This window comes from Chenopodium quinoa, unplaced genomic scaffold (assembly GCF_001683475.1).
Source record: "Chenopodium quinoa cultivar QQ74 unplaced genomic scaffold, ASM168347v1, whole genome shotgun sequence".
Taxonomy (NCBI): Eukaryota; Viridiplantae; Streptophyta; class Magnoliopsida; order Caryophyllales; family Amaranthaceae; genus Chenopodium; species Chenopodium quinoa.
Genome location: NW_018742861.1, coordinates 1,488,148 through 1,559,106, shown reverse-complemented (window position 1 = coordinate 1,559,106; position 70,959 = coordinate 1,488,148). Strand labels below are relative to the sequence as shown.

The 70,959-nt window shown below is 38.7% G+C and overlaps 5 protein-coding genes, 1 long non-coding RNA gene and 1 pseudogene across 10 annotated transcripts; 5 read left to right on the top strand and 2 right to left on the bottom strand.

Moving 5' to 3' along the window:
• LOC110726125 overlaps nt 1-475 on the top strand; it is a 2,018-nt pseudogene extending 1,543 nt beyond the window's left edge.
• Nucleotides 476-8,427: 7,952 nt separating this feature from the next.
• Nucleotides 8,428-10,161, bottom strand: LOC110726124. 2 transcript variants are annotated; one of them, XR_002512323.1, is made up of 3 exons: nt 10,083-10,161; nt 8,562-8,668; nt 8,428-8,490 (listed from the first exon to the last, which is right to left on the bottom strand). It is a non-coding gene; the product is annotated as an uncharacterized LOC110726124 (long non-coding RNA). The 2 variants fall into 2 exon arrangements; XR_002512322.1 differs by lacking the exon at nt 10,083-10,161 and adding an exon at nt 8,761-8,842.
• Nucleotides 10,162-12,991: 2,830 nt separating this feature from the next.
• LOC110726073 lies at nt 12,992-16,310 on the top strand. The gene is made up of 3 exons (XM_021905528.1): nt 12,992-13,152; nt 15,004-15,407; nt 16,022-16,310. Exons 1-3 carry the CDS (start codon nt 13,126-13,128, stop codon nt 16,089-16,091), a joined length of 501 nt encoding a protein of 166 aa, XP_021761220.1. The 5' UTR covers nt 12,992-13,125; the 3' UTR covers nt 16,092-16,310.
• Nucleotides 16,311-40,107: 23,797 nt separating this feature from the next.
• LOC110726123 lies at nt 40,108-41,776 on the top strand. The gene is made up of 4 exons (XM_021905591.1): nt 40,108-40,150; nt 40,272-40,352; nt 40,822-41,246; nt 41,472-41,776. Exons 2-4 carry the CDS (start codon nt 40,332-40,334, stop codon nt 41,518-41,520), a joined length of 495 nt encoding a protein of 164 aa, XP_021761283.1. The 5' UTR covers nt 40,108-40,150; nt 40,272-40,331; the 3' UTR covers nt 41,521-41,776.
• Nucleotides 41,777-43,215: 1,439 nt separating this feature from the next.
• On the top strand, nt 43,216-47,143 carry LOC110726122 (calnexin homolog). Of its 2 annotated transcripts, none has more exons than XM_021905589.1 (7): nt 43,216-43,366; nt 43,454-43,573; nt 43,665-43,734; nt 45,159-46,285; nt 46,370-46,441; nt 46,547-46,660; nt 46,750-47,143. In XM_021905589.1, the coding sequence occupies exons 2-7, from the start codon at nt 43,487-43,489 to the stop codon at nt 46,882-46,884; spliced, it is 1,605 nt and encodes a 534-aa protein (XP_021761281.1). In that variant the 5' UTR covers nt 43,216-43,366; nt 43,454-43,486; the 3' UTR covers nt 46,885-47,143. The 2 variants fall into 2 exon arrangements, with proteins under 2 accessions (XP_021761281.1, XP_021761282.1); XM_021905590.1 differs by having other exon boundaries at nt 43,338-43,366; nt 43,473-43,573.
• A 289-nt stretch (nt 47,144-47,432) lies between these two features.
• On the bottom strand, nt 47,433-55,079 carry LOC110726121 (glutamyl-tRNA(Gln) amidotransferase subunit A-like). Of its 3 annotated transcripts, none has more exons than XM_021905585.1 (12): nt 54,666-55,079; nt 52,706-52,817; nt 52,387-52,611; nt 52,158-52,240; nt 51,728-51,828; nt 50,911-51,034; nt 50,630-50,784; nt 50,086-50,222; nt 49,615-49,785; nt 49,254-49,478; nt 48,158-48,391; nt 47,433-47,870 (listed from the first exon to the last, which is right to left on the bottom strand). In XM_021905585.1, the coding sequence occupies exons 1-12, from the start codon at nt 54,977-54,979 to the stop codon at nt 47,733-47,735; spliced, it is 2,019 nt and encodes a 672-aa protein (XP_021761277.1). In that variant the 5' UTR covers nt 54,980-55,079; the 3' UTR covers nt 47,433-47,732. The 3 variants fall into 3 exon arrangements, with proteins under 3 accessions (XP_021761277.1, XP_021761278.1, XP_021761279.1); XM_021905586.1 differs by having other exon boundaries at nt 47,733-47,870; nt 52,706-52,822; nt 54,755-55,077; XM_021905587.1 differs by having other exon boundaries at nt 47,733-47,870; nt 54,755-54,841.
• A 9,612-nt stretch (nt 55,080-64,691) lies between these two features.
• On the top strand, nt 64,692-70,287 carry LOC110726120. Its single transcript, XM_021905584.1, has 2 exons — nt 64,692-65,393; nt 69,705-70,287. The coding sequence occupies exon 2, from the start codon at nt 69,718-69,720 to the stop codon at nt 70,180-70,182; it is 465 nt and encodes a 154-aa protein (XP_021761276.1). The 5' UTR covers nt 64,692-65,393; nt 69,705-69,717; the 3' UTR covers nt 70,183-70,287.
• Nucleotides 70,288-70,959: the final 672 nt, after the last annotated feature.

Genomic DNA, 70,959 nt, shown 5'->3' with positions numbered 1-70,959 from the left:
TGTAGTTATTTCATTTACTTATCACTAAAGCTTTACATATAAAATTTCTGATTTATTTATATATTTGATATCAGGATGGGCAGGCTATCTGTTCCTCGATTCCAACCTATGGACAGGGAAATGAAGTAGGAAATGAGTCTGGATATATCGTTGGAATGTCCACCTGTTACCCCGACCCTGGCTCAATCAAGATTAATGATGGAGAGACCCTGGTTCTGGAATCCAATTATAGCAGTTCTCAGAAACACACTGGAGTTATGGGCCTTTTCTACATTTTGGTTTCTGAACAATTACCAAGGCAGAAGGAAATTTCAACCTTCTAATCTCGGTAAGATTTCTCTGCTCCTAAATTAGCTCTCTGTGTATGAACATTAAGCTAGCATAAACGCTAGAGGGATAAGAAATGAACCTTACTCAGGCATCATGCCATTGATTGATGCCTATCCCCAAGTCCTGTTTTTATTGCAGGACGTTGACTGATCAATTCTATTTGACAGAGACATATTCTCAGTCTTATTATAATATTGAATCTGTATGGCACAAGCTCAGCTGGTGTTAAATTGAAGGCTGAAAACTGGAAGGCTGATTGCTGTCAAGCTAGCATGTTGTGTTTGAAAGTGTGTGACGCCACATCTTGAAGAAATACCTCCACGAGTTGATTTATATAGTGAATTGAAATCATGAACTAGAATATAATAGCATGCCCCAACCCATGAGAAATTTTTTAGGAAGCTTGATTAAACCATACTTTTTTTTTTTATTGGTAAAGACATTATTGAGTTAAAAGCTGAGTTACTGAGCTTAAAGCCTTAAATCGTATGCACCATATGATAGTGTTAGTACGGATGTCAAATTAGACTAGCTACTGTGATAATGTTGAAGAACGGTATGTGTTTGGGGTAAAAATACCCTAAACACGTGGCCCAATGGCCTAGTGACACGTGGCACCCAGCCGTTGGTCAGCAGGGCTCCAATCCTCTGCTGACACGTGTCCTCTAAACCCTAAAAGGGGAACCATCCCTTCCCCACTATAAATAGTGGAAGGACCCTCATTAATGGGGGAGAGCTGAAACATTCATTATTCACATCGAATACTCCTCAAAAAGAAAAACACTTACCCCGAGCAATATTAATTGCAGAATTCTCCCATTACGCGAGAAGTAACTTCTACATTACGTGCACCCTACCTCCCGTATCTTTACTAACTTGATCGTTGGAGGCGGAGCTCCTACCCCCAGGAGTCTTCGTGATTTTGTAGGCACAGGCGTCGAAGGGCATTCTTAGAATTGTAACTCTCCCGCAGGACACATCAAAAAACCCCGAAACATTTGGCGCCGTCTGTGGGGAGAGTACTTCTAAGATGACTTCTGATACTGTGTCACCGAATCAGGGCAAACGGCCTGTGGTCGAGCCTGAGGTCCAGACGGACCATGAAAGTGGAGACGAGGTTGAAACATATGTGGCCCCGGATGGGTCCTTCAGAACGAAGCACACTCGTGCTAAAGATAGAAGAGAACGGGAAATCAGCCAAGCTGCTCCCAGCAACCCAGCCGGGCAACCGGCTGGAATTGCCCAGACGGTGGAGGGCTCAGCTCCCGTTACAAGAAACGAACTCATGTCATTCATGAATAGTTTCCAAGGGTGAGATCAAGAGCCTCATCCGGTCAGCTACTCCAAAGAAGGGTCAGCCGGCCAAGAAGCCTTCTGGAAAGAAGGCGGTCAAAGAACGAGTTCCTACCCCTCACCCAAAGCCAAAGGAGGGGGAGGGCCTAAGGTTTGACCCGAGCAGACTCCGTTTTCCTCAAGGGGAGCTGCGAAAGGCCATCCGGCACGTCCAGCCGGATGGCTCCAAGAAAACATTCTCAGATGCCCGCACATTTCTCCAAGAGAAGCGAGGTCAGGCGTCTGCGTCGGCCTCAACGTCGACCTTCCCGGACAGTTTCCCTGACGTCTCACAAAGGCGTACGGGAACGAACCCTGGGAGCCAGACGGGCGAAGTTTCTACCCGGTCTGGACCCAAAGTGATCCAGCCTGGCCTATTCGGCACACCGAATGGGTTGGGTGGATCCCCTTTTATGTCACCGGGTCTTTTCGGTGGGCAAGCGCAGCAGCCGTACCAACCCACGGACTGGCAGCTGCGCCTGCTAAATTTGGGGGAACAGCCAACGGCGTTCTCACCTGAGATAACCCAGGCGGCACAGCCGCCTAAGATCAAAAATGTTTTGGTGGGGGCCTATGACGGTACCACCAATCCAGAGGACCATCTAATGGCCTACTCTAACCTCATGTACCTTCAGGGGTTAGATGATGCCGTCTGGTGTCGATGCTTCCCGGCTACCCTCAAGGGCATAGCCCAGCGGTGGTTTGGTAACCTACCAGCCGGTTGCATCAACAGCTTTCGAACTTTGGCGTACTTGTTTACGTCAAATTTCTCAATGAATATTCCTGCCAAAAAGACTAGCCTCGACCTAGGGGCAATACAGCAGGGCGACCGGGAGGGCCTCCGGTCATACGTCAGACGGTTCAATCTGATGAAAATTCAGATTCCAGGACTATCAGACGAAGTGGCCTATACAGACTTCTTTCGAGGTCTGAAGGATGGGTCGACCTTTAAGTTTGACCTCGTCCGGAAGAGGGTTGCTACCCTCCAAGAGGCGTTAATTGAAGCTGAAGCCTATATACAGGCGACGGAGCTTTGTGCTGTCAAGCAAACCGTCAGATTCTAAAAAGTCTGACAAAAAAGAGAGCCGGCAACAGCATCAGCCGGCAAGAAAGGAAGAAAAGAGAAAAGGGGTCTGGGCAGCTGACCGATCAGGGCAGCCGGCCCAGAAGATCAGGCGGAAGTCAGAACCGTATGTCCCCAAATACGAGTTCACAAAAGATTGCTCCACCATCCTCCTGGAAATCAAAGACTGGATGTCTCTCGACAAACCGGCTGAAATGAAAAGCCCCGTGAATAAACGGGACAAGAGCAAGTATTGCCAATACCACGAGGATGTTGGCCACGACACCAATGGCTGCTATAGCCTCAGGCGGCTATTGGACCGTCTGGCAGATGAGGAGGCCCTAAAATCCTACCTACCCAAGGCTAAGGGTAATACCCAGGCCAAGAAAGGGCAGGCGGTAAAAACCGGCCCAGTAAACTCCGAGACTGATGAAGAGACCATCTTCACCATAGCAGGCGGTTTTGCCGGAGGGGGTCCCTCCATCCGGGGCACCAAAGACAACATCAGGAAGCTGGTCAACTCAGTGGATGAGGGACAGGCGTCGAAAGACATCTTCCCTGAGGTCCTTATTTCTGAAAAGGACCGGGGCAAGGTCAGGCGGCCTCATGATGACCCCATCGTCATCGAATGCAAGGTTGCCAACCAGAAGGTTGGCCGGATCCTAATAGACACCGGGAGCTCGTCTGACCTAATCAGTTATCAGTGCTTGACCAAGCTCAAGTACACATCCGGTAACATGCACCAGGCTCCTCACCCACTAGTCGGTTTTGGGGGTGGAGTAGTGCATCCGGTCGGAAGCATAGATCTTCCGATCCGGCTGGGTGAAAAGGGGCAAGGACGCCACATGATAGTCAAGTTTTTAGTTGTGGAGGAGCTGTCCGCCTACAACATGATATTTGGCCGTCCTACCCTCAACGCATCTAAGGCTGTCATCATCCCGTCCCTCATGTTGGTCAAGTTTCAGAAGGATGATGGTACAGTCGGTGCCCTAAGCGGGGACCAGAAGACGGCAAGAGAGTGCTATCTCTCTGATATTGATAACTGCGACCCCGCAGTCCCGGCTCCAAGGGCAGCCGGTAAGAAAAGAAAGGCGGACCAACTGGCACCCGTCAAAAAGGAGAAATAGCAATCACTAGCCGGGGAAAGGTCAGATGACCAACGACCTCAGCCGGCTGGTGACTGCCTTGATGTCATCCTAGATGACAGCCGTCCCGAAAGAACAGTCAAGGTTGGGACGGTAGCCTTCGAACGGTTGGGAGAAGGCTTGCTCCAGCTGCTGCTGAAGGAATTCAAAGACATCTTTGCCTTTGAAGTGGAAGAGATGCCAGGCGTCAGCCCGGATCTTGCTGTCCACAAGCTAGCCGTAGATCCCAAAAAGCAGCCGGTTAGGCAGAAAAAGAGGGATCATGGTGGAGAAAGATCTCAAGCGGCAGCGGCTGAGGTCAAAAGGTTGTTGGATGCTGGGTTCATTAGGCAATGCTACTACCCGGATTGGGTGGCAAATGTCGTTCTAGTAAAGAAGCCGAACGGTACTTGGCGGATGTGTGTGGATTACACAGATCTGAACAAAGCATGCCCAAAAGATAGCTACCCGCTTCCAAAGATTGACAGCCTAGTCGACTCAACAGCCGGCCATGCGCTAATGAGCTTTATGGATGCCTATTCCGGCTTCCATCAAATACCCCTCTGGAAGAAAGATCAGGAGAAGACGGCTTTCGTCACTGATCAGGGGTTATTCTGCTATACGGTGATGCCGTTTGGGTTGAAGAATGCACCGGCTACATTCCAGCGCATGATAAACACTGTTTTCGTCAACCAGATTGGCAGGAATGTAGAGGCGTATATCGATGACATGATAGTCAAATCCAAGCTACAGACGGATCACCTAGCAGACCTGCGAGAAACTTTCACCACACTCAGGCGGCACTGGGTCATGCTTAACCCAAAGAAATGCGTATTTGGTGTTGAGTCTGGGAAGTTTCTCGGGTTTTTAATTGACCAAAGAGGCATTGAAGCTAATCCGGAAAAAATACAGGCGGTAATTGACATGCAGTCTCCCCGCACTGTAAAAGAGGTCCAGAAGTTGACCGGTTGCCTGGCGGCATTGGGGAGGTTCCTCCGGTCAGGTGACAAGTGCCTCTATTTCTTCCAGGCAATCAGGAAGAGGTCAAGGTTTGAATGGGGTGAAGAAGCAGAGGCGGCATTCCAAAGGCTTAAGCAGCACTTGCATTCTTTGCCAAGGCTAGTGAGCCCCCTACCCCGGGAGGTTCTGTACATGTACCTAGCCGTCTCTGATCACGCCCTTAGTGCCGTTCTCCTCGCTGAGAGAGACGGTATTCAGCTGCCGGTGTATTTCATCAGCCATGTCCTTAAAAATGCTGAGCTCCGGTACCCCATGATCGAAAAATTTGGGTTGGCCTTATTCGTAGCAGTCAAGCGGTTGAAGCCTTATTTTTTGGCACATCCGGTTGTGGTATACACAGATCAGCCGCTAAAGCGCACGATGACTGCTATAGAGTCATCCGGTAGAATGATCAAGTGGGCTGTTGAAATACAAAGCCTTGAGATAACTTTTGAACCCAGGCGGGCAGTGAAAGGTCAGGCGTTTGCCGACTTCATTGTCGAGATGACTAGGCCGGTGCAACCGGAAAATCTTGATCAGGTCTGGAAGCTATTTGTAGACGGCAGCTCTACGGTGAACGGCTGTGGTGCAGGTGTTATCTGTCATTCCCCGGAAGGGGATAAGTTTGAATATGCACTACGGTTTAAGTTCCAAGCCTCCAACAATGAGGCAGAGTATGAAGCTCTACTAGCCGGATTGCGCATGTGTAAGGCAGCCGGTGCAAGAAAGGTTGACGCCTGCTCAGATTCACAGCTGATCGTTAGCCAATACCTTGGTGACTACGAAGCCACCCATCCGGCTATGATCAAATATTTGCAGGCGGTTAAGGAAGAGGCTGGGTCCTTCGATGAATTTCATCTGCGACAGGTGCCCCGGTCTGAAAACAATCAGGCGGATGCCCTCTCAAAGTTGGCATCATCAGCCTCCTGTGATGCTCCTAGGACGGTCTTTTGGGAAGTCATTGAAAAACGAAGTATTCAGAATGATCCCATTGGAGTCCTGGACAGAAGTGCTACTTGGATGGATCCCATCCGGTCTTTCTTGACGGATGGTTCTTTACCGGATGATCCTTCAGAAGCATCAGCGCTCAAGAAGCGTGCTTCAAGTTTTGTTATGCATCAAGGGGAACTCCTCCGGAAGGGTTACCTGCAGCCGTTTTTTGAAATGTGTAACCCCGGCTAGGGGGAGAGAAGTTTTGGAGGACCTGCATGCGGGGTTTTGTGCTTCGCATATTGGCGGCAGGTCCCTTGCCAGAAGAACCAGGCGGCAAGGGTACTTCTGGCCCACTCTTGAAGCGGATGCCATGGATCTAGTAAAGAGATGCGACAAGTGCCAAAAATTCGCTAAGTTGATACATCAACCGGCAACAGATCTCACGGCAATCCATAGTCCGGTTCCGTTTGCTAAATGGGGCATGGACATTTTGGGACCTTATACGCCTGCGACAGGCGGCCGCCGCTACATTCTTGTAGCAGTAGACTACTTCACCAAATGGGTTGAGGCAGAGGCGGTAAAAGGGATTAAAACGAAAGACGTGATTTCTTTCATCTGGAGAAACGTCATCACCCGGTTCGGGGTTCCAATGTCCATGGTTTTTGACAACGGACCGCAGTTCGAAACGCCTGTTCTCAGGACCTGGTTGGGAGACCAAGGAATTTCCCATTGTTTTGCATCCGTTGGCCGTCCTCAGGCAAACGGTCAAGTTGAGGCTTTTAACAAGTTGATCTCAGACGGGATAAAGAAGAAAGTAGAAAGAGCCGGTGGACTATGGGCAGAGGAATTACCTCATGTCCTTTGGGCTATCCGGACAACCAAAAAGGGGGCAACCGGTGAGACCCCATTTCTCATGACATACGGCACTGAAGCAGTTCTTCCCATTGAACATTATGAGCCTACTCTACGCATTATGTTATATGATGAGGAGGCTAACTGGGAAGCCATGCGGTTGGCATTAGATGCTCTCCCAGAGCGAAGGGGGAATGCTGCCCTGCGTCATGAGATCTACCGTCTGCGTATGACTAGAGCCTACAAAAAGCGGGTTCGTAAAAGACCTTTGAAAGAAGGAGATTTTGTGCTTCGCAAAATGGAGGCAACCGGTAGGGCCAATGAACAAGGCAAATTAATCCCGAATTGAGAGGGACCCTACCGGATCTTTGAAGAAGTACGAGACGGCACTTACCGCCTGGAAACTCCAGACGGAAGAAAGCTGCCTAGAACTTGGAATGTAGATAACCTCAAAAAATACTACTTCTAAGTATTGTACATCTTTTGTAAATTTTCAAATGATTGAGAATTACATTCAATTTTGTATACAGTCGCCATGTCTTGTGCCTACCACAAGCGGCACCAGTAACTAATTTTTTCATCCGCTGACACCCATACGGGTGAATTCATCGAAGAGAACATCTCCCATTTGGGTGGTAAATTGTTCTAAGCGATCACACAGGCGGACAAACCCGCCTGACGATCCCTCGCACCAAAAAAGGGCAGGCTAGCAACCCCAAACTTGCAGCCGGCTCACTTTTTGGAAGTACCACTAAAGGCTGATTCCAAAATTCAGCCGGTACTCAATACCGCCGCCTGACTCTCTAAGAGCAGGCCTAAAAACATTTGGTCTAGGCCATAATTCATTCAGGGGTATGCTTGCAAAAGCCCAACCGGTGAATGGACATCCTAATCTGGCGTGATTCTTTTGCGAAGTCCCGACCGGTAAATCAGTATAAACCGACTGGCTCCCGAATCTAATGTTGGCACTTAGTGTATATATTCGTGCTATATCATATGGATAGCCGCCTGGCTTGCAAAGACCCAGACCGCTATCCAGGGGCAATTACCCAGACGCCATCCGGTTTGGTTTTGGGTCGAAATTTCTTCGCCTAGTTTGCGAAGACCCAGACGGCAGTGTTACCGGTGGGGTCTTCTGGGCAACCCTAGCAAATTTCTTCGCCTAGTTTGTGAAGACCCAGACGGCAGTGTTACCGGTGGGGTCCTCTTGGCAACCCTTGCAAATTTCTTCGCCTAGTTTGCGAAGACCCAGACGGCAGTGTTACCGGTGGGGTCTTCTGGGCAACCCTTGCAAATTTCTTCGCCTAGTTTGCGAAGACCCAGACGGCAGTGTTACCGGTGGGGTCTTCTGGGCAACCCTAGCAAATTTCTTCGCCTAGTTTGCGAAGACCCAGACGGCAGTGTTACCGGTGGGGTCTTCTGGGCAACCCTAGCAAATTTCTTTGCTGTTTGAGAAGACCCAAGCGGCAGTATTACCGGCGGGGTTCTTTTGGTTATCCTCGCAGAAATATGTATAAAAAAATAACAAGAATTCTAGTATTGAAGTGCAGAAACATAAAAAGCATTCAAAAGCCAAGTGTGAAAAACAGAGTGCATTCAAAAAGCCGGCTCAGCCGGTGAAAATGTTAATATTCAAAATGAAAATGTTGGGTCCGAACGGCCTTCATAGGGACCGGTTGCGGTCCTCAATGGGATGGCAGAAAGCACATCCGCAGATCCAGGCCCGCCTAGGACCTTTATTGATTTGCCGCCGGTAGTTTGCCGGTCGGCTGTCTTCCGCACCTTGGATGCAAACTCTTGTTGGGTCGGCGGAGGCCTGACCTGTTTTTGAAGGGACCGGGGCATCTGCTTCCCGTCCTGTAAACGAGAAAAATATAAGTTATGGGATAAAAGGATTGAAGTCAACGAGAAGGATCAGACGGATATACCTTCCTCGCCGCCTGGGCAGCAAGTTTTTTCTCGAGATTGGCTTTCCGGATGTCGGCAGCCGACCTAGCCGGTGTCTTCTCGGTGGGCAGCATTTTCTTGGCTTCTTCTGCAAAGGCAGGCACACGGTTAGAATAATAAACAAGCAAGGAAATAAAAGCATCCGGTTCGAAAGAAACCGGTTGAGTTTCGAATACATACGTTTTTTAAACATGCTGCTTAGACCACAAGCGGACAAGAAGCATTCGTCCCTAAAAAATTCATGTTTGGGCACCCAGTTTCTAGGTACCCTTATTATCTCTCCGGATGAGAGGGTGTCAGGAACTAACTCAAAAAACCCGGAGTCAAGGATGGTCTCTCTATCATCCTCCGGGACAGGGGGCAGGCAGCACTTGGTTCCCAAGAGTTCTGGTTTCCGGTTGTAGATCCGGAATTCTCTGTTCTCTGCCGTAGTTGGGGCCTTAACCAAGTAGAACCGGTGCTTCCAGTCCGACCATTTGGATGACTTGTCCAAGGTCATAAGGTATTTGGGCTGGGTGGTCAAGGTATACCAGGCTCTCCATCCGCCTGGGCTCCTACTCAAGTAATGCATGTGGGCAAACGCCTCCCAGCCGGGGTTGAGGCCCTGCATCTCGCAGGCGGCGATATACCCTAAAATATTTACCCATGAGTTGGGGGTTAATTGCCAGAGACCTAGGCCATACCCCCTAAGTATGGCTTTTATTGTGTCGTGGAGAGGGAAGCGGACTCCGGCCAAGAAGGCCGCCTCGTAGCACCCGAACCAAGCGTTCGCGTTCGGTTGTCCATCCTCCCACCATATTGTTCCCAGAGCAGCCGGGATTTTTATTGTATAGTCACCCCCCAGCGGCCGCCGTTTGGTAAAATCTGGCAGCGCAGCCCGCATGAGCTCGCGGTCCTTAGAGGAGACGGCGATCATGAGAGGATCGTTCCTATTATCCCAAGAAGGCCTCTCCGCCTCCTCGCTATCCTCAGATTCGGTTAAGTAGCTACTACTACTACTTTGAACGCGACCGGCATCAGAGCCGGCTGGGGAGTTGGAGACCTCCTTCTCAGAGCCTGCCTGCTCTCTGGTCTCCTGGAGGGGAGCAGTCTCCTCATTTAAAATGCTATCACCCGGGGTGCTAGGAGCGCCCCCGGGTGAGCCTCTCTGCTCTACCTCTCCTTGCTCTACTTCACCGCCTGAAGCCGGGACCTCAGGCGGCTGCTCATCTGAGCTCCCACTTCTGTAGTTGGGATCTTTGGTAGTAGACCGGATTCTGGCCATTGTGTCCTGCACAGACACAGAGTCGGTCGGTATGGGTGTTGAAAAAGGGTTGTCCCAAAGAACAGAGGCGGCAGACCCAGTTCTAGACTCAGCCGTACTAATAAACCGGCTGAGTTCACAGCTAGGTTCCGGGTATGGGTATAAGGGGTCCATCTACTCATGGGACCAATGAACAAAAATGCGAGTAAAAGACTCAAACGGAAATACATGAAAAAGCTAGAAAGAATAGAGACGGTACCTAGAAGAAAATCTGGAAATTCTTTGGGATGCTTGCGAAGACGCAGGCGGTTCAAAATCCGGCTGGGTTTCTCTGATTACCCTCTATATTGTGGAAATACAGAAATCAAAAATATAAATAATTATGCTATCTGTAAATGTTTCGCTGCATCCTAAAGGCATTGTAAAAAACATAGACCAGAGAGTGATCAATTACAATGATATCGAATCAGAATTGCAATTTTTACACAGAGCAGAAACTTGCTATATTTGCATACAATATTACTTAAGAAGGAACTAAGGAAGAACACACAACTTTTAGATCACATACATATCCGAAGAAGACGAGGAGGAGAATCATACAGCATACAGATACATAGGGAGCTAGAGAATCATACAGCATGCAGATAAATAGGGAGCAAGCTCCAACTACAAAGAAGCGAAAACAGAAACAGTTAGAAAAAAAACTGGAAGAAAGGCGTTGCCTTCCCTTTGCCTAGTTGACTTGCCTTATAACCTTGACGGTTTTGGTCAAGTTTACATCAACTTGTTTGTATCAATCCCATCTTCAAAATCATGAAACTTTTCCGTCTTCTTCGTCTTCCCCTCCTTCCGTCGACATGATCAAGCTATTCAAACTCCGAAGGACCTAAATGGCGAAAATTATGGACATAGTTGAGAGATCAATACTAGTATTTTTCTTCATTACTTAAGGTGATACTAAATATTTATAGAATGAACTAGTTTTACTACTAATGGAATTTAAGAGGTATAAGGGAATGGAAAAATGGTCCCTAGTTAGACTTTATTCCACTAATTTTCTCATAATAAATTTTTATTGGATTTAATTTAGTTAAAAATTCATTCTAATTCATTCCACTAAAAATTGATTAATATTAACTTAATTAGCTTACAAGAATAGCATGTGGGATCCAACTTAGCACAATTAAAAGTGTGTTAATTATACCCAAAGTGTTAAAAGAGAATTTTAGCTATTGGATCCACGTGTTAAGACAACAAATCATCTAAGTTGGGAGGAATATAATTGTGAATTAAATAGACATTTTATGCCATTCTTTTGTTTTTTATTTAATTATTTCTATACTAAAAATTTTCAGTGGTTTTGGACCGTCCAACACATCTCCTTGCTCCCCGCTAAAGTTGGGGAGAATCCATGCTTTAAGAGACTCATCTTTGTTAGTGCAGAATAATGAGGAAATTAGATGTGGAAAGATGGATCATTAAGCTCATCACCAATGCTTGTAGTATATGAAAGGCAAATTATTATATGCATGCTTGCTATGCATGAACTCCAATGCTAATAATTGAGAGCTTTGAGGGATTGCCTTGGAGGGTTAGACTTATTAAATTTGATCCAATCGGAATCATATTCAATAATTGATTTGAATAATCTAGTTGGTTTAAATTTATACATACTCGAAAGTATATGACTTAATATGATATAAATTGAAATATGCGTGACTAAAGACATCTAACTCGAAAATGATCAAATTTTGATTGATTTATCATATCCATTAAACCAATGGGCAATGAACTCAACCCAAAACTAGAACACAAATTCTTATATGTGGCTAGCCACATGGTGTGACCACTTCAAATAATCACATAAAAGTATTTAATTAAGTAATAGGGGGTTACGGTGATGAGCAAATGGGGTTACCTTAATGCGTATGTAGGTTAATTAAATGAGAAATAAGAGCTACTCTCTTATATAAGTGGATTTTTTAAAACAAAGGAATAGGGGTTACTCGAATGAGCAAATGGAGTTACTTATTTCTAAATTACTTGAATTCACTCATACAATAAATTTGGGTTACTTTTATGGACAACATGAGGAGACTCTTATGAAAAGTTAAGGTTACTTATACATATAAATGAATATTACTCTTATAAACTAATGTAGCCAGGCTACCCACATACAAGACTTACCCAAACTAGAATGATTGAATTGTTATAAATTTAATGGAATCAGGACTCAAGAGGGAAGTTCTATCTATCCATTTGATTTGAGCTCTCCGTCGCTTTAACTACCAACTTATCAAATTGAACTAATTAATATCTTATTTAATCAATTTCTTTGCTTAGGATTACTAAAAGCGTAAAAACTGAAAAGTACAGTATTAATTTATTGTGAACCACTAATAGTAAAGATACTATGATCGTTTTTTTAATTAAAAAAGGGTCACTATGTAAAAAAAAAAAAGTTATTTTATTAAAATAAAAGTAATAGTGTTTTTATAAAGGTCATAAAAAATTAATTTTTTTTAATGATAATTTTAAAATGCTGGCCAATATAAATAATAAGGTCATTATGTTTAACATAAGGTTATATTTCAAATTTGCAATAATATTAAAAATTACACAAATTTTAATAAATGTTACTGTGTTATAATTAAAGTTATTTTTTTAAAGTGTTTTTTTTAACTATTTTGAGTGAATGATACCTAAATTTAAAATTATTTATAAATAATTCAAAATTTAATATATATATATATATATATATATATATATATATATATATATATATATATATATATATAAATAAAGTAGACATTTTTCGAGAGCACATGACGCGCCACATAAGAAAAGGTATTATTTTGTCTAATGAAAAATTAGATTAATAATTTATTTTAGAATTAAAAAATTTGCTCGCCACCTAAGCAAAACTAATGAATAAGATTTAAAAATTTTGACACATAGATAAAAACAACCGATTATTATCTTCTTTAAAAAAAAAAATAATAATAAAAATAATCCTCGCATAACATTGGAAAATGTCACGAGTCACGACTTCACTAGCACTTGTCAATTTAATGAAGAAAGGTGTGCAACCTAAATCCAAACCACGTGTCCTTGTAATTGCCTCGTGGATGTCATTCATAAGCTTTCTTAATTTCTTTATCAAAATTCGTGCAACAATTTTTAAAAACATGGATAATGACCTTAACTTATACTTCTACTAGATGTGCTAAATTAGGCAGAAGTAGAACAAACCAATATATTTCACACTCATTGTCTAATCCAAATACACAAGCATTTTAACTATGGCGGGTTTAATCAAAGAGGCAGTGGTAAGTTCTTCTATTAATTACTCTATCTTTGATTTTGATTTTCGTTTTGGAAAATTTGCAAATTGCAGCCATTTAAAATTCGTATTTTACAAATTGCAGCCATTTAAAAAAAATTGCAAATTGCAGCCTAAAAGTTCATATAAATTGTAAATTGCAGCCCGATTGAACTTTTTCATCGATTTACAAGTTGAAAAATCTTCGATTAAGGTTTTAGGGACCGTTTTAGTTCTTCGGGGTCCGAATTGAGCTCGGAATTAGCAAAAAAATAACGCAAGTATCTCGTTTTGCGTAACAAAAGTGTATTGATTTGTAGGAAACTGTAAATATGAGACACTTACGTTACTTTTTTCTAATTCCGAGATCAATTCGGGCCCCTAAGGACTAAAATGACCCCTAAAACCTTAACCGAAGATTTTTTAACATGTAAACCGATGAAAAAATTAAATCGGGCTGCAATTTACAATTTATACGAACTTTTGGACTGTAATTTGCAAAAAAAATAAAAATTTAAATGACCGTAATTTGCAAAATACGAACTTTAAAGGGCTGTAATTTACAAATTTTCCTTTCGTTTTTAATAACGTTGTAGTTATGTTTAAAGGGCTATATAAGCTATTATTGTATGAAAAGTATGCATAATTTACAAGATCAAGAACTTGGTTTATATATATCATAAGTCTATAATATGCATATATTATTTGTGTGACATTGTTTATACAAGTGAGTGTGAGGTGCTATATTTGAGCGAGTTTTTTTTTTTTTTTTTTTTTTAATCATTAATCTTGCAGTTAAACTTTGATTGTAAACGGTGATTTATGCATAAGGGTTTGTTTTGTTCACCTTAATTTCACTTCAGCTCAGCTCTAAGTTATTAATTTTCTTGTCTTATAAACAATTTATTTCAGCTCATTTTAGTTCAGCTCAATCTGTTTAGTTGATTTCAGTAAATCGGAACAGGCGGTAAGATATAAACATTTATTTGGTGGACATTATTTCTGAACTCGTTTCTAAGCAGGGGAGTAATTTTATGATTATTAATTTTTATAGTCTATTAAAGCATAACTAAAGATATTACTCCTAATAATTAATTATAGGAATTGGAGATTGTATGAAATATAAATGTGAATGGATGATCTTTAAGCAGGGGGAGTGAGTACTCCGTGTTATACAGAGAGTTAATAATTGAAGTTTCAGTGAAGGTATTCTAATTTTTAACCATAAAAATTAAACGGAAATGATACAAAACGAGTATAATTGAAATATCAAGCTAATTCGAACATTAGTAACGCTTGATTTTATTCTACACAAAGGAATGTACGTTATGTTCCCTATCAGATAGGGTTTGTATGTATCATTATTACCCTTATTTAAAATTAAGCCTAATATCAACGACATAAATACCAATAATTCTTGTATACAAGGTCGTACAATGCATTAAGCTAAGCTTGGCTTAATGAAAGGGGAGGGTTCGTCCTCAATTACAGGCACTGTAGGGAGAAAGTTTCCTTACCCTACTGACCTACCTCAAATTCCCAAAGCAATTGAATAAAATCACACGATTGTGTAAGATGTAGCACAAACTATATAAAGAAGTGTCTTTACAATGTTTATTACTCCGTATTATACAATTTCTTGTTCTCATCAGATTATTTTCAATTTAGCTCACTCTAATAAGTTAAGTTAAGTTCAGTTCTTAATTTTCTTCTCTCATAAAATATTCAGCTCAGCTCTTTTAAGTTCAGCTCAGCTCATTTTAGTCAATGAGAACAGACCCTAAGCAAACCTAATTTGTAAAAAATATATTATAAATCTTGTTACGCTACTATTGAAGTTTATATTATATTTTTGTAGGCTAAGAATTTGAAGAGAATTGTGCCTCCGTTAGATAGAGGGCACGGCATAAGAACAATGGCAGGAACTGTGCCGAAGATGAAGTCATATGCGGCCACAACAGAAGGAGAGCCTAATAAGGGGAAAGCGAAGGGGGGCAACTATGTCCCAATTTATGTTGCATTGGGGATGATAGGGTTGGCCGTAACATTAGGACTCCATACAGCCAAGCAACAGTTCATGCATGCCCCTGATGTTCGAGTCAAGAAAAGCCGGAGGGAGATGGTGTCGGAGGTGGATGACCCCGAACGTGTTACCCGTGAGTCTGAGGATTTTATCAAGAAGTCTTTCTTTCGAAAAGTTGCTAATGTTCAAGAGTTTGATACTCTTATTGATGATCCAATTCATGGCAATTCTCAAACTAGGTTTGTTGCTTTGCTTTCTTGTGAACACCGAATATTAGAGGTTAAAAGAAAAGTGATGTTTATATTCTAAATTGGTGCAACACATTGACAAATGACAATATATAGGTTATACTTCCACTTTTCTAAAAGGGAAATGTCACAATACTTGCAACACATTATAAATGGAAAATTATTTTAGTGAAAAAATGTACTGTTTCCCTTATTTAAAGCACATGACCCACTACATTACACTTCTTACAACCACTCACCTTATTTTAACGTGTATTATATCATGTGAACCCCATATTTCTTAAATACGGTGAAAAGTGTGTATTGCAACTATTAAAAAACAGTGGAAGTATGAAATAGGTTTTTTCAAACACACGAATCTAATGATATGAAATCGAAATGTGAAGGCTGAAATAGCTAGTTAGAGTCTTAAACTTCAAACCTCTTGATTGCATATATGACGTTGCACTACCATATTTCTATCGTAGACTAATGAAATTATAGTTGCAATTTGTAAATGGTGGTAGTTTGAATCAATGTGCCATGAAACAAACTTACTAGTAGTTGCAAATGTACTAATATTTTGACATTATTAACTTGAGCTTATTATTGGATTTAATGTTTAGGGAGCCACGAGTGGAGTCATTGAAGACAGTAGAAGCCAACGTTGTTGATAGAAATGATTCCGGTCGCTAAAACGATTTTGAGATATCGTTTATATTGTTTAGTATTTGTGTAGCTTTCGTAAGTTTGTCATCCTAAGTAAACAAATAGATCCTTCTTTTTTTGATATTTTTTAGAATTATCGAAAAAATGGAATCGTCTTGTTATGGTTATGGCCCTTATTGGGGTTGTTTATGTGAACAAATGGAACCTTTTTTTTTATCATGTTATTAAAACCATCGAATTCTCTAATACGTTTGGTTAAATGGGTGCTTTAGGTACCAAGTGCTTCAATTGAATCTATATAAGTTTAATTTGGACATCAATCTTTTGATTCTAGCCAAAGCTTGTAATAAGGTTTTATAGAGCTGTCAAAAACCAACCCGAAATGGTGAATCCGAACCGTTTTGAACTGTTTCGAAAAGGAACCGAACCGTTAAGAACCTGTTATTTTAAAACCGTAAATCGACCCGATTCGATTTTTTAAAACCTGAAACTGAACCGATTTGAATGTTTGAGAACTGTTAATGAACCGTACTCGATATCAAGCCGAACTGATAAAATCCAAATCCGAGAACAACCCGAACTGATAAAACCCGAAACCGAGAACTTTTGAACCCAATAGCAACCCGACCCATTGTAAACCGAAACCGTTTAAACCCGATAAAAACCCGATAAACCCAAATCGTTTACAACCTGTAACAAGTTAGGATTAAACCGTTACTCGTAATAAGTTATGATCGAACTGTTTACAATCCGTAATCAGTTATAACTAACCCGTTTATAATCCGTAAGTACGTAACCCGTTATGACCGTAAATTTTTTTTTTTTGGTGTATTTTATCAATAGTAAAACAAAAGGGTTTAATTTGAATTATAAAGTATTTATATTGAAAAGGTTTGGAATTTTGATGTCATTGAAACTCTTATGCTACAATATTATCATCCTCTAACGAGTAATAGCTTATGGAACACTATATTGTATTTAAAAAATTAAAAATCTAAATCAAAAGCTAACTCTAGATTTGTTATTATTATTTGATCCTTAAAATCATTATACAAAAAAGGGACATAAAGTTAAACAACTAATTAATACTCCGTATGGTCTATTGGAATAACTATTAAAGAATATTGAGGATATACTAGACAATATACGTTAACGAAACCCGTTTAAAACTAGCAAAACTAGTTGTCAAACCCGACTGAGTTCAACTCAAACTGATTACAACCCAAACCGATTAGGACTCGATATTTGTTGACCCAAAACCCTCTTTATATAAACTGACAAACCCCGAATTTAACCCGAACCGATTATGACCCGAACCAATTATAACCTGACCCGATTAGAATCTGACCCGAAAAGAAACTGTAATAAAAATAAACCAAACCGAACCGACCCGAAATTATTTAAAAACGACCCGAACTGACCTGTTAATAATTCCAACCCGTTACAATCCGAAAACCGATAAACCGAACCCAAAACTGAACCAAAAACCCAATTTACACCCCTAAGGTTTTAGTATGTGAGTGTTGTATTTTAGGTTGTATTGGTACTTAGTGTGTGTTCTTGTATTAGTTAGTCTTTAGGTTGTAACTAGTATAGTACCCGTGCTATTGCACAATTTAAAAAGCTCTATATATCAAATCTCACAAAATCAACTAAAGTAAGCTTAATACATAATACATAATAGTAATGTGTGCCAAACTTATCACATTACCCCCAGCCATGTCATAAATTTAATTTGATGTTGATCGAATAAAAAAATTTAGGAATAATAAAGATATCAAAAAGATCATTACATACTTTACTTTTTAGATCATAGTGACTCATTCTTATTCATATGTTATCCTTCATTTACTATTAACTTTTTTTTTTTGACAACAGCAGAAGACACAGCAAATAAAAAAAGAAAAGGAACTTAAAAAGTATCAAAAGGAATAGATTTAGCAAACGTTGAAACAGTCTACCGGCACTGATTTGCAAGCTGATGGGAACGATTAACTTGTTCTCTACTAACTTTAAGGAAGACGCATTGTTGAAAAAGTTGTCCTATCCTTCTGATTTCTTTAACTATCCAAAAGAGATCCATGGATAAGGCCCCTGCTTTTCCCAGTGAGAGGATAATCATGGTAGAGTCAGTATAAATTTTAATGGATGTATATCCATTATCTCTTGCCCGGCCAGCCCATAGCTGACAAACAAGCCAAACCCTCAACTTGAAGAGCCGAGGAAGCAATTCCAGAAGATCCCCTCGCATCTCTCTCTCTCATCTGAAAGAGTAATAGTCCAACCTGTACCATATAACTTTGTCGAGTTTTGCCAGGAACCATCTACTCTAATAGTAAAGGGTTAAGATGAGGTTTCATAGCAAAGGAGGAAGGGAGTCATATATACCTAGATTTATGTGTAAAAATCCCGAAGGAGAATACACATTTTGATCAACATTCGACGCACTCTGCAAGTTCCTAGAGACAGTGGACATAAAATCTTGGACAAGGGTAAGAGCTAAATTAAGATTAACGAAGAAAGAGCGGAGATATCCATTGTCTCCCTCAAAGATACGCTTGTTTCTTGTCGCCCATAACGCCCAAAGATTTGCCACAAAGTGTTGGATACGCTAACTTTGATAACCATCCTGACTATAGAAGATCAGGATATTGCTTTGGATCCAATCCTTGACAGAAGTAGATCCAAGTAGATTTTGATAGCCTGGTATTTGGCAATTAGTCCAAACATACCTTGCTATAGAGCAAGTATGAAAAAGATGTACAATATCTTCCTCTTCCGAATCACAGTAGTCACATACTCCGTGCTGGAGTATTCCTCGAATTGCAAGATTCTTTCGAACAGAAATTCCGTTGCTGAGCAGTTTCCAAAGGAAGAGGCTCCATTTTGGGGGAATATCCAAACGCCAGATTATTTTATAAAAATTAAAGATTGCTTTTCTATGACCAGGTTCCTTGATTTCAGTTAAACCCTCTAGGAAAGCATAACCAGATTTAACCGCGTAAGCAGAGGCATGCCAGGGCCAATAGAGAAAGTCCTCTTCCTCCCCATGCGGTAGTTCGATTGACAGAATGTTCCTGGCACTTTCCCACTCAAACCTTTGTCTAATTAGACCAACTTTCCAGGAGCGAGATCGATGATTGATAAATTCGCTGACTCTCCACTTTGAGCTATCTCTCAAATTTTGGTTAGAGTTAACCACCGGAACAGAATTATGAACCCACTTAGAGCTTGAGGCAAGAATAGCATCCCCAGAACCGACTTTCCAAGCAAAACCTGTTTTCATCTTTAAAGATAAGTGATGCATAGATCTCCTAGCCCAGGAAAAGGAGGCTAGGATAGTCCCCAGAATAGTCTTTGGACAGAGAACACAGCTAGAGCGAGCATTATAAACTTTTGCTGCCAGAAGTGAATGGTTAGAGTGCATCCTAAGGATTTGCTTGAAGAGAAGAGCATCATTATAGATGGCAATAGATCGAATACTCAGGCCGCCCATTCCTTTTGGCAATTGAATGATTTTCTTTTTAACCCAATGAATACCCTTATCACCACTCTTTGCCCACCATAACCTAGTGATCAAAGAATCTAGCTTATTTGCAGTTGCTAGGGGAATCTTGTAAGATTTCATAACATGGGCTGTGATCCCCAAAATGACGGAATTTATGAGGATTAATTTGGTATTTTTAGAAAACCGGCAATGTGCCCAAGACAAAAAAAATTTCTTTACCAATTCAACCAAGTTTGCAAAGAAAGGAGCCTTTCGCCCCTCTAAATCCACAGGGGCTCCCAGGTGATTACCAAAAGTAGTGACCATTGGAATTCTTAAAATGCTTTTAAAGGAATCAGCCAAAGCAGGAGGAACAGAAGGACTAATTTTAACAAAGGACTTACTAAAATTAATTTGTTGCCCAGAATCCTGCCCAAAATTGGCTATGATTCCCGCAAAAGTAGAGCAAGACTCCTCGTTAGCTTTAAAAAAGAAAAGAGCATCATCTGCAAAAAAAAAGATGAGAGATTGACGGAGCACGCATAGAGATGATGTGTCTATTTTATATAGTATTTTACCCCCGTCCCTTGGTCGTAATTAGTAGTGTTTTTGGCTCTTTAGAGCCACTTTTATTAATAATTGGTGTTTTCTAGTGTTTTCGTAGATTTGGTTGACTTTTGTAGGGATTTATGCTTGTGGATTATTTTCCCGAGATATTTTGGAGCAATCACGAACATTGGAGAAGCACGACCAAATTTTATAGCCCAGGGCCGGTTAGAGCCATCGAACCGGTGATTAAGGGCTCGGTATAGGTGATACCGGGACATTTGGACCGAGTATTCAAGACCGGAAGAGGAAACCCAAATTGGCCCGAAGAATTGGAGCCCAATCATAGTCCAAATAGTGGCCCAAGTGAGTCGCCCGGCCAAAGAGGCTGGCGCCCGAAGGCGCGCCCGACTGAGCTGGAGTAGCTAAGGCTGGCGCATGGTGACGCGCCCGATCGGGCGCAAGATTAGTATTGATGAGCAAAAAGGCGCGCCCGATCGGGCGCGTGTATTTATTAGGAGACGATTAGCGTCGTTTTAGTTTGTTTTAATTTAGGATTTGTACGGAGTATAAATACTCCTCCGTAATACGATTTTTCACTCTCTCTCTTCTTTTACTCTTTCTTTACTCTCTTAATTGTTCTCTTAGATTAATTCTGTGTTTGTAATACGTAGCGAAAGCCCTTTACGATCTGGTTAATTGATGCATTGATGATTGACTATTATTGATTTTTGATATTGCATGATAATTTCCTATTGAATTGTTTTAACGCTTTACAATTATGGCTTGTAAAAGTATAGCAATATTGAATTGATGAATCGAGCAGATGTTAATTTGATATTAAAGGCTATTTTCAATAGGAACTTAGATCTAGTAAATTGCGAGAGCCTGTTAGATCTATGTTGATTAATAGATTGTGAGAGCCTGTTAATCATGTTATTTATGCAATGTCAATGATTGATTACCCTGGAGTATTATTTATTGGTGAACATATGCCCTATATCCTTTTATATATTGTTTTCTCCCTATTCTCAATCTTCGTAGTTTAGTTTCTTAGTCAAATATAAATATTGGTTACTTCATAATCTAGATTATTTTAGTTAATTAGGAATAGAAAGACTTGTTTCCTTGTGGAGATCGACCCTACTTCCCTATCTACTTTAGTTAGAGGACTTAGGAATTATTTTTGATTAGGGAATACGACTTTACCCTGTCAAAATTTGGCGCCGTTGCCGGGGAAACGATTTTATTTTTATTTCTGATTGTTTTTGTAGTCTAGATTATTTTCTTTTTGTCTCAGAGAGCGTTAGTTCTCTGAGGCAAATCTCACATTTGCTTCTAGTTTTTGTTTATGCCCAGGTGTTCCAGATTAGGGTACATCCCTTACGATCCTTAGATCGAACGTTCCTTCCATAGACAGAAAAATTTCTACAAGCAAATTCTGGAGGATTCTGGTGATAATAATAATCACCGTAATCCTCCAACTGGTTCTAGCGATTCAGAGGCATCATCAGACGCAGAATCAGAGATGGCGGTACCAAAGAGGCTTAGTGATTACTCACAACCAAAGCTTACAGATTTTCCACATCTCACCCCCACTCCGGCTCTTGATGGGGTTCAATTCGAAATTAAACCTCAATTTATAATGATGATAGAGAGGAAGCAATTCAGTGGAGCCAAGGGTGAAGACCTGAATCTTCACATTGCCGACTATTGTCAATATTGTAACACCATCAGGCAAGTCGGGGTCACTTAAGACCAAATCAGGGAGATTCTCTTTCCCTTTTCTTTAACTGGAAAAGCTAAATTGTGGTTTAACGGTTTAAATAGAACTGCACTTGGTATAACTGACTGGGAAACTCTTGTTTTGAATTTCTATAACAAGTATTATCCTGCAGAGAGAACAGCCGTATTACGGAGTGCGATTCAGAACTTTGCCCAAGAAGCCGATGGATCTTTATATGAGGCTTTGGAGAGGTTCAAGGATCTACAAAGAGACTGCCCCCACCATAATTTAGCACAATGGCAGTTAATCCAAGCCTTTTATAATGGCCTTGGAAATTCTTCTCGAATAATTTTATATTCTTCAGCTAGTGGAAGATTTATGAATCTTGATGTTGAAGATGCAGGTCAGGTTATTGAAGACATGGCGATACATAATTCCCAATATGGGAATCCTAGAGGATTTGTGAACAAGGGGAAGCATAGTGTTGACTCTGTATCCTTTTTGCAAGCTCAACTGACCTCTATTTGCAAAAAATTAGATAATCTTAGCTCTGCCAATGTAGCTAACGTTTCTGCAATTAATAATAATTCTAATGAGGTTTTCTGTGAAAATTGTTGTATTATAGGTCATTGGGAGCAAGATTGCAGGAGTTCCGTGGAGCAAGTTAATGCCTTTCAAGCTTATAGGAAGAATAACCCATACTCCAACACCTACAATCCTGGGTATCGGAATCATCCGTACCTTTCCTACCGGAGTACTAATGTTCAAAATCCACCACCACAAGAACCACAGGCGCCACAGCAATAGCAGCAAAAATATTATCATCCCAATGCTGGCCAGAAGAACCAACCACAACAACCCTCCTCATCTTCTGACCCATCTCTGGTGGAAATTAGAGCAATGTTGGTAAATATGCAAAAGCACATGGAGAGTAGAGATGCAAAAATTGATCAAATTCTAGCACATAATAAAATTGTAGATAATCAAATTGCGCAACTCTCCGCTACTCTATAAGCCCGCCAACAGGGAGCTCTGCCGGCACAGCCGACCAGGCCTACGGATCAAGCATTTGCAATTACTCTAAGGAGTGGTTCAAACTATGAAGGGCTCCCTATGCCCAGAGTTGATGAACCTGTTTTATTAAATAATGCTAATCTTAATTCCGTTAAACCAAACAATGTAGTTGATAGCCCTGCAGGGCTAAAGGATAATACTAACATATCTAATTCTACATTGAAGGGTACGACTCCAGAGAAGGTGGCTACTCCAGACATGAGCAATAATGCTTCTAAGCCAATTATCAAACTTCCATTTCCCAATCGTCAATTGAAGACAAACTTGGATAAGCATTTTGGTAAGTTCCTGGAGGTGGTAAAAGATTTGAAGGTAACAGTTCCCTTCACTGAATTAATCACACAAATCCCCTCGTATGCAAAATTTATGAAAGAAATATTGACGAGAAAAAGGTTTATTAGTGAGATAGAGACAGTAGCTTTCACTGCAGAGTGTAGTGTCGTACTTCAAAATAAGTCTCCACCTAAATTAAAAGATCCGGGTAGTTTTTCTATCCCTTGTCATATTGGCAATCTCTTGATTGATAATGCATTATGTGATTTGGTGCTAGTGTTAGCGTCATGCCATTATCTGTGTGTTCTAAGTTGAATATGGGTAAATTAAAAGCTACCAATATAACTCTACAAATGGCCGACCGTTCCTTCAAATACCCCTTAGGTGTTTTAGAGGATGTCCCCGTTAAAGTAGGTAAATTTTATATACCTGTTGATTTTGTTGTTCTTGATATGGCTGAGGATATGCAAACCCTAATTATTTTGGGTAGACCATTCCTTAACACTGCAAGAGCAATCATAGATGTGAGAAGTGGTAAGTTAACACTATCGGTAGGGGATGATAAAGTTATTTTTAATCTTAATAATACCCCTAAAAGCTCCATGACTGAGGAGAAATGTTTTAATGTTAATATGGTTGGGAATTATTCTAACAAGCCCCAAGCTCTTGAAAAAGATCCCTTGGAGGCGGTATCTTGTGTTGCATCCCTTTCAGATGAGATAGACAAATGGAAGAAGGAAGTCGATGCAATAGAAAGAGTACTTTACACTGTTGGTCTTGGTTTCGAAGATGAAAAGGTGGAACCGATCGAGCAAGTTGTGCGAATCGAGCAAGTATTCCGCCAGATCGAGTTGCAAGTGTTGAATGCAATGCCAATTTGAAGCAATCCTCAATCAAAGAAGAATCTTTAGTGCGTAGCATTGAAGATCCCCCAGTCCAAGACAAGGAGGATCAACCAGATAAGGTGATTTGGCATCCCACAGGGTATGTTAAGAAGTCTCGTCGCAGCCGAAACACCACTAGACCGGGTGAGAAACCACCCGATCAAGCGTTAGGCCAGGGGTCCTAGTTGTTGTACTTGGTAAGAAGGTCGTGCGGGACCTAGATAAACCAGCGCTTTGCGGGAGGCAACCCGTATTTTTGATGTTTTTAGACTAGTTTTTCTTTCTCTTTTTTTTTTCTTATGAGAGGAGAGATGAGGGAATTTAACAAGTTTTATGAGTGTTTGTACAGGTTTGAAGGAAAATAGTTAGCCAAACTTTGGAGAAAAGAAGAATATTAATTAGACGATTTAGCCTCGGGCCCAATCAGGCGAAGCTCGCCCGACCGAGCGCGAGAGCAAGGGTCCAAAAATAAGTATTTTCGCCCGACCGGGCGATAGGCACCCGACTGGGCGCGAAATACATCGTATACGGACTAAATCGTTCGCCCGATTGGGCGACTCTCGCCCGACCGGGCGCGAGAAGATGTGAAATTTTGATCGATAGATCGCCCGATCGGGCGAATGGCGCCCGACCGGGCGCGAGAGTTAGAAAAAATCGGGGCATCAGATCGCCCGACCGGGCGCGAGAACATATCGCAATATTCAAGTTAGATCGCCCGACCGGGCGAGCTGGCGCCTGACTGGGCGCGAGCCATACTCGACGCTCCTTTTCTCCTTCTTTCTTCAGCTTTTCTCATTCTTTCTTCTTTCTCTATTACTTTCTCTCTCTAAAACTCAAATTCTCTCTACATTCTCTCTAAGATTTCTCCTCCATTTCTCAACCAATTCAAAACTTTTTACATATTTGTGATCCTCTCTTCATCCTCTACAATTTCATATAAAAAGTTTCAGATTTTATTCAATAAATTTTCAAACCCATTTTCTGCATGGCTTCAAAGAGGGCTAGGTCCATTTTCGGTAGGAGCTCCAGTTCGAGGGAGGAATACGACCCAGATTTGCAACTTCCATACTGGCCGACGATCCGCATTGCTAGCCGAGAGCAAAAGGAGCGGCTGGAGCACTTAATCGGTCGTGAGGTAATTCCTTCTCAGTGGTTACACCGCCCTACTCTAGAATCATTTGGTTTGTACGATTTTGTAAAACGATTTTTAAATGACATTGGCATGAGAAAATTTGTTGATATGCACTATCCTACATTCCGAGAACTTACTTGTGAATTCATGTCTTCTTTACATGTTATTAGTAGTAGAAATGGGCCAAATTTATTTTTTAGGTTGAATAATAGAAATATTAGTTTAACTTTTGTAGAATTTTGTAAATTATTTGAATTAAATTCTGAACTATCTCACCAATGGCATGTGGACTATAAAATGGGTGACATATATAATGCTTTGACCGGTTTACCTACTCCCGACCCCCAACATGCTAGTACCAAACCTATTCACCACCCTGTCCCAAAAATCTGGCAAAGATTTGCGGGTTTGTGTTTTTTAGGTAGGGCCGAGTCCCATAATGCCCAAACTAACGAACTGGCTGTCATAGGACACTATGTGTATGGGTACGGGAAATTGAACATAGGTAGGTTTACTGTTCACCATTTGAGTAGACATGCCACGGCCAGCACCACATCAAAAACCCCTATCCTTTTAGGTGGCCTTATCACTCGAATAGCAGTGAAAAAGGTCGTTTTTGTAGTGGATGGACCCCACCAGCTGACCAATTGTGGATCGGATACCTATATTACTGCTAGGTATTTCGAAGAGTTAGGGTGGGTTCGGCCGGATAGCGAGCAGACACCCTTTTGGTGTATTCGGACTGGGAGCGAGCAACCTTTGCCCATCTTTCCCCTTCCCAGTCCTGACTTGACTGCCTTTCCCCCAGGGAAACCTTCTTACACTTATGATGTTTTAGTTGCCAACGCTAGGGGTCAGGCACCACCACCGCCAGTTCCACCACCCCAGCCTCAGCCGAGGTGGCATTCTCTCCACCTCGCATGTCTCATTCTGTCCCTCATGTTGACTCTGACCCAGTTTGGGACCTTCAGAGTATAGGTCAGGCCTTAGGACGTTTAGAGCATTCCCATACTGACCTTAGGAGGATGGTAGGCTCCATAGACAATAGGTTAGGGTACCTAGAGAGGAACCAGGGTAGAGCTCTCTACCCTATGTACGATGATTATGCTTGTCGGGGCAACATTCCCGACGACGCTATTCACCCTGACTGGTTTCAGCCTCTACCCCAGGGATACGATAGGGATCCCACTGCCCGTGGTGTTTACACTGACTAATCTTCCTTCTACGGGTACGGCCAGGACATTCCTTTCGGGGGACCGGGGGGGGGAGTTTTCATGCTGATTATTTTGGTGGTAGCTCTTCTGGTGCAGGTGGTGCAGGTGGCAGTGGAGGTGCGGGTTTCGGCTCGATGGATGAGGATGATCAGGACTAGCTATGTTGGGCTAGTTCCCGAGCCAATGAGGACATTGTCTGATTCTGGCTTGGGGGAGATTTTGGTTTTGGTATTTTTCTTTTCCTCTTTTCTTATATTTTTGGTGTGTTTTCTTAGGTTAGATTTATTGCCTTGAAACCTTAACATGCGTCAATTTTGTCCAACTACTTGTGAATATAGTGCTTGACTAGTTGATTTGGTTAGGAAATGTGTGATAGTTCCATAGTTCCTGGTATGTCAATGAATTTGAGTATTGGTTTGCAACTATTAGTAATATTTATATGATTCATTATTATGCACATTGTGGAGGACGAAGGCATTTGTTCTTTTAGGTAGCTTCCAGATATTGTAGATACATTTGTCCCCTTCTTGCTACCCATGTTGTTGCCTTGACCTTTTGTTGTTTTATTAGCCATATACAAGCTTATTTTGCCCCATTGGTTACTAGTCCCAAGCTTGGCTTGGGGGAGCTATTAGTGAGTGAGGTAAGAGAGTTTGTAGTGTGCTTATTATTTGCACAGCTTGGGTGGGATTTTGAGAAGTTGTTTTGTTGTTGATCATGTTTATTTTTGATGAGTTTGAGAGTTATATTTTCTTGAAAAAAATAAAGCATGATGTTATGAAGAAAAAAAAAGAGAAGTTCAAAGAAAAAAATATGTTGAAAAAATAAGTGAACTTCAAAAGAAAAAAATGTTCAATGTTTAAATGTTCTAGTTGGAGGTTGATAAAAAGAAAATAATAGAGCTTCAATGAAAAAATTCAAGTTTCGAAAATAAAGTATGTTTATTCACTCCACTTCTTCATTATTATATTTTTATGAGTGAAATTGTAAGAGTTGGGATTGTTTATTATGATTGGAGTATATTTGGTTGATGTTAGAGTTGGTTATGTAGGAGATGTTGATCATTATTTATTTTGATCATGGGTTTTATTAGGATATGGCTCCTTTAAGCATAGCTTTTCTCTCACTTATTCCCAAATTTATCCTACCCTTCACCCTAGCCTTACATTACAAGCTTTAAAGACCTTCCGACCTTTGTGCATAGAATTGTATGAATGTGAAAGTGTTGTTTATCAATGCAAGTTATGATTTGACATATTTCGAGTCGACTAGTAGGTTGAGCGTTCATTGTTTTATACACACGAGAGTGTGAGTTGGGAGGGCATTTTCACATAAAGGGGTTGGATGGAGAGCGATCGAGTACATCTTTTACTCGCCACAAAAATGAGAGTTGAGTGCGTGAGCACTAGTCTTGAATTCTATATGCTCTTGTGGTTTGCTCTGTTTGACAATTGTTAGGGAAGATTGGTAATTAGATGGATTTGATTGGTTGATTTTGAAGCATGTTTATTTGATCTACCCTAGATCGTTTGTACTTGATTTTTACTTTTGGGGTGAAGCATATTTATTGATTCATTGATGAGATCTTTGCTTAGGGACAAGCAAAGGTTTGGCTTGGGGGAGTTTGATGTGTCTATTTTATATAGTATTTTACCCCCGTCCCTTGGTCGTAATTAGTAGTGTTTTTGGCTCTTTAGAGCCACTTTTATTACTAATTGGTGTTTTCTAGTGTTTTCGTAGATTTGGTTGACTTTTGCAGGGATTTATGCTTGTGGAGTATTTTCCCGAGATATTTTGGAGCAATCACGAACATTGGAGAAGCACGACCAGATTTTATAGCCCAGGGCCGGTTAGAGCCATCGAACCGGTGATTAAGGGCTTGGTATAGGTGATACCGGGGCATTTGGACCGAGTATTCAAGAGAGGAAGAGGAAACCCAAATTGGTCCGAAGAATTGGAGCCCAATCGTAGTCCAAATAGTGGCCCAAGTGAGCCGCCCGGCCAAAGAGGCTGGCGCCCGGTGACGCGCCCGGCCAGGCGCGAGATTAGTATTGATGAGCAAAAAGGCGCGCCTGATCGGGCGGTGCCTCGCCCGATCGGGCACGTGTATTTATTAGGAGACGATTAGCGTCGTTTTAGTTTGTTTTAATTTAGGATTTGTACGGAGTATAAATACTCCTCCGTAATACGATTTTTCACACTCTCTCTTCTTTTACTCTTTCTTTACTCTCTCAATTGTTCTCTTAGATTATCTCTCTCTTAAACCTTTGTTCTTAATCCATTCTTAATTCCAGATTTGTTTGGTAACTATTTCTCTTCTCTTAATTTTAGTTGTTTATTCTATTCCTTTAATTATGTCTTATTTTATTGCTTTGATTAGTTTAGTTTTTACTATGTGTGAGTAGTTCTATTTCTAAGGTTTATGGGGATCTATAAATAATATGAAGGGGTAATTTATTGTTGTTAATTATCAATGCTAGATTAATTTTCTATTGATTGATTTAATGCTCTGTGACTAGATTAGGCCTGATCTTTTATGCATGAGTTTGACAATATTGATTTGATATTCGACAGATGAGAATTGATGTTTAGGTCTTGTTTCAATAGGCAGATTAATTTATAAATGGTTAAGTCGAGATTCGAGATATGAGATTTAATACCGGTAGATTAATTATGTGATTGTAATACGTAGCGAAAGCCCTTTACGATCTGGTTAATTGATGCATTGATGATTGACTATTATTGATTTTTGATATTGCGTGCATGATAATTTCCTATTGAATTGTTTTAACGCTTTACAATTATGGCTTGTAAAAGTATAGCAATATTGAATTGATGAATCGAGCAGATGTTAATTTGATATTAAAGGCTATTTTCAATAGGAACTTAGATCTAGTAAATTGCGAGAGCCTGTTAGATCTATGTTGATTAATAAATTGCGAGAGCCTGTTAATCATGTTATTTATGCAATGTCAATGATTGATTATTATGTTTTACCCTGGAGTATTATTTATTGGTGAACATATGCCCTAGATCCTTTTATATATTGTTTTCTCCCTATTCTCAATCTTCGTAGTTTAGTTTCTTATTCAAATATAAATATTGGTTACTTCATAATCCAGATTATTTTAGTTAATTAGGAATAGAAAGACTTGTTTCCTTGTGGAGATCGACCTTACTTCCCTATCTACTTTAGTTAGAGGACTTAGGAATTATTTTTGATTAGGGGATACGACTTTACCCTGTCAAGAGATATTCACACCTTTGAGAGTATTAATATCCTCTGCCAAACTAAACATCCTTGAGAGAACATCCATACAGAAGAGGAAAAGATAAGGAGAAAGAGGGTCCCCTTGCCGTAAGCCACAGTTAGGCCTAAAGGTATCTGAAGTTTTCCCATTGATAAGGGCCTTGAAGGAAACCGTAGAGATACATTGAGAAACCCATTGTATCCACTTTGGAGGGAAACCATAGGCTTGGAAAGTCTTTAAAAGAAAAATCCAGTTGACTCTGTCATAGGCTTTAGACATATCCACTTTAACTGCAGCCAGATGCGTAGTAAGACGTCTAGAGTTAAGGAAATGCAAGATTTCTTGAGACAGAAAAATATTATCTTCCATATGTCGGCCCGGAATAAAAGCATGTTGATAATCTGAAATTAGAGAAGGGAGAACATGTTTCAAACGTGAAACCATACATTTTGCAATACACTTATAAATTGTATTGCATAAGCTGATTGGACGGAATTGAGAAGCCAACTCCGGGGTATCAAGCTTCGGTATCATGACTAACAAAGTAGAGTTTAGTTCTTGTAGAAGAAACCCAGTACTGAAAAAATGTTTGACACTTTTGTAAGCCAGATCCCTAACAATATCCCAATTAGAATGGAAAAATTCAGCTATGCATCCATCCGGTCCTGGAGATTTTGAATCTTTTAGCTCGAAAAAAGCGTTTTTTTTATTTCATCGATGCCAAAAGGCTTACAAAGCTCCTCACAATCCATAGGGGAAATAGTCGGGAAAGAGAGTTGTCTCAAGAGTAGGTCGATGTGCTGCTCTTGCAAAGTATCAACTTGAGGGGAAAAAAATATCATTCAAAGAGTCCACAATTAGGTTAGAGACACCCACTTGACCCTCCACCCAAGAGCCATCATCAAGCCTTAGGGTAAGGATTTCATTCTTAGCTTTCCTTAATTTGACTTTATTAAAAAGTCGTTTAGTAAAAAATACTTTACATGTAAACTCCCTCGAAAGAAAGGGCGAACCACCTTGAAAGAGAGGATAACCTACCGTGGTACATCGTGGTTTTCTCCGGCTACAATGGCCGAAGAATTGATTGAGAAGTGCTCTAATCTGAATTTAGACGAAGATGAGAACGAAATTGTTGACCTGGGCGCGATGGATTCGTCAGAACAGAACGCTAGGTTTTCGTTAATGCTTGTGGGGAAATTGTTAACTGACAGAGGAGTGAATTTTGAAGCCTTCAAAAGAACGATTACACAATCATGGGGGATGAAAGGTAAAGTTGTATTTCGTGGAATTGGTGCAAATTTATTTGTATTTCAGTTCTTTCATTGGCGTGATATGGATAAAGTCCGTGGAGGTCACCCATGGTATTTCGAACAAAACCTCTTAATTCTTAATACCATTACTGGAGATGAACATCCGCAGGAGGTTAAATTAACTCAATAGCCGTTTTGGATTAGACTCAAAAACTTGTCGTTTAATTGTTGTTCGGATACTCATGTGAAGGCAATTGCTGCTAGTCTAGGAGATTTGATTGAAATTGAGGCTGACCTTATTGGGATTGGCAAAAACCGCAGAATAAAAGTAATGCTCGATGTGAATAAACCTTTACGAAGGTTCCAAAGTGTTAAAAACAGAGAAGGGGTGGTTGTTAAGATTTCTTTGAAGTATGAACGGCTACCGTTCTTCTGTTTTATGTGTGGGATTATGGAACATAGTGAGAAAGATTGCATCAATGTCTCTGAGGATATGCATGATAAAGGGTTTCGTTGGGGTACATGGATAAAGGCATCTCCGATAAGAGGGAAGAAACAAGAGTCTGATGAGATTGAGGGCCTGTATGCCGCAAGAAAGCTTCAATTTATTACGAAGCAACAATCTGATATAGATGTTGCAACTGGTGGAGCAGGGGGGCAGGTTACGAAGAGTGGGGGAATGCCCTTAAGGTGTAATGAGGACAGTGATTTCTTGTTGAGCAATGGGAGTAATAAGGGAACATAATGTACTAGGGAGAGCATGGGAGAACGGGAGGGTGTTGATATGGGGATGAGGTATGAGATGGGGCACAAAGGGGATAAGGAGGTTGAGGGTGGGGTCTTAAAAAACAGGGGAGCAGAAGCTTACTTAAGCTTGGAAAATAAAGGAGTGGATGTTGTGGGAAAGGCGTAGGAGGTGCTGATGTGTCTGGGTTAGTGGGTGTTGATGTGGGGATCCCTATGCTGACTTTTAATATTGGGGGGGGGGGGCAAAAGCATACAACACCCTATGAAAAAGAATAAAAGGAAAATCCGAATGTCTAGTTCCAGTACAGCTGATGTGAATGCAATGGTGATTGATGATGGGGGAATAAAAGGAGAGGAAGAGAGGGTGTGTGGGATGAGGAGGAGGAGGAGATGGGGGTTGGTGTGAAAAAGCAGAGGAACGATGTTGTTTGTATAGGTACTGCAGTTAATGAGAAAGTAGCGGAGGTTGGTGTGGTCCAACCCCGCGAACAACAATGAAAACCTTAGCTTGGAACTGCAATGGGCTTGGCAACCCATTGACATTTAAAGCCCTCCAAGATTGGTGTTGGAGGGATAGGCCGGAGATTGTTTTTGTTTCGGAATCAAAAATTGATGCTCAAAGACTTGAATTAATTAGGAACCGGTGTGGTTTTATTAATGGTCTCTTTATCAGTAGTGTGGGAAGATTAGGGGGGTTGGGGCTTTGGTGGAGAGATTTGAATGTTAGGATTGTGAGCTATTCGATTCATCATGTTTATGGTGAGGTGCTCGATAGTGAAAATGTAGCAAAATGGAGGTTTGCTGGGGTGTATGGGTGGTCGGAGGTGGAAAACAAGCATTTAACTTGGAATCTCATGAGGTCGATTTTTGCCTTGTTTTCTCTTCCATTATTGATGTTCGGGGATTTTAATGAGATCCTTGGTATGCATGAGAAAGAAGGAGGGGCTGTGAGAGGTGAAAGACAAATCGATGCCTTTAGGGAAGCAATTGATGATTGTGAGTGCCGAGATCTTGGGTATAAGGGGAGTGTGTATACATGGCAACGTGGAAACTCCATGGAGATGGTAGTTCGTGAAAGACTTGACCGATATTTAGCTACAAGTGAATGGTGCTCGCTTTTTCCATATTCGGATGTTATACATCTTCCATTATGTCACTCTGACCACGCTCCAATATTGCTGAAATTTGGAGATAAAGAAGAGGAAAAGAAGGATGGGAAAATTTTCAGGTTTGAGGCATTATGGTTATCGAAGGATGAATGCAAGCAGGTTGTTGCGGACTCTTGGCTAGTGGGTGTTGGTGAACCAATCCAAGAGAATTGAGAGAGTGGCAAAGGGGCTTTCCTCATGGGCTGCTATGACTTTCGGGGATATAAAAAAAAGATCGTAAAGGCAGAAACTCGTTTGAAGGAAGTACAAGGGCAGAGACTTGATGGCTGACGACTTCAAATCTGTAATTAGATTGCAAATGAATTGAATGAGCTTCGTAGACTTGAGGAATCCTATTGGTATGCTCGATCTAGAGCAAATGAGCTCCGTGACGGAGACAAAAATACCAAATATTTTCACCAGAAAGCAAGTCAAAGGAGGGGTCAGAATAGAATTTGTGGTCTTTATGATGATCAAGGGGTGTGGCAAACTTCGACAGAGGGGAGGAACAAGGTGATTGCAGATTATTTTAGTGGCCACTTTGCTTCAAGTATGCCGAATAATTTTGATGAGGCACTCATGGGTATTGAGCCGAAAGTGACAGATGCAATGAATGACATTCTTGACAAGGAGCCGAAGGAGGATGAAATTAAAGACTCTCTATTTCAGATGCATCCGAACAAAGCTCCGGGCCTGGATGGGATGCACACTTTATTCTTCCAAAAATTTTGGGGGACTCTCGGTCATGATGTGGTCAGTTTTGTACAGTCTTGGTGGCGTGGTGAGATTGATTTGTCGGAGGTAAACCACACTTGTATTGTTTTGATTCCGAAATGTGATGATCCTAAGCAAATGTCTGAATATAGGCCTATTAGTTTATGTAATGTGCTTTACAAAATTATCTCTAAAACTCTTGCAAATAAATTAAATCCTATGCTTAGTTCAATCATTTCGGAAAATCAGAGTGCTTTTGTGTCGAAGAGGTTGATAACTGATAATGCCCTTATTGCTTTTGAGATTTTTCACTCTATGAAGAGAGGCGGGGAAGGTAATGATGGAACTGTGGCCCTTAAATTGTATATGAGTAAAGCATACGATAGAGTGGAATGGGTCTTTATTGAGAAAATTATGATGCAAATGGGCTTTCGAATAGCATGATTGATAGGATTATGAGGTTCTTAACGAGTGTATCTTTCTCGTTTAAGTACAATGGTGCTATTTCGGGTGAGTTGACCCCCACTCGTGGGCTTAGACAGGGTGATCCCATTTCTCCATATTTATTCTTAATTTGTGCTGAAGGTTTCTCATTTCTAATGTCGAAGGCGGCTTCGGAAAAATTAATTCACGGGGCACGGGTGTGTAGAGGTGCTCCGAGGGTGTCACATCTCTTCTTTGCGGATGATGGTATCTTGTTTGCTAGAGCTAATTTGCATGAATGCTCTAAAATTGCTGAAATTATCAGTACTTATGAGAGAGCTTCCGGTCAGAAAGTCAATCTAAGCAAAACAGAAGTGTCTTTTAGCAAGAATGTTAATTCGGAAAGAAAACAGGAGATTGTTGCGACTCTTGGTGTCCGTGAAGTTGATAGACATGAGAAATATCTGGGATTGCCGACAATTATTGGGAGGTCAAAGAAAATGGTTTTCTCTTGCCTTAAGGATCGCATTTGGAAGAAGTTACAGGGATGGAAGGAAAAATTGTTGTCTCTCCCGGGGAAAGAGGTTCTTATTAAGGCTGTGGCTCAAGCTATTCCGACGTATATGATAAGTATTTTCAGAATCCCGTACGGTCTTATTGATGAGATTCATTCGTTGATGGCTCGGGTTTGGTGGGGGTCTAATGGCTCGGGCAGGAAGATCCATTGGAATCGGTGGGAGGCTCTTTGTCTTCTAAAATCAATGGGGGGCATGGGTTTCCGTGATCTCAAGTGCTTTAATCAAGCTCTCCTTGCTAAGCAAGGTTGGAGGCTTTGTAATGATACTAACTCTCTTCTTTCTCGAATTTTAAAGGCAAAATACTTTAAAAATTCTGGTTTTTGTGATGCAGCAAGGGGTTTTGATCCAAGTTATTCTTGGCGCAACATTTGAGGTGCAAAATCGTTGCTACTTGAGGGATTGAAGTGGAGAGTGGGTAATGGTTCTTTGATTAAGGTTTGGGATGACGCTTGGATTTTGGGTGATGGAGCTCATTCGGTATTATCTCCGCAGGCTAATAGTGACTTGAATATGCGCGTGTGTGAACTGATTGACTTTGATCGTATGGGGTGGAATGTTGAATTAGTAGCTGAAAATTTTTCGGAAGAGGAGGGAAAGAAAGTGCTGGAAACTCCCCTGCTAAATATGAGTGTCTGTGACAGGCTGTATTGATGGCCGAATGCTTCTGGTATATTCAGTGTTCGATCAGCTTATTGGTTAGGAAGAATGGGTCACCTTCGTACTTGGGAGTGTTTTTATGGAAATGAGTGTGAGGTCTGGAAGGATGTGTGGAGCATGAGTGGCCTTTCGAAGCTTCGACATTTCATCTGGAGAGCTTGTAAGGGTACGCTTGGGGTGATGGATGTCCTGTTTTCCAGACATATCAGACCTTCTGGAACATGTCCTATATGTGGAGCTGCTAGAGAGTCAATATTGCACGCCTTATTTCACTGTAAATTCTCTAAACCCGTGTGGCAGAATAGTCCCTTTACGATTCTGTTGAGGGATGCACCTCATGAATCCTTTGCCGAGTTATTTTGCTGTTTGGTTCAGACGATTGACAAATCCCAACTGCTGACCTTTGCTAGTCTTTCTTGGGCTGCGTGGCATACTAGAAACTCTTTTATTTTTAATGGTTGTACTCAGATTAATGGTGTGAGTGTGGCTGTGGGATTTGTTAATTTTTGCAGGGAGTATGTGAAATATAATGTGAAAGTCGGTAGGTGCATTCCAGCGTCTGTCGTGCCTTCTCAGTGGGTGGAAGCCGCCAGCTCATGAATGGGTTAAAATTAACGTAGATGCCTATGTTCCAGGGGATGCAGGGGTGTGCTTAGGTGTTGTTATCAGGGACGAACAGGGGAAGCTTTTGCTTGTGGCAGCGAAGAAAACTCACTGCAAATGGGGTGCTAAGATCGCTGAAGCTGCAGGAGCAAGATATGGTATGGAGGTTGCAAGAAGGATGGGCTTTAGCAGGGTGATCCTCGAATGCGATGCTATGGAAGTGGTTCGATCTGTCAGATTAAAGTAAGAAGGGGCTGCTCCCATATTTCTGTTTTATGATGATATTATTAGAATGAGTAATGATTTTGATAGCTTCAATTGTAGCCATGTTAGACGGGCGGGTAATACAATTGCTCATTTTGCTGCTAGGTGGGATACGGGCACAAGTGATGAGCGTGTGTGTATGAGTTTGTTCCCCCAAAGTTTCGTATCTTTGGCTGAACTTGATTTAAGTTGATGATATCCTGCCTCGTTTTTCAAAAAAAAAAAAAAAAAAAAGTCGTTTAGTAGGAGCATCCCCATCTCTAATCCAATCACATTTTAACCGTTGTCGCCAAAATTGAAATTCAATTTTACATTTAGGAATAATAAAGTCTAACCTTTGGATAACACTGATTTCCGAGCAAGGATAAATCCTTTGAGATACATCGCCAATTTATACCCCAAAGCTTCTTATTATCCAAACACCATCTCTGAAGTTTATTTCGGACAGGTCGAAGTTTCCTCATTAAGCAAAAAGGAAAGGAACCATAGCAAGAAAAGGACCACTCCAACCGCACAATCTCACGCACCTCTGGAAAACCAAGACACCATAATTCAAGCTGGTAAGGCCTATTAGATCGTTGAGCCAGAGGGTCCGAATCATAAGTTATTGCCGCATGATCCGAGACTGTTTTATCAATGCAATAAAACATGTGTACAAAAAAAACCAACCAACAAAAGGAATATTAGCCAACAAAATAAAGATATTAGCTAACTAAAGAAACATAACAGCAAATATGATGTTTGATAGCAGCCAACAAGGAACGTCTCAAAAATGTTAAAAAAAACAACTAACAAAAGGAATAGGAAATTAGCCACACACAAAAACCATATCAGCCAATTACAAATGAAACAAATCAGTCACATGAAACATATCAGCCAGAATAGTTTAAGGAAATGTTGAACAAAATCCATCCACTTGGCAAGCTCGGATTCATCTCCTTCGATGAAATAAGTGGTCGGAAATTATTTAAGGCACGCGTCGCATCTTACACCATATTTGATGGTATTTTGGCTACTAAGTAAAGTTTAGGGTGCTCAGTGCACTTAAGACATACTTCAAAATGTTACAGCCAATTTTGTAAAAAAAAATAAAATATATTACAGTCGTTCATGGCAGGGTATACTTAAGTGTCACTATTAATTGAGCCACACTATTAAACCTTTTCATAGTTTCATAATCACGTTTCTGCGACTAAAAGTCTTGACATTAAAATATTTTAAAATACACTCCTAATTAATAATGACATGACCTCATAAATATAATTACTATCCATAACCCAATAGAACTAGAGTGTACTTGTGGGTTCAAGAGGCTTCTATAACTATGAGGTACCATTCTTAAAAAATGACACCATAACATGACGAGGTGTCATGTTATGATTGGTCGATTTTTTATTTATTTTTAAATACCTAAATATACTATACATGTATGTATAATTATGAATACGTGTATTTTTTTTATAGAATACCTAATTATAGTTTTTTAAAATCTATTTTAAACTTAATAAAATCATTTTCAAAAATTAAATTAGAATTACAATTTAGTAAAAATAAAATCATCATTGTTCTTCGTTGTTCTTCATTCCGTCCACAATTCCGACCAAAATTCCGACCACAACTCTGACCACAATTCCGACTAAATTTCGACCAAGTTCTGTTCAAAATTCCGTCCAAAACCCCATCTAATTTCGGGTATAAATTTCGTTTAGGGTTTGATTGATGATTTTGATTGATGTAAAAATCACTTTATTTGATAGTTTTGAGAATGGAAAAAGCCTTAGTCGTGTGTAATATGATGATGTGAAATGCTTAATTTCCATTTTTCTAACGTCAATGGATAACGAGGGTTTGCTCTTCAATTTAGAATTCGAGTTTGTTTTTTTCTTTTTCGAACTGTTTTTTCCAAAATTTTCATTTGCGATTTTTGAAATATATTTGTGATTAGGTAATTACCTGTATGTAGTTAGGTCATTACCTTTATTTATATAGGTAATTATCGTAAATTTTTAGCTATAATTAATTAGGTTATTACCAATTGCGTTTAGTAATCATAATTTTACGCTAATCATATAACAAAAAAAATGATTTAAGGAATTTTTATCTTATCATTTTGCAAAAGATATTTATGGTATCATTATCTTATTGTATTTTGAATAAAATATTTTTGAAATTTTTATCATAACATTTTAGCAAAAAAATATTTATGAGATTATTATCTTATTATAATTTGGAAACAATATTTTTGAAATATTGGGCATATAATTTAGTGGCTATAATTTTGGGATATTCCTAAATTAGTATATTATTCTTTATCAAATCCTGCCATGTTCTTAAGTAGAATTTTACTTATTTTTCTTTTTCACGTTCAATTGTGGTATCATAAGTCCTTCTATCGAAGTTGGTACTGCTGAACTCCAATCATGGTCAAGAACACATATGTAAGTGTGCTCACCTAACTGACTTTTTATCTTATTAAAAAAAAATACATAATCATACTTGCAATTTCATTTATAACATGATTTTTAAACATAATAAAAGTAATTGATTTCTATGGAGTATTTATTTTCTAACAATATATAGGTAAATTATAGTATAGTGTGAGAAGGTATATCATAATCTAATATTTTGTCACTTCCATATTATAATAAGGTTCATACCAAAGTATAAAAAACATTGTTTTCCTATGTAGTGACCAAACTTAGTTTAAGTCATTACCTAATCCACAAACAAGTTCGAGAAAAGCTAATTACATAATTACATTTATCGGATCAAATAGAATGTGACCACTTCATTGTCTACAAACTTGATACTCCTTGTTCTTTGACAAAATTGCACAATTTGAGTCCACATAAAACAAATTTCGAACCATTTAAAGAGGAATTCTTTCTTTACAAATACTTATGAACAATATCAATTTTCTAACAATATATAACTATATTATATTTTATTTTGACAAAATATAAGTATATTATGTTAGAATGAAAACATATATCATAATTTAATTTTCTGTCTAGTCCATAATATAATAAGGTTAATACCATAATTTAAAAAAGATTATTTTCTTATGTCATGACCAATGATAATTTAGGTAATTACCTAACCCACAAACAGCTTCGAGAAAACTTGAGTACATTTAACAGATCAAACAGGGGTTGCGGTAGTTAAAAACATGTGACTAACTTCATCTTCTACAAATTAAACTTGACACTCTTTGTTCTTTGACAAAACTGCACAATTTGAGTCCACATAAATCATATTTTCGAACCATTTATTCCAAAATTCGTCATTTGCAAATAATTATAAATGCGATTGTTGTTGAGATTTTTGTATGAACGAAAACCTAAAATCAAAAAGTGCAAAAAACAAAATGCAAAAACACAATTATTTTCTAAATTTTATCAGATTTTAGCTGGGATATGCGAAATTATCAACAATTAACATTGAATTCGGGAATGGGGGGCTAATCTAAGGTATGATTGATGGATGAACGATGATGAATGATGAATGATGAACGATGAGCGATGATGAACAATGATGAGCGATGATGAACGATGAACGATGATGAGTGATGATGAACGATGATGAGTGATGATGATCGATGATGAACGATGATGAAAATTTTTGACGTAAATGATGAATGAATTTAATTTTATGATTTATAATTATAATTATAAATTCAAAAATTAATTTTTATTATAAAAAAGTTTTTCATAATTTATAAATATGTATTTCTAAAAAAAAATACATGTATTAAAAAGAATACAATTTTAATACATTATGGACATTAAAAATAATTCAAATTAATAATAAAAATACAAAATATGGCCCAATCAGATTTTGCCACATAAGCAAATTGTGGTGTCATTTTTAAAGAATGACATTGTAAAATTTTTATTCATGGCAGGGTATACTTAAGTGTCATTATTAATTGAGCCAACTATTAAACCTTTTCATAGTTTCATAATCACGTTTCTGCGACTAAAAGTCTTGACATTAAAATATTTAAAAATACACTCCTAATTAATAATGACATGACCTCATAAATATAATTACTATCCATAACCCAATAGAACTAGAGGGTACTTGTGGGTTCAAGAGGCTTCTATAACTATCAGGTACTCTCTAGATCATCTGTCAACTTTTTTTTTTTTTTTTTTTGTAGCTTTATTCGCTTAAAATATATACTTTATATATATTCTTGCAAAATCATAATATTCTTGTTGCCAAATAATCAAGGGAAAAATATAGTCAGTGTGCTCAAAATCTTTCGGTAACCAACTTTGAGGAGCTGCTACCATGGCTTTAAGAAATGCAACGGTACGTTCTATAATCCATTTTTTTTTCCTTAATAAACTTTTTAATCTAGTACTCCGTATCATTTCTCAATTTATCGTAGATTTAGACTTAGCTCTTCAACAAATTAAAGAAAGTATATTTTGGATAGCTATGCTGTAATTAAATTGTTATGTTGTAGTAATATAATGTAAAGTTTGCAAGAATAATGAATACATTCAAATAATCTTTCCTGTATTGATACTCGTATTAATTAAGAAATACACGATAAAATCACTAGTTGAATATTATATTGTAACTAATGTTGAATTTTACTTGTCACTCGTATTTTAACTTTTAGCTAGCTACTTGTATTTATGTTGTCTTAAGGGCATGTTCACATTTAATGAAGTGAACTGAATTGAGTTGAAATGAATATTTTACGTGAGAAGGAAATTAGGAACCGAGCAAAGCTGAATAGGCCCTTAGTGAACAATTTTTATTGATTTTGTAGGCTAAAATGCTTCAAGGAGTGATGCCCGTTATATCAAAGAGCCGTAACATAGGGACAATAGCAAGCGAAGAGGCTCAAACATGCGTAGGGACGGTCCGTTCCCGTGAAAGGAAGAGCATAAAAGATGAATTGTTGCCTAAGGGTAAACCCATGGGAGACTATGTTCCGGTGTATGTAGCTATAGGGATGATAGGACTGTCCGTAACGTTCGGGCTAATGACCGCGAAGCAAGAGCTGTTGTATGCCCCGGATGTTCATGTTAAGAAGAGTAGGAGAGAAACTTTGCCTGAGGTGGTGGAACCTGAAAATGTTGTTCATGAATCTGAGGGGTTTGTTAAGAAGTCTTTCTTTAGGAAGATTGCTCATATTCAAGAGAACAAGGAGCCTGTTATTCCTAACCCCATTCTAGGCGATCCCCTTGCAAGGTACATATACTCACCTACTCGGTATTATATAATTTTCGTAGCGTTGTTTTGATAGGTTGTGTCTAGAAAAAGTTATCACATTTTATGTTTTGAATTTAATTGTAATTAAATTTAATTGAAGGGTTAAATTTGTCAATTTTTGTATAAACATAGAACTTGTCTAGTCTATTTGGATAGCTATTCTAACTTACGTGTGATATTGGATCTTATTGTTGTGTGATGCAGATTGTCACGAGTAGAATCGTTGAAGACAGTGGGAGTCGACCCAAAATGAAGGGGATAATTGTAACGACTGATGGACTATCTCGAAAGCCTTATTAATCCACGTTGTGCATTTATGTTGTTAATCCAAATGTGTTTACATGATATTTCTGATACAGAGAGGTTAAGAGGTGTACTGGATTGTATATATGCTTTGTAGTGTTTGTACACTGGATTTGCTTATGTAGCTTAACCCGTCAATGAAACAAGCTTATGTATGATTGGATTGAGGATTGTTGGACTTGTATTAAAATAAGACTTGGAATCTAGATGGTTGTCTTGCTAAGAAGACAAGTACAGTATATTAATTTGACAAAAGAATATCAATTGCTTAAGAGGAATAACAGTATCTTAAGATTCTTAACTAAGTATTAAAAGTAAAAGTTCTCTAAAGAATAGGCCCACTTCTAGCCCAATAAAAGCCCTATTAGTCGTATATCCATCTTAATTTTGATGATCAAAGCTCCCAATAAAAAATCATTTTGTTATGCTTATACTTATTATATAGTGAGTTTTATGTTTACTTATTTAAATTTCTTTTTAGATTACTCATTAAAGTTTGATGACATATTAGTATATTACCAAAACCTTTTACACATACGGGTTGACTTGCCTCATATAAGTATTTTGTGGAAAAAAAACACAAACATACAAATAAAATTACAAGATGTGGCTTATGGGATTTTATCTCTCGGACATGCTGTACTAGTATGTCAAACTTAACTATCTTTCTATTGCTAAACAAATACAACAATTTGGTATTTAATTCTAAAATTTCTGGGCATGATGTAGGCTATGGTTGAGGTAGGCCCGTCCCTAGATCCGGCTATGTATTACAACCTTAATACAAGAGACATCAAATAGATATAGATGAAAGGACATTAATTAAATAATAAAGGGCTTCACTCAAGTCAAGATGTGTACGGTTGTGTTAAATTTGTTAATGGATACACCTTAAAACAACCGGTATATTTTGCTATTATTTCAAATAAAATAGTAAATTTTATGTTTTCATTAACTTGCAACACAATCTCTAGACATGCTCATTGAGGTTGAGATTAGATGGTATAAACAAACAACTTAGCAAAATAAAATTTTAAACATATTGCCTAACTCTTCCCTATTTCCTATGTCAAAAATTATTTTGATAAAGTCAGTCATTTTTCTCCTCTAATCGCTTCTTAAAAATATATTATAACTACATTACAAGTAAAAGAAAAGTGGAGTGAATACAAGTACAATCCGTCAATCCGATTGGTACATGCATTGGTACTCCATCCGCCCCTAAATTACATTCCTACTTCTTTCTATTATGTGAAAAATACAATGGTAAATTGCTACGAAACAAATTGGATGATGAACTCAGATTATGTGAGGAATAAATGCTAAAAATAATAATGTAATTTAGGAACGGAGGAAGTACATAATTAGCTAGTCCAACATTTAGCTTGGGACAACTACATATTAACCCCAAATTCCAACAAAGAAACCCAATCTACCATATCCATATAGTAAAATAAAAATAATAAAATAAAAAAAAATATTATCAAACACCCAAAAATAGAATAAGAAAAGCTACTATTATCGGAAACATGTAAGAAAAACAAGGAATGGAAAAAATAAAACCCAAAACTCGGGTCAACGAAACGGGTGGGTGAGAAAATTAAAATAAAAACAAAAATAAAAATAAAAATGTAACGTAGGAAAAATTGACGTGGCATAAAACCATTGGCTAATTTAACGTGGCGAGTGATATCATTGGTCCGAGTACTTCGTTAGCAGTCCTATTAAAACAAATCTCTCTTCACTTTTTTTCTTAGATGCGCTTCATTTGAAACTTCTCGATCATTCAAACTACGGTAATTTTCTCTCACTCTTCTTCTACTTAGGGTTTCCTGAATTTCATCTTTTGTTGTTGTTGATCGATTTTTGGTTTATTTTTCCAGAATTTGAGCTCTTTTTCAGTGTAATTTGTGTCAATGGAGACGCGTAAAAGGAGTAAGAATCAGTTTGTTGGATTGTTGCTTGTTGCATGCTTTGCGATTCAGCTTTGTGCTGCTGATCCTGTAAGTCAATTGAGTTTTTGATTTGTGAGATTTGAATTATTTTGTTGATTGATTGATTGATTGATTTTTGTAAATTGGATGATGAACTCAGATCTTTTACGAATCGTTTGATGAAACGTTCGAAGGTCGATGGATCGTTTCTCAGAAAGAAGAATACAATGGTAAATTTCTACGAAACAAACTCTTAGTTGCTTGTAGATCTGGATAATAGAGTGGTTTTGTGTTAATGATCTTGAAAATTAGCTTGTAATAGTAGTTAATGGTTATTTGACAAATGCTGTTTTGATTTTTGATTTTTTGAAGTTTCGATTTTAGTTATATTTGCCTTACTCGTAGATCTAATTGTGATAGAAGTCTGCTGGTGAAATTTTTTAATTTTTTGTAGGTTGTGAATGTCGATGTTAGATGGTTGATAAGAATGTGAGTGACTTCGATTGTATTTCGTCTAGAATTCTAACATTCACGTGTACTATTTTGAGATGTCGGGAATGATTGACACATTTCCTGAAGTAGATTAGATAATGCATATTCTAGATTCTGAATGTATCCTCACTATGAAGGATTGGGACAAGTTACTCAAAAAAAAAAAAAAAAGGATTGGGACAATGCGACTATTAATTATGGATAACGGGAGTATTTAATGTCATTATGTTAGGTTGCTTAAATTGCACCGTTTCTGAGTGCTTCCAAACAGCCTATTCTTTGATTGATTATTACAGAGTATTATACACACATGAATCTCGAATACTAATCAAATGTACAAGCAGATAAAGTATTTGTGGAGGGAGGAAATATGGTTAGGGTGGAGTTCAATTAAAAATTCATTTTACTCATAATTATGTTTGTCTGTGTGAGCAATACAAGGCCTGAAATAGAAATATATAGAGAAGATCCTAGAGTGAATTCAAGCATGGTTAATGAATTTGCAAGCTACCTTTTACGGTTTAATAAATCATATCTTGGTCGGGTATGCAAGTTGTCTTTGACATTACTCGTGTTATGTAACTCTTCTCATCACCTGGGTTTTGCCTTAATTCCCATAAATATTAAGAAGGTAAACTATCTTCTACATTATTAAAAAATCACAACTTGGTTAAGCATGAAAATTGTCATCCAAGCTATTATACAACTATCTAATATGGATGAGAATCATGAATCATCTCTCATTACAAATAGGCATTAAGTGCTGTGCCTTGGCGTGCCTTGTCACATAATCATATGCGCATCATGTCATGTGTCGATACAAATTTTTTTTTTCCTTGTAGCATTAGGATATATTTTGGAAACTAGTTTTTCCTGGTATAACTTGGATTTCACATTTATGGTCTTATGGGTAACGTGGATCTGGCTCTCACTATTTTTTGTACATTGTAAAAATTGTGTTTGGACTTTCATATTCTGAAAGAAGGATTTAAATTTGTTTTCTGCAATAGATATTTGGCTATGCTTATCTTGCTTAGGATAGTAATGTAATTGCTTGAAGTACGTTAACATGTGTGGAATATGTGTGGAATATGTGTGGAATTTCTTATTTCAAAATCAATTTGGTATGAGTGTTGTCTTATATAATCTTGTTTTTGCATAGGTGTTTGGAAGCATGAGAAAAGTGAGGGACATGAAGATTATGGGCTTCTAGTCAGTGAGAAGGCAAGGAAGTACGCCATTGTGAAAGAACTTGAAAAACCTGTCGAATTGAAGGGCAAAAATGTTGTTCTTCAATTCGAAACTCGCCTCCAGAATGGGCTTGAATGTGGTGGTGCCTACTTGAAATATCTCCGTCCTCAGGAAGCTGGATGGGTGCCAAAGGAGTTTGATAATGAGTCACCTTATTCTATCATGTTTGGGCCTGACAAATGTGGGTCAACAAACAAGGTTCACTTCATTCTGAAGCACAAGAACCCAAAAAGTGGAGAATATGTTGAACACCATCTTAAATTTCCTCCATCTGTCCCATCTGACAAGTTAACTCATGTTTACACCGCTGTTTTGACCCCTGACAATGAGGTGAGAATCTTGGTTGACGGGGAGGAGAAGAAGAGGGCAAACCTTCTTTTAGGTGATGATTTTGAACCAGCTATCATCCCACCAAAGACTATTCCCGACCCAGAAGATAAGAAGCCCGAGGACTGGGATGAGAGGGAAAAGATTCCTGACCCAGCAGCAGTTAAACCTGATGATTGGGATGAGAGTGCACCAATGGAAATTGAAGATGAGGAAGCTGAGAAACCTGAGGGATGGTTGGATGATGAACCAGAGGAAATTGATGATCCTGAGGCATCTAAACCTGAAGATTGGGATGATGAAGAGGATGGTGAATGGGAAGCACCAAAAATTGAGAATCCCAAGTGTGAAGAAGCACCTGGTTGTGGTGAATGGAAGAGGCCGATGAAGGCAAACCCGGCTTACAAGGGGAAATGGCATGCTCCACTAATTGACAACCCAAACTATAAGGGTATTTGGAAGCCACAGGAAATTCCTAACCCTAACTACTTTGAGCTTGATACTCCAAACTTTGAGCCAATTGCTGCAATTGGTATAGAGATATGGACCATGCAAGACGGCATATTGTTTGACAACATTTTGATTGCCGAGGATGAAAAGACAGCTGAATCATACAGGCAGACCCAGTGGAAGCCAAAGTTTGACGCAGAGAAAGAGAAACAGAAGGCTGAGGAAGCAGCTGCCCAGCCAGATGCCATTTCAGGCATTCAGGTAGAAATCTCGCCTTTGTTTTTGTCATGAAGTGTTTATGCTATTTGAGTCTGTACCTGAACTGTGGTGTGTTCTCTTTTGCAGAAGAAGGTGTTTGATCTCTTATACAAGGTTGCTGACGTCCCATTTTTGGAACCCTACCAATCTAAAATTCATGTAAGTAGCGGTATATATATTGTTGACTAAATTCTTGTGTAATAAATTATAAGATGACGATAACAGGTATTCTGGAGGTGTATTAAACCATTTGTTTATTTACAGGAATTGATTGAGAAAGCCGAGACAAAACCAAATATCACCATCGGTGTCCTAGCTTCCATTGCCGTGGTCTTTGTTAGCATTTTGTTGAAGCTTCTCTTTGGTGGGAAGAAGCCGGTGAGTTTTGCATTACTCTCCAACAGATAGGTTTAAGCTCCTCATATCTTTTGTTCATGTATCCTTATTTTTTGGGTTACCCTGTGCAGGCTGCTGTGAACGCTCCAGCAAGTGAACCTGCTGCACCAGAGGCTTCAAGCACCAAGGAAAGCAGTGAGGAGAAGGAAGAGGAAGAGAAGGAAGAAACTGCTGCTCCTCGCCGAAGAACTAGGCGTGAGACCTAGATAGTTTGTTATAAATGTGATACCGGTTTTAACATTGTGATATTGTCGGACGTGATACGGCCACCGAAAGAAGAGTAACCATTAGTGGTTGCAAGAAATTTTTTGGAAGCATAATTCAGTTGTAGGAATGTAAATGAGGATTTTAACAGGATCTCAGGGACTAGTTTCTCGATGAAAATGGAATTTTGCACTCCCTGTATTTTGGTTTTTATTGGATATTTAGTTTATTTTATCATGAATATGACGTTTTACTCGGTAATTTTATGTTTGATACAAGCCGATAGATGATATTACCACATTTTCACAAGTAAAATCTCAATCTATTGACTAATTTGTATGATACGATCGCACGCAGCATTCTGTAAGAATGTCGGGATTCTCGGGTATTTAACTAGCTGCTAAACTGCTATGCCACACAAATAAAATCCTACTCCCTCCGTCCTTAAATTACATTCCTCTTTCTAGCATTTATTCCTCACATAATAGAGAGAAAGAGGAATGTAATTTAGGGACGGAGGAAGTACTAAATTCTTGGCAACAAAATAATCTATTAAACTTTACCAAATATATTTAGGACTAGTCTTTAAAAACAGCATTGCATACAAATGTAGGAAGCACAAATGCAGTTCTGAGTTTCTGAACATTTTGCTGAACTGCTTCACAGAAGAGTAGATATCTTGATGATGACAAAATGAGCTGGTTTTTTTTTTTTTTTTTTTTTTAATTGAAACCTTAAAATCCTCTATGCTGAAGCCACATAAAAACCCCAAAGGTACAATTCTTGATCAGTGGAGTTGAGTTTGCCCATAAATAGCTTTTATTTGGCACAAAAAAATTCCTCTATGCTGTTATGCTCGCAACTGCCGTGGAGGATAGGTAGTACTTGGTGTATTTGAAATCGAATCGTTAGGACCAAGATCATCAATTGGGGGGCGCTGTTTGTGATAATCAGTTCTTGATTGAAAAGCGATAGCCAGTGCCAGAGCCTGCAAAAAAGGAAAATTAAAAATCTGAACAAAGCAAAATGACCTTTCAAATACACTGTTACTCAAGACTCGAACTAAGTTGGACATGGGATAAGTCCTAGTGTTAGATTTAGCCTTTGGTCCCAAAGGTGCTTAGTGTTTATGCCGATATAGAAAACCAAAGCATCCAACACAATTGGGGTGAAATGAAATTATTGGGATCCGAGTGACACAATAATCAAGGATGCAAGTATCGTATCAGATTGCAAAACAATTGACATGTCCCACAGAAAAATTGAAAATCTTACAATGTGATCATGCTGAGGAGGGGCATAGATGCCAGTCGTGACAGTAGTTCTCCTTCGAATGTCAGTTGAAGTTGAGTTAGCTATTGGATCGAATCCAACAGGTATAACCATCACAGGCATGCCAACAAGGTTTCCCATGCAAACTTTCTCCCAGTCAGTTGCATTACCAATAAATGCATCAACTGTAAAACTTTCTCTCACTTCTTGAATTAATCTTCCTCTTGCTCTTTGTGCCTGCAAAATATCTGGATATTAGGGTCTTCAAATCTGTATTTTGAGTATAATAAACATTTTTTCCCAACAAAACTGCAGATGTCACACAACAAGTACTCTATCATCTTTTAAACGAAAAGCTTGCGGGACTTATGGAACTATAATTAGTTTGGCAAAATTTCTCAATAGAAAAATGTTATAAATCATAGTTCTTGAGAAAACAAACATTATAACCTCCAATCTACACCTAAACATAAGAAAGGGTGGTTTATGTATTTTTAAGTGTGTGTGTTGGGGGTGGCGTTGGGGGGGGGGGGGGGGTGGAGGAACTTGTTATGTATGTGTTTTACACTTAATGGTACCCTCGTACTTTTAACTTTTACTTATGGTACAAAAATATTTCAAGATTACACTGGGTAGCCTGCACTTTAGGCTTCATTGCTACTATGATCAAACCATTAATGAAACTTAAATAATGTTGAGGATGAAGGCGCAAGTCTTCAGTTCTTCATTTTTCAATTAACACAGCTGCAAGACAATAAATTGCTATACATGTATATATTATCTAATAGGTGGAATAAGAGGAGTCCTTGAGTTGCCAAGGTTGATCAGGTCAGGTTGTATACTTGCATTCATGAAATTTGGAAGGTCATAAATACTTTCATGAAATTTGGTAGGTTATAAAGGCTTAATTACACGCGAGGCATCCATCAGCATAAACTCAAAATCATATTAGTGAAATCAACAGCATGATCAATCTCTCAAATAGATGCCAAACACTGTCCACTATCCGTTTCGGGAAACTTGTATTTAACATATCAGAAATTTTTTATATAGATGCCAAAGCATCATGAAAATATTATATACAGAAAATATGACTAACCTGCATATAATCTACTGCAGTAACAACTCGCGCACGTCGCAGCTCAGATGGCCATTGATCCTGAGCTTCATACTCATCATCCAGCCCAGAGCGCTGCCACTCATCAAAATGAGCTAGCATATCAACATCCATTGTGAAATTCAAAATTCCTTGGACAGAGTCAACCGTGTAATTTAGTTGGAAAGGAACCATGTTAACACCCTTTGATGCAAGTACATTAACAACCTGAAATTAGGCAAATAAATCAGGTTTAAAAGAAAATAGGTACCATAAAAGAATTTCATCCATGACTCGACAATGAACATTAATTCACTAACGAATGTAGGTTTCTCTTTCTGCTTTGGTGAACAAAAGTGCACACCTCTTTCTCAGAATCATCAAGATATCCAACAGTGAGCTTTGTGAGATCAACATCAAAAGGATCACCAAAGGGCATATTCCTTGAAGACAGGTCATCTGGATCCTTGCCTCGAATGTTATCCAGAATGACAGCACAATCTGCTGCACTTCTGCAAAAAGGGCCAAGCTTATCCTGTTTAATTAACAATAACATTAAATTCCGAAATATCAGCTGTTCTGAGAGTAAGAGTGAATACGAGACAAAATCATAGCAAATACTCCTCCGTTACCAAATTTAAAAAAATAAATAAATTTATATTTGTTAGTAGCATACTAGCATTTAGTTTGTCAAGAATAAATCATTAGTATACTGTATACAGGTCTCGCTGATATATTATCAGACAGATAATATGGATAATTATTAACTAAATAGATGAACAGATAATATAGAGTGGAGGGAATAGCATGAAAACTGAAGAAGTTGAATTCTTACCAAACTTTCTGATATACTCATCACACCTGTTCGACCAACAGTACCAAAGGTTGGCCGTAAAGCAGATACACCACAACGAGCAGCAGGGTAAGTCATTGAGCCTACAGTTTCTGATCCAATGGCAAAAGGCACCATGCCTATCATCAAAGCATATCACCTCTTTAGAGAACTATGGAGATAACAAACTAATCAATTTCTGTGAAATGAAAGCAAGCTGATAAGCATAAAGAACACGATTGAACTGCTCTTTTCAGCCCAAAATTATCGTTGTCTGTGACTTCTATGGTTAAGGTCAGCTCATTTCAGTATTGTATAATGTATATGGATGTATCTCAAAGCCTTAGACAAATACTAAGACTACTATATTTTTATACTAATACAATCAACAGCATTAGGAAGTTAACCTTATAAAACGCAAAGAAGCAAAACGAAAATATTTTAGGAACACGCGGGGCATACTAATTGAAATGACCCCAAATAGGACCAAAATTTTATCTAATAAATGGTAGGCAGTGATTTGTAGGGGGGAAAGGTGAAAAATAACCTGCGGATGTGCAAGCAGCCGGCCCAGCAGAAGAACCAGTTGAAAACTCCTCTATGTTCCATGGGTTTCTTGTCCTGCCTCCAAACCATATGTCATCATAGGCCAGCGAACCAGTCACAAGCTTTGCAACAAGAACTGCACCAGTAGACTTTAACCTGCCAGACATAAAAACTACATTTAATATCTACGTTTCTAAGAAAACGAGGCTACATTCAATAGCTTAATTTCATGAGAAAATAAAGATTATTGCACACAGGTAGAAAGGGATTTTTCTTTTGGACCTTTTATAAACCCAAGCTTCAAAATCAAGCACTTGATCTTTGAAACTTCGGGAACCCCAAGTTGTTTTATACTGGGGAACTGCAATTATATCTTTCAACCCATAAGGAATACCATGAAGAGGACCTGCAAAGATTTTAACATACAGATCACGTAACTGAGTATTTTGCAAAGGGAGATACAAAGTTTACATTTCCTTCCAGGTTCCAGCATCTCCATCTCCATTTCTAAAATTCTATAAATGTTACTTACTGTTGACGACAACTTTCCTTATACTACCCATAGCAATCTATTTTGGTTCAAGTTCAACTGAGAAACTGTATTTTTGACATTTGTGAGAAGATGTGATACAAACATCTGTCAAATGAAAGCTTCAGTTATGTAACAAATGCTTATAAAACTCCACTTAGCTAAGTTAATGATAGAGTATATAACATATTCCTGGGCCTCAACCATCAGCTTAAGCTTTTGGTTGAGTTGGTCCTTTAACATGGTATCAGAGCCAACGTGACATAGAGGTCACGGGTTCGAATCTCATCCACCCCTCCTTTAAAGTGGAATTAATTCGCGCCGGGTATGAGATGGCCTGCCTCAACCATCAGCTTAACCTTTTGGTTGAGTCCTGATAGAGTATATAACATATTCCTGATGGTCATATTCCTGATAGTCTCGTCAGGAATATGTTATATACTCATATACTCTATCAGTTAATATCTTAACGAGTCAAAATTAGTAGTTGCATACAAGTTCAGCACTCATACATTGAACAGATACAGAAATGTGAGTGACTAAGTGTCTAGAAGATACACATAAAAATACCTAAATATACACCCTCAGAAAGCAGCCTATCAGCTTCTTTTGCTTGCTTGTATGCTAGTTCTTCTGTTACAGTCACCACGGATTGGAGAACATGATTATACCTGGCACAGACTAAAAACTGAGAAACTTGGAAGCAAGATGGCACTATAAAATCAATTAAATAATTACTACCCCTCATTCCCGGATCATATCCTGACTACCCTTGGGTCTCTTTCTGCATTTTTTTTTTATGCTAATGTAAGCAGAGATGCCTAGATTCAAGACATCAACTTTTGATATTTGAATTTTTACATTAAGGGACAAAAACCTATTGTGAATACAGAAGGTAACATCTAATAAATCTGGGGCAACACCGAAATTTTGGGTACTATAATATTTCCATTACTTCTATATAGAAAGGATAAAACATTAAGCAAAGAAAATATTACACCTTTTCAATCTCTTGAGAAAAATTTCAGTAAGCTCAACAGATGAAATCTTTTTTGCCTTAAGGAGCTGTCCCAATTCAAGAATCTAATCTTACCAACAAAAAGGAGACAAGATACAAATTATGAACGCGGAAGAAATGCACTAATAACAGAAGTCAAAGAAATGCACTAATAATAGAAGTCAAAGAAAGTATCTAAGAAGCAGATATAGAAGAAGTGCAGAAAACTCACATTCATAAAGGCAATATCCTCCTCATTGGAAGGCCTCTGAATGTCAGAGAAAGAAGGGTAGGAAAATGTTTTTTTTGCAGGTTCTGCTTGTTTAGCACCCCAATCAGGGTTAAAAACTAAAACAGATGGATATTTCAGTCCTCCATTAGAAGTAGCGACTAGTTTGCGATCAGCTTTAGTAATAGGGAGGGTAAATTCTGAAGCCTCCTTTACAATATCAACCATCTAAATTGCAGATAAACTTTTAGCACTACAAACTTGAAACATATTAATAGTAAGTCTAATACTAAGAACTTCACATGCATCCAAAAAAAATCACCTTCTTGTCACTCAAGAAATCAGCATCAAGCATATGAAATGCATCGTGCATGGAGAAATTGCTACAGGCGCTTCTAGATTGCGTGCTGCAAACTTCGGATTTATACTTTTTACTGTCCTAATTGCAAAGAAAACAACATTCTCAGTCAGCATATAATACATGATAAGATGGAAAAAAAAAATCTACTTTTTAGGTAGGCGGCATTGAAAATTTGATCCAATTGAATATGCTTATTCTATATTCACAGCAGAAAACAACTAAACATATATCTCTCCTCAAAGAATGCTAACAGTTTATTATCATGACCCATGCTTAAACGTAAGTCAATTGTTTAAGCAGGGAGATGCAATAACATCCCCACCTCCCCCCCCCCCCCCGGACTGCATACCAAACAAATCATGTTATCTTTTCTGAAACTTAGAACACATATCAAATGAAAACAATTCAGCTGGGCCAAAACTGCAATTCTCCCTAAGATTTGATACCAGAGGGTGCTCGTAGTAGGCTGGCTGCTCTATTTAAACCCATTATCAACTTCAAGGAGCTTTGGTGTGGCTGCCGAGGGGGAAGAATGGACTGTTGAACTAGTGTGTCCAGATCCCCCTAATGAATAGACATTAAAATACTTGAGGACAAAAGGGAGCTTGACTGCAAGACCCACCCCATTACACTTTGCTGCTAAGCTTGTGAATGCTGTGATTGATAGCCACAAAATGCAGATTGATAGCCACAAAATGGGTGCATTTTGTGGCTGTCAATCACAACATAGGAAGAAGTTGGACTCTTAAATAGATACATGGCCTAGTCTCAGTGAAGCTCCACAGTAATGAACTAATGATGCTCATCAGGTTTAAGATTGTGCTAGACTTATTTGGACAATCAGTTTCTTCTTGCCATGTAGAATTTGAATCTACTGCTATAGAATAACCCATTTATATGTGCATACCCTTCATATAACAACCAATCCCATGTGATATTGATTATATCCTTATGAATTGTAAACAATTGAACAATCGCACTGAAAATACAAGCATCAACTTAACTAAACAGAGGTAATATTTACCAAACACTTTTATACAATTAGTTATTTACAACCATCTAATAAACAGAGGTAATATTTACCAAACACTTTTACACAATCATCTAGTTAATATTATGAGCTATTCAAACCAGTTGATGACAACCATCTAGTCAAACCAGCTAATATTACGAGCTATTCAAACCAGTTGATGACTACCATCTAGTCAAATCCGCAAATATAATGAGCTATTCAAACTAGTTGATAAATATATTTATAATCATGAACCATCTAGTCCAATTATATCAGCTATATCAATCCGCTACCAGGGTCTATGTCCGTTCCAACATGGCTAATGCGGTCAAGACACACACTAGTTTGGCCATTAAAACACACAAGTAAATAATTAAACATCATTAAAAATTATACGTTTCATACTATTTAGTATTTACAATAATTTAACATAAAGTAGATAGAAAAAATATATATATAACCGGCGCAAATAATACGAAAAGGAGGTAGTATAAAAGTTGATATTACTAAATTATTTTTTAATATCTACTCAACAACATTATTACACTTGACACCATTTAGTTTTAATATAAGCCAAGTCAATCATTCTACCAAACAACGGATCACAAAATCTCAACAACCCAATAATGCTCACAAAACACTCCCAACTAAAGTTCTGTTCACATTCACTGAATTGAACTAATTGAAGCTGAACTGAATTGAATAAAACTGAACTGATTGGAGCCGAACTGAACTGAATTGAATATTTTATGAGAGGGGGAAATTAAATGCTGAACTGGAATTGAAATTAAGTAAATGTGAACAGAACTAAATAAACGCAACTCCATAAGAACAAATTAATTGCATCATTAACAGCAATACATTTAAAAAAAAAAACAAAATAGATAAAAAATAGTAAGGAGAAATTACACAAAAAGTCTTGGAATGAGACAGGCAAATTTGTGGAGGTGTAAGAAAGTAGGAGCAGGAGCAAATATGAGAGAAGAGAAAGGTGATACCATAGTGTTGATGTTAATGTTGGTGTCTTTGAAATTGGAGCAGCAACAGGAAACATGAACAAATGAGAATAATAAAAACATAGTACTAATTGTTGTAGTAGTGAATAAAAACACTGAAGAAGAAGAAGAAGAAGAACGTGTCTTTGAATGAAGAAGAGCAGTAAAACAGATGTCATTTTGGTTTGCCATACACGTCGTTGACCTCTTTCTGCAGCTTTCTTTCATCGCCTCTTTACTCTTTCTTCTTCCTTTGGGTTTCTAATTCCTCTACTTTAATAAGAAAACCCAAGTGTATTAAGTGCTTGTAGATATCTAACAACCTTTTAATCTTTAATTGCATGTGGCCCCAAATGTAATGCTATTCTAATTGGAATTTTAAACATGGGATTAGAATAGTACTTGTATTTATTAATAAGAAAATTCAAATTTATCATGTGTTTATAGATAAATAAATAACAATCTTTTATTTCATTCGGCCCCAAATGCCATGCTAAGATTGTTGACCATGCTAATCACTAATTAGGATTTTTTGTTTATTTATTTATGAAATTAGTATTCGACAAGTGTTTTTTTAACTATTTATTTAGAAGAAAAACTAGATCTTCCTCTTTTCTCCAAAAAAAAAAAAAAAAAAAAAAAAAAAAAAAAAAAAAAAAAAACACTTCCTCTTTTATTAAGCAAATTTACTTCTGAGAGTAGACTGGCTTACATATGTGAATATTTTTTTTTCTAAAATTAAAGGTTGACCTTAGTAAGCATTTTGAGCTCTTAAATTTTTGGGACATCAAAAGACATGGAAAGAGGAGGTTTTTTTAAGTTTAGAAAAATAAAATTTTGTTGTTTGAAAACTATAAAATAGAGGGTAAAAAAAAGAAAAAATTTGAATGATAATCTACATTTTTAGCCCGTGAGACCGACCCGATCTTATTTACGGGTTCATCGAAAGAATTTTTGGCCCTACTAATATTAGTCAGACCCGATCAAGTGGGTTGATTAAGCTCAATTTGGTTTATTTGGCCCAACCTGGCTTGTCCTTTAGTCACATCTAATAAAAACCACCTTTTAGAAGGGTCAAGGCTAGACCTGTCAATTTGGGTCAACGGGTTGGATTTGGGTCAAATTTCGAGTTAATTGGGTTATTTGGTTCGAGTGGTTTGGATTGTTTGGATCATTACAAATTATGATAAATTGATAAGTGAGTCAAATCAAGTCTATTTCAGGTTTCGGTTAGACCTTCTTTCATAACTCAAAGAGTTAGAGCCATGTGGAGACCTAAAGGCTCTCTTGAAGTGATTGATTTAGGGAAGGATGTTTATCTTTTCCGATTTTCTATTCAAGATGATTATGATCGAGCCATTTTAGGGGGGCCTTGGTTTATTCTGGACCATTATCTAATGTTAACAAAATGGAAACCCAATTTTCGACCTTCCATGAATCCGTTCGATAAAATGACTGTTTGGATACGTTTCCCGGAATTGCCAGTTGAATATTACAACAAGGAAGCCCTTTTCGACATCGCTAAATTAGCAGGTAATCCTCTACTTGTTGATTATGCTACTGATCATCTCACTCGAGCTAGATATGCTAGAGTCTGTTTAGATATTGATCTAACTATTCCTTTAGTTACCAATGTTTGGGTAGGTAATGGCTTGCAAGCTATAGAATATGAAAATATACAATGTTTATGTTTTATTTGTGGTAAAATCGGCCACACTAAAGAAAAATGTAACCTTAAGGTCAATTTGGTGGATAAAGGTAAAGGTACTTTATCTACCTCTACTTCTACAAACAATGATGTTTCAAGTATGGAAAAGTCTTCACCCTCCACTTCCCATGAAAAATCTCCCTCTACCACTACCTATGGAAAGTCTTCACCATCCACTCTCCATGATTTAGGGGTCTTGGTTTCCCATAATTCTTCGGAATATGGTCCTTGGACTACTGTTTCCAATAAGAAGAAATTTAATCAAACAAAATCCACATTGAAAAAAACTCAAACTCCCACTAAGCCAATTATCCAACCACAAATTAATTTTATTTCTAAGCCCACTTTAACCAAGTCCAACTCTCAGCCCCCCTCTAAGCCCAGCCCAAATACCACAAAGTCTAAATCCCCTCAATCTATTGAGAACCAAAAACATCAGAATTCTTCTTCCAACCCTTTTGCTATTCTAGACCCCACTTCTAATTTACCCAAATACATTTTAATTAATAATATATTAGAAGGCAATGATGAGCTTATTCTTGAAAATAATCAACAAAATCCTAAAAATCTTTCCCCCAATTTTATTTTCCCACACGCTTCCCCTTCCTCTTCCATTGCTCCACCCAAAAACACCAATTGCCATTTGGCACCCTGCAACTCGGCTTCAGCAATGGACATACATGCAAACCCTTCATCTCCCTCTATATTACTTCCCAACTTAGAGCTCATGATCATCAACGAAAAACAAACCACTGAAAAACAATTCACTGAAAACAACTACAATGGAAAAGAAAGCCAAACTGCCTCCAATCCGACCACAGCGTCGGACTGTCAAAATCAACCGGAAGGAATCCTTTCCTCCGAAACAGCTCTCTCTCCCTCCGACCAATCTCTCCCTCTCATCGTCGAGCTCTCAGTCTCTCCAGGGTCTTCCGGTAACCCTAGCACAGCCAATTTCGATGCGCTTCCCATCCCCTCCTCTATTCAATCCCTCTCTCCCGACACCATCCCCAACTCATTTCCATTCCGACCATCCCCAACTCAATTTCCATTCCGTCCATCCCTATCACCTGCTCAAATCTCCAAGATTGTCTCAACTCCCCGACCCCCCCAATTCCTCTCATATGGTCGTCGATCGAGTCTCCTCCGACTCCGGCAAAAATAGAGTTGATGTACAACACCTTGCTCCAGATTACAAGTATGATGAACTCTCAAATTCACCACAACCCCCCCCCCCCCCAATTCACCACCACCAACACCTCAATTCGCTCGACCATGGTACAAACAACAAGTCCCTTGGCCGAGTTACCACCACCACGACCTGGTTCCTCCTCCCTCCAACCCTCAAATAATCGATCTCAATTTGGGAAACAGCGAACAAGATCTAGAAAGCCCAGAACACCTTATGAAAATCTTCAAGCAGATAAAAAAAGGGATAGTGGGTTTACAAATAGATGTGAACTTCTAGGAGACAAAGAACACAATCATGGAGTTGGACTCCATGGTTCTTCCGCTTAAAATGCACGATGTCGTGTCAATGGCGTGTGCGATGCAATGGAAGGAATGGGACAAATTTGATGCTCTGTTCTGCAATGGAAACCCCGTACCAGATTTCCCTGACCTTAATATGAAGGTAGTTTTATGGAATGTAAGGGGAGTAACTAGGAATGAATTTATTCCTCACGCTTAGGAGGTAATTTCTATCCATAAGCCTAGCATTTTTATCATTCTAGAAACTAAGAGTGATGGTTTACGTGCTGAAAAGGTTGCAAAATTGCTTAGTTTTGATGATTTTCAGTTTATTAACCCTAATGGCCTTAGAGGAGGTATTTGGTTAATGTATAATAGGAATGTTGAACTGATAGACTATGTGGAGGGGCATACCAAAAATTATTTCCATGCTTTATTTAAATTCTCCCCTGATAGTAAAGAAGTCCTTTTAACTGCTGTTCATGCTCCTTCATCTCCTGCTAGAAGACATAAATTATGGAATGACTTGAAAGCTTCCCTCCCTCCTGATGATACCCCATGGCTCTTCCTAGGTGATCTCAATGAGGTCACTCGACCCTCTGAAAAGTCGGGTGGTCTTAATTTTAGACAATCTCAGTGTGCCGATCTTAGTAAGCTTGCTAAAGCTGCTTGCATGGTCAATCTTGGCCTCACTGGAAACCCTTTTACCTGGCATAATGCAAGGGAAGGGCTTGATCTCATTCAAGAATGACTTGACAGGGCTTTAGGAAACCCGAGTTGGCTGAATACTTATCCTAACACTCAGGTATCTCATCTTGCTCGTACCTACTCAGATCATTGTCCTATTTTAATTTCCATTTTTGATAATCGTAAGGGTGGCCCTTACCCTTTTAGGTGTAAGGCTGCTTGGTTAGAACATTGTACTTTTTCTGCCTTTTTTGTTAATAATTGGGATCTGCATAATTTCGATTTTCTTAAGGGCAGAAGTGAGTTTTTGGCTAATATTAAATCTTGGAATCATGATATATTTGGAAACATCACTAATAAAAAAAGAAGGTTGGTGGCTAGGATCGATGACATTAAATTGCCCTAACTAAAAAGCACTCTTCCTTTTTAATTAATTTGGAAAAAGATTTGCTTTTTGAATTAAATCAAATTTATAAAATTGAGAGAATTATTTATGCTCAAAAATCAGGTTTAGACTGGAGGAAAAATGCAGATTGCAATACTAAATACTTTCATTTACTTGCTAATATTAAAAAGAGTAGAGGGAAAATTTTATCTTTGCAAAATAATGAGGGTATTTGGATTAATGATTCTGTTAAGTTAAAAGATATGGCTCGAAATTATTTTCTAAGTATTTTTCAAAGCCAGGATATCAATGTCGATACGATGAATTTTTATCATTATCAAAAGTATAATTCGAATTGTTCTGAGCCTAGTTTTAGCTTACCTCCTACTAAGGATGAGATAAAATCTATTCTTTTTGTAGGAGTTTATAGGTACTACGCAGCGGAAATAATATGAATCATATTCAAACAAGTACCAATCCCAAGAATCACATGCATAACACACAAGACACATAATCATACCTTTGACGCGTGAATTCCACGAAGCTATTCGACAGGCAAATCAGGGAGAGAATAGAGCCCCAAGCGTTGCTCCTCTACTTAGTCCACGAGATTCGAACGAGCCGTCCACCAATACTAGATTGGCCGAGTGATTGAGGAAAACCGCGATCACCACCTTTATGGACAACCGACCACCGCACGAACCACCACCACCACGACACACCACCGGCGCCAATAAGGAGGAGGAGAGCCGTGAGACAGAGGACTTTGAGAGGGGTTGGGTTTCGTGTTTGCTAATTAGGTTTTGACCACACTGATCAGTTAATTGCTTACTATCTGCAAACCTAGGCACCTAGTCTATTTATAATCTCATTATAATTAGACTAGGGCATGAAGCCCAAAACTCCCTTGTCCACTCCATATGGCCGGCCACCTAGAGTGATGAGGCCCATGATGGGCCTCGTCCTCTAATGCTTGATCTAGCCCCTTTGTGTGACCTTATAGGATCCGTCCAATTGGGCTTTGGGCTATTTTACTAGTCCAAAGATCGTTAGTACCTCTAGCTATGGCAAAACGACGACCCAAATGTACGAACTTAATTATCTCCATAATTTGATCCATTTATATATCTAGTAATTGCACACGACGAAGACATAACTCCTTCAATCTCCCACTTGTCTAAGACAAGGGTGCAATATTCAAATTCCTTAAGTCAATATATGTGTCGATTTGATAATATGATTGCATCACATGTCGAGATCATATTAATCTACAAATCGTTTCTTGAAATCTGAGTTAGAATTACAAAACCAAATGATTACTGCGTAATGCATTTGAACGCGACCACGTATTTTATGAATTCTCCTTCTTCAAGCGGCCATGACACATTTCCTAATTTAATAGGTAGACTTTATCCAATCTTGTGGTAACATGACTCCCACTCAACTTCTGAAATAACCGGTAAACACCCTTTATAATCTCCAGTTACGGCTAGACATTTGAGTGTACCACAGTCACAACATCCATTGAATGAAATCAATGTTCCACTCATGTCAAAGGAATCCACTAATATATACGGAAGCTCTATACTTGAACTTCAAAGTAGGTCAATAGTTCGATCATGCATCATTCATGCATATCCAAGTGATTGACCGAGCATCACTATGCCCCTATAGCCCATGAAACTGCGCTATCCAATCAATCTTACATGCTAGTTCATTTATTGAAATCATTTATGTCCACTTTAATGATCTCGAACCAGGAACTTTAAATAATATATGAATTTTGTTCACCTGTGGGGTTTCAATTCACCAGGTCATCAACCTGATGAGCCCATCAGTTCATAATTATTTTGGACATTTTATTTAATTTTCAAAACCATAATTAAATAAGAGAAATAATAATTTCTATTTTAAACATAATTCTACAAATTGATGCATTTCTCATGTAATATGCTTTCTCAAAACATATACAACTTAAATTACACAACTTGCTTCAATACTAGGACTTTAATATGACTCTCATACCTTATTCCATGGAAGGGGTTTAGTGATTTCTCACTCATAATAAAACTTTGCAGAACACGACCTTCCGCTGGTCAATGATCTCATATTTGAGGTGATATCTCATATCCTTTTGTTTGGATTTGTGATCTGACTCTGGCCTCTTTGTTCTTGGGCAAAGGTGACCTGTTAGTCACATGACATTCTAATCCGAACTTCCTCTGTAACTATCTCACTATAGTTTAATACACATATTCTGACATTGAGTATGCAACAGTGATCTGCTTTGAACTCTTCAAGATCACTGTCCTTTTCCATCCAGATACAAATATGTATTTAGATCACCATCTAGAATCATCTTGCCTGTTTGAAAAACTTGCATTTGTGTAACCTTTTGACAACTTGCTTAAATTACCATTTAACACAACAGCTAGAAAAAATTCCTTTTAGTGCTTCTCAAGTACTCAAGGACTTTTCTTGGTAATTCTCCGTATGCTTATTCTGAATTTGCTTGAATTCTGCTACACATGCACAAGTCATATGCAACATCTTGCCTTGTACATTTCATGGAATATATAATGAATCCTTTTGCAGAAGCATGAGGTACATTATCCATACAACTCAACTCTGTTAGCTTTTGAAGGCACCGAGTCTTACTGAGTGTATTACCATGAAACATGGGAAGATATCCTATTTTAGAGTCTTGCTCCATGAACTTGTCAAGATCCTTATCAACATAAGTCTCTCGATTCATTCCAATCATTCTTCAATATTCACTTCATGGATTTTAATTCCCAATATGTACTCAACATCTCTTAAGTCTCTCATATAGAAACAATCTTTCTAACCACTGCTTGACTCATTCAAGCCTTGATATATCATTTCATATGAACTGTATGTCAACTACATACTGGACTGAGAAGATCAATTACTCCCACTAAACTTCTTGTCTCTACAAGAATCTCTTTTCATTCTACTAAGGAAATCAAACTGTTTGATTGCCTAATCAAAACGAATGTTCCAACTCCTTAATGCTTACTTCAATCCATAATGAATTTCTGAAGTTTGCAAAACTTTCTAGGAATTTCTGGATTTCAAAACTCTTAGGATGTATCATATACATTCTCACCATCAAGAACATTTCATGAAGGCGATTTTGATATCCATAACTAGAATAATCCGAATAGGCTTACCCAACTAATAGGTTTGACCCTATTTGTAAGACTATTATGGACTAACACATTTTTACAAACATGGAGTCCATACTGGATTTCATGGCTTTAAGCCATTTCTTGAGTTGGCATTTATCCAAAGCTTGCTTGTAGGCCATGGATTCTAACCGTTCTAATAAGAAAATTTTAGAATCCACCTTTTTCTCAGAATTTCAACAAACTGTTTGTTTTGATCCCAAGTAACCTACGATAGGTATGAGCGACAATAGAATTATTCTCTTCAACTCTTTGAAGTCTTTCATTCTAGTGGGACAATAGAAGCCTCGCTAGTGGAATTAGCTTGCTTCGACATATTTTTATCAAATTAGCTGATTTCATATGCCTTCGTCTCTGATGTAGTGTTATCCACATCCATTTGTTGCTCGTCTCGAATCTCAATCGAGATTTAACTTTACTCCCACTTGGCTTTGTAGAAAGACATTCTTTTCTATAAAGACACTATCGCGAGCAACAAACACTTTGTTTCTACGCGATTGTAGGAATAATATCTTTTAGTTTCCATGAGAAAACCCATGAAGAACTATTTTTCTGATTTAGGGTGTATTAAGTCATCTTAGTAAACATTTTACATTGATTTCATAACCCTTAATCCTGTTTAGAAAAGATAACTTTTGGAACATTTCCAAATCATAACTCTTATGACATCTTTTCTACTGCTTTGGTTAAGTTTCTTGTTTAGTATATTCGCAATTGTTGTTGTTCTAATGCATATCCTCAAAACGATATTTGTAAATCATTAAATCTTGAATTGAACAATGGCAAGCAAAGTTTGATTCATTCTTCATAAACATACAATTTAATTGTAATGTTTCTGGATTGTGAATTAATTCAACAATTCCTTTTAGATGATCATTCCTTTTGAGCTAAATATCTATCACAACAATCATATTGTGGTGTTAAATTGTTTATCTCAAACTGATTTTACATTTCATTTTTGGAATTTTGAACATTTCAATGTTTCCAAGCTTTACTTCATTAAGTAATTATTGATGTATTTACTTAAATCGTCAGTAAAAGCGATGAAATAGTTAAATCCCTTTGCTAGTTTTTGAACTTATTGATTCACATACATCATATGTATGAGTACCAAAAGGTCATTTTAGCTTCTTTTACCCTTTCTACTAAAAGGAAACTTGGTCATTTAACTTATCAAGCATGACTTCTAATTCTCAAGTGATTCATAATCATATAAGAATAAGAGTCCATCCATATCTTTGGATGTGCAAATGGTTAATGTGACCAAACCTTACTTGTTGTAAGTAAGTGTATTTTGAATCATCTAAATTATTTTGTGATCTACTTATATCAATGTCATAAAACAAAATTAACTCATATCTAGCAAAATGAAAACAATTTATTACCTTGGTCATGGATCAACATTTGTCCCAGCCAAGTAAACCAAATTCAGTATTCAAAACAAGAAAACCGAAATATTGTCTCATCAAAACTGGAAATTGTTCTAAAATCATGATAAACTAATCAAAAATTTAAAACTATGAAGCTATCTCTAGCCACTCAAATACTTCTAGTGCACCTTCAAGCTCCATTTCCATGCTAGCTTCACTTGTTTGCAGTTCCTGCGCAACATCACTATGTTAAGCACTGCAACTTGGTATCACATACCTAAGTGAAAGTTAAAATGTTTATAACATTATACCTGAGGTTGATGCTCCATTCTTCTTGAGGAAGTCATGGTATTTCTGGCAATTTCGCTTCCAATGCCCCTTCTTCTTGCAGTAAAAGCATTCACTTTCACTTGCAGCCTTGGGCTTTGGAGTCGTCTTAGGCTTTTCAGGAGCCTTGGCAACTTGCTTGCCCTTGCTCTTGGCACTAGCCTTTTGCCCCTTCTTCTTGAACCCTTTTCCCTTTTGAATCATAAGAACTTCCTTCTTAGGTTCCTTAAGGATTTGTTTCTCAGCACTAACCAGCATTGCATGCAATTGATTCATAGTCTTTGCAGTGGCAGTCATGTTAAAATTCATGATAAACTGGTTGAAACTTTCTGGTAGTGAATGGAGAATGATGTATGTTGCCAAATCATCACTGTATGGGTGCCCCAGTTTTTCCATACTTTGAATTAGGCCGATCATTTTGAAAACATGATCATGAACTGTGGCTCCCTTCTCCATCCTACAATCCAGAATCTCACGATGGAGCTCATACCTTTCAACTCTAGCTTGTTTCTTAAACAAAGCTTTGAGTTCTTGCATGATTGAATAGGCATCCTGGTCCTCAAAATGCTTTTGAAGACTAGGCTCCATGGTAGCAATCATTAAGCAAGTGATAGGTATATCTCTGTCATGAGCTTCCTTGTGCTTCTTGATCTCTGCCGCAGTTGGATTTTCTGGCAAAGGTCCTGGTAATGGGGTATCAATGATATCCTCTTTACCCTCAGATTTCAGAACAAGTCTTAGCGTTCTTTCCCAAGTGGAAAAGTTCTCCCCTGTCAACCTATCCTTCTCAAGGAATGGTCGAAGGTTGCACTAGTAGAATAAATGTGATGGGAAGCGGTTATAGGCAAGCGGTTTACAAAATCCGCTTCCCATTTGATTAATTAAAAAAAAAAGAGGGAAGTGAAATGGGAAGCGGTTTTGGCGCGAACCGCTTGCCTTTTAACTAATGGCCAGCAGTTTGGCCTTGAACCGCTTACCATTAGTTAAATTGGCAAGCGGTTCAAGGCTGAACCGCTTACCATTTAAAAAAAAAAAAAGCGGGCTCATGTACAGTATGTACTACACCCTCTCTTCTCCTCCCTGTTTCATTCAATTTACTTCCCAAAATTTTCAATTCCCACGCCTTCACTCCTCCTCTCTGTCTCCCTCGTCCTCACCTGTCTTCTCACTTCTTCATATTCCGGCCACCACCACCACCACCACTCCATTCATATTCATTTTTTTTTTAATTTGGCTATTTAATTAAGTGAAGCTATGTTTAGGGGTCGTGCGTGGGTCGTGGGTTGAGGCTGCTGCTGGTGGTGGGTCGAGGCGGCTGCTGCTTGGTCGGAGGTTGATGGTGGTTGCTCGAGGCTGCCGGTGTTAGGTGGTGGTGTTCGTGGGTGCACTTGGTGGTGGTGCATGTTCGAGGGTGTTGTTGAACCGAGCCCAAGCACGCATTCTAGCTTCAATCTTCAATCTTTGTCTTTCTCACTCTCAAATTAGGGTGAGTTCTTGCTAAATTTTAGTTTCATATGTATTAATTAGTATTAATTGTTTGTTATTCCAAAATTTCAAGTTAGGGTTTCAAGTAGTTAATCCAAGTTTCATATGTATATATATATTGTTTGAATCTGAGTAGCTTTAAATGAAATTTATAAATAGAATATATATTAGTTAACATTTTAGTTTGTTAAATGTGGTTAATAAATTACAATGTATATATGAATATAATGGATTGATATATATATATATATATATATATATATATAAAAGTAAACTTAGTTTGATTTTGTATGTATGTTAATTTAATTATTAGCCCTATTTAAATTAATGAACTTGTTTATTGTTGAATGTCAAATAAATGCAAATAATAATTGAATTCTTGCATCATCATTTGCCTAGATACCCGTTCGAGTCTTTCTCAATAGGAGAAAGTCTTAAATAGTCCCCAGTTGGGATTGTTCTTGGACGTTTAATCTCACTTAGGTAGTGAATGTATGTCTCTTTTTCGATTTTAAGGAATATCCGGGCTTCTCATTTTCTCACCATGTTCTCTGGGTACATATGTAGGTAAGTTATTACCTACATCGTGTACTTGGAGAACTGGGGGGAAATGCTGCCAGATTTTCCTTAAAATTGAAAAGTTGACATACATTCACTAGTGAGATTAGATGTTCAAGGATGGGTTAGGTTGGAGTGATAAGGACCTTTTGGGAGCATTCATTTTTACGATTTATGGATGATATATATGCTATGTACTTTGATTACATAATATATGTTACATTTATCATTGTTTGAAATGTGTTGGTATGTTTAAAGGCAATTTAAATCGTCAATGGATCGCGGTTGGATGTATGGTAGACGTGATACATTGGAATTTTTTAATGGGGTTCAAGAGTTTTGCAAGAGTGCTTCACAGTATCAGCTTAGAACGGGTGTCAATTACCTTTATTGTCCTTGTGTCAATTGTAATAATGTCATAAGGGTCAATAGTGTGGATACCATCATGGCTCATGTACAATGTCATGGGTTTAGGCCTCAATATCATGTTTGGGTTTGGCATGGTGAGAAGGGATCGTATAGGAAGAATGTTGTTGGAAATGAGACGCATGTTGAAAGTGCCGAGATTCATGTTGAAGAAGAAAATGGGAGTGATGATGGTGGTGAAGGGGATGACACCGAGGATGGTGGTGGTGATGATCACTTGGATGAGATGATGCATGGTGTTGAAGGTGAATTTGGTGACCGACCTGATGTATTTGAATCATTATCAGAGGCTGCCAAAAAGCCTTTGTATCCCGGGTCCAAAAAATACACAAAACTCTCAGCCGTGCTTACACTATTTAACATTAAGTCTAAGCATAACTGGAGTGACACTAGTTTCACTTCTTTGTTGACTGCGTTATGTGATATGTTGCCAGATGGGAATGAACTTCCTAATTCCTATTATTATGCAAAGAAACTAATGTGTCCATTTGGTTTGGAGTATAAAAAGATACATGCATGTCCTAATGACTGTGTTCTGTATCGAAATGAATATGAAGAGTTGGAGGAGTGTCCACGTTGCGGTAAGTCGCGTTACAAGCGATCAAGCTGCAATGCTGGTAGTAAAGGACCTCCTGCCAAGGTGTTGTGGTATCTTCCTATTATTCCAAGGTTAAAGCGTCTATTTTCAATACCAAAAGACGCCAAGAACCTGAGATGGCATGCTGAGGGAAGAAAGAAAAATGGCTTGTTGAAGCATCCTGCTGACTCTCCACAATGGAAGAACATCGATATGAAGTTTAGGGAATTTGGTGGTGAAGTCAGAAATTTAAGGCTTGGGTTGTGCACGGACGGTATGAATCCATTTGGCACTCTTAGTACTAAACACAGCACATGGCCGGTACTTTTAGTGATTTACAACTTGCCTCCGTGGTTGTGTATGAAACGGAAATATATAATGCTTTCACTTTTGATAACGGGGCCAAGGCAACCTGGAAACGACATTGATGTTTACCTTAAGCCCCTTATTGATGATTTGAGAAAGATGTGGGACAAAGGTGTTACCGTTTATGATGCCCATAAGAACGAGATGTTTTTTTTGCATGCTGCCCTTATGTGGACCATCAATGATTTTCCTGCATATGGCAATCTGCCCGGGTACAAGAACAAAGGGCATAAAGCATGTCCCATTTGTATTGATGACACACCGAACGTGTACCTTGACCACTATGGCAAAGATGTGTACGTGAGGACCCGAAGATTTCTTAGGCGCGATCATCCGTATCGTAAGCAGAAAAAGGCCTTCGATGGGAAAGTTGAGGAGGGGGTTGCGCCTAGGCCATTGAGTGGAAAGGAGGTTTATGAGAGACTGAAGGGTATTCCATGTGTTTTTGGTAGAACAACGAAACCAATTGACCCACACGCTCTCTTTGAAAAAGAATCAATCTTTTGGAAGCTTGAGTACTGGAAAGAACATGATGTTAGACATTGTCTCGATGTGATGCATATAGAGAAGAATGTTTGTGATGCAATTCTGGGGACAATTATGAACATTCCTGGAAAAACAAAGGATGGCAAGAATGCGCGGTTAGATTTGCAAGAGTGGGGTGTTCGTCCGGAGTTGTGGGTTCAAGCTTGCTACACATTATCAAAGGTAGAAAAACGGAGGTTTTGTGCTTGTTTGTATGACATTAAGCTTCCTTTTGGGTTCTCATCAAACATGAAAAGGTTTGTTTCCTTAAATGGAGAATTGAAGTTGACAAGTATGAAATCCCATGATTGTCACATGATGATGCAAGTTTTCCTACCGATTGCACTTCGTGGAATTTTACCAAAGCACGTGAGAGAAGTTATAACAAGCCTCTGTGGGTTTTTCAATACTGTCTGCAGCAAAGTTCTTGATCCCTTTACACTTGATGCTCTCCAGGCGACGGTTGTGGTAACTTTGTGCAAATTTGAGATGTTTTTCCCGCCTTCACTTTTTGAGATAATGGTGCATTTGATTCTGCATTTGATTCATGAGATTAAGTTGTGCGGTCTAGTATTTATGAGGTGGTGCTACCCTTTTGAACGACACATGGGTACACTGCAAGATAAAGTAAGAAATCCAGCCCATCCGAAAGGCAGTATGATACAAGGAATTGTGTCCGAGGAGATTGGGAATTTTGTGGCAGAGTATGTTGCCGTTGCCGAACCTATTGGGCTTCCTACATCCCGACATGAAGGGAGACTTGATAGTCATGGCACAATCGGGTCAAAAAGGATCTGGGCTGCTCGAGATCAAATCATGCAAGCTCACTTATTTGTGCTTCATCATATTGCGGAGGTTCACCCATATTTAGAAGAGCACATGGATAGTTTGCGTGTTGAATATCCATCAAAAGGGGAAAGAGCACTAATGCAGTTACATAATAAGATGTTTGTGAAGTGGTTCCATGATCGTGTGATGCGTCAATTGGATGAGACTGTGTCTGATACAATAAAGTGGCTAGCTTATGGTCCAAAGGAAGATGTTCATTCATTTGAGGGATATGATATAAATGGTTACACATTTTGGACTGAAAGTCGGGATCAGAAATCCTCATCGACTCAAAATAGTGGTGTCACTCTTGTGGCTTCATCAAGAGAGTTTGCAAGTGCGAAGGATACATCACCAGTTGACGCACTATTATCATACTATGGACAAATTCAGGAAATATGGGAACTAGATTACCGTGACTTCAAGGTTGGTCTATTCAAGTGTAAATGGGTCGATAATAATAGGCGCAACATGAGAAATGATGACTTCACTCTTGTAGATCTTGGCCACTTGCGGGATAGTCTTGAACCATTCATCCTTGCATCTCAAGCTAAGCAAGTGTTCTATGTAACTGACCCGTCCGATCCAAGATGGTCCATCGTCTTGTCTGGCAAAAGGAGAATTTTAGGGGTTGGAGAGGTTGAGGACGAGGAAGAATATGATGTATTTGATGATTCTCCCCCTTTCACTGCTCCTACACTTGATGTAGCAACTGATGTAGATGATGATGCTATTTATATTCGATCTGACCACAATGAGGGAATACACGAATGAGGTACTTTTATTAATGCATGTTTTATTTACTAAATATCTTATGCTCCAACAACTTTGTTTATTTCGGGAAGTGTTTTATTTTTTTGTATTTTCAATGTATAAGCATGTAATATGAACTAAATATATGAATTTTTTAGAGGATTATATGTGAATTTGTTATGAAACCAAAGAAGTAGGGTAAGTGTTTGTCTTTCATCGTGCCTCAGAATTGATTGCCATTACTGATGATTAACAACATGCTTTGCTTGTTTACTGTAGGTGTGCACATATCATGGATCCTGATGAGAACCTTCATTCTGATGAGGATATGGATGATGATGATGGTGACGAGTTGTATGATGTTAATAAGGAGACAGATATGGGGGAACTGGAAGACCAAGCTTATGGCCAGTTCCAACATAAGCTTGATGAATTTGAGCGTATAGCTGAAACTGCCCCACCTATTAATGATAATGTGGTTACCGAAGTTGTAGATGATTCACATTGTGAAACTCAAATGCAAAGGCAAGTGAAAAAAACCGGTGGTGGAGGAGGGGTAAAGCCACCGGTGAACAGAAGGAGTAGGGGTGCAACTAAAGCTTTCAAGAAACCCGATGTTCCTATGGTGCTCGAGTTTGATGAGTTAGGTCAACCTACTGGCCAATGGCGCGACAAATTTTCTAGTCAAGTTGGCATTCTAACTCGTAAAATACCAATCACACTTGAGTTTGTCGAGATACCTCACGGGTTGCTCTAAACATTTTGGGACGATACTATGGTAAGTATTTATTTCAATCAAACTTTTATTTTAAATTCATATATATCAAAAAAAAAAATTGCAAAAACAACCCCCGGGCCTAACCCGAGGGCTGCAGCCGGCAGCTGCCCGGGGCTGCTGCCTGGGTGCTGCAGCTGCTTGGGCTGCTGCAGCTGCCTGGGCAGCAACCTGGCCTGCTGCAGCTTCTTGGGCTGCTGCCTGGGCAGCAGCCTGGCCTGCTGCAGCTGCCTAGGCTGGTGCCTTGCCCGATTCTCGGGTTTTTTTTTCATTTTTTTTCTCTTGCCTAACGTGGATGTTTGCGCCAATTACAGAGTATGTTCCATATTCCTGATGAGCCGGCCAAGAGAAAAGTCTTTGAAGCTTTTGTACAAGAGAGATTCAAAAACATCAAGAGTTACTTGATGACGAGATGGATCCATAAGAGAAGAAAGAGAAGACCAAAGAAAAATGTGCCTGCAGATGGAGAAGAAGAGAAACCTGATAAGAAACCATGGGATTTATATCCACAAATAACGGTGGATGATTGGGAGAAGTTTGTGGAAAAATATTCCACTAGGACCGCACTTGTATGTTTTTATTTATCAATAGAGTCGGCTACTCATGTTTAGTTTCTTACAATGACTGATGCTAACATATATTTCTGAATGTGTAGGAAAAAACCGAACAAGCTAGAATCAATGCCGGAAAGAAATTGTATAGCCATCATATGGGTTGTAAGACCTTTGCGGAGTCAAGACCAAAGTGGGTCAAAGCGGG

Excerpts from the sequence above, each read along its gene's own strand:
- LOC110726120 (XM_021905584.1), top strand. The coding sequence starts at position 69,718 with ATGGATCCTGATGAGAACCTTCATTCTGATGAGGATATGGATGATGAT.
- LOC110726123 (XM_021905591.1), top strand. The coding sequence starts at position 40,332 with ATGGCTTTAAGAAATGCAACG. Across the intron at positions 40,353-40,821 it reads TGGCTTTAAGAAATGCAACG|GCTAAAATGCTTCAAGGAGT; the intron begins GTACGTTCTATA and ends TTGATTTTGTAG. Across the intron at positions 41,247-41,471 it reads CTAGGCGATCCCCTTGCAAG|ATTGTCACGAGTAGAATCGT; the intron begins GTACATATACTC and ends TGTGTGATGCAG.
- LOC110726073 (XM_021905528.1), top strand. The coding sequence starts at position 13,126 with ATGGCGGGTTTAATCAAAGAGGCAGTG. Across the intron at positions 13,153-15,003 it reads GTTTAATCAAAGAGGCAGTG|GCTAAGAATTTGAAGAGAAT; the intron begins GTAAGTTCTTCT and ends ATATTTTTGTAG. Across the intron at positions 15,408-16,021 it reads CATGGCAATTCTCAAACTAG|GGAGCCACGAGTGGAGTCAT; the intron begins GTTTGTTGCTTT and ends TTTAATGTTTAG.
- LOC110726121 (XM_021905585.1), bottom strand. The coding sequence starts at position 54,979 with ATGAAAGAAAGCTGCAGAAAGAGGTCAACGACGTGTATGGCAAACCAA. Across the intron at positions 52,612-52,705 it reads ATTTCTTGAGTGACAAGAAG|ATGGTTGATATTGTAAAGGA; the intron begins GTGATTTTTTTT and ends TCTGCAATTTAG. Across the intron at positions 50,785-50,910 it reads GAAGCTTGGGTTTATAAAAG|GTTAAAGTCTACTGGTGCAG; the intron begins GTCCAAAAGAAA and ends TATGTCTGGCAG.
- LOC110726122 (XM_021905589.1), top strand. The coding sequence starts at position 43,487 with ATGGAGACGCGTAAAAGGAGTAAGAATCAGTTTGTTGGATTGTTGCTT. Across the intron at positions 43,735-45,158 it reads TCAGAAAGAAGAATACAATG|GTGTTTGGAAGCATGAGAAA; the intron begins GTAAATTTCTAC and ends GTTTTTGCATAG. Across the intron at positions 46,442-46,546 it reads CCTACCAATCTAAAATTCAT|GAATTGATTGAGAAAGCCGA; the intron begins GTAAGTAGCGGT and ends GTTTATTTACAG.